Source organism: Lolium perenne, chromosome 4 (genome assembly GCF_019359855.2).
Source record: "Lolium perenne isolate Kyuss_39 chromosome 4, Kyuss_2.0, whole genome shotgun sequence".
Taxonomy (NCBI): Eukaryota; Viridiplantae; Streptophyta; class Magnoliopsida; order Poales; family Poaceae; genus Lolium; species Lolium perenne.
In genome coordinates, this window is record NC_067247.2 from 33,595,374 (window position 1) to 33,666,816 (window position 71,443).

Consider the following 71,443-nt stretch of genomic DNA (forward strand, 5'->3'; position numbering starts at 1 on the left):
ACACAAAAGTTTATTGCTAAATTTAATATATGAATCCTCTTATCTAACTTGTTTAAAGTTCACGTGAATAAGATGTTTTGGTTTCCTTGTAGTTATTATAATTAAATTAAATGTGATTTGATTTGGGAGAGAGGAAACCTGGGGCAGAACTCGAAAGATGGTCGGCCAAAAGGTAGCAATTGGATTACCCGCCAGTTAGGTATTTCGCAATGCATTGCCTTTTAGGGTGTTTCTTACGGATCATATCTTAATTTAATAATTTACCCAAATGCCTACATAGAATTGATCTAGAAATTGATTTTAACTAAGACACGATGCCACCCTCTTTTATCTATGGGAGTCTCTAACGCCGAGTCGACTGAGACTTATCTTAGGTCTCAGTCAACTGAATTTATGTTTGTTCGTCCGATAATCATGCGGCCTGTGTGATGGAGCTGGGCCGGCCTGTCTTTTATCGCTGTTGGCCTTTTTCACTTCACGTCATTTCCAATGATTCACTGAACTTTAGCGCAGTAGAAAGGTTTGAGCGGCAAAAAATATTACTTCGTTCCCTTGAAGGACACTAGCTAGCTCTCATCAGCAGGTTAACAACAATAAAAACTCTGATTCAGTCATGAATTAATTTAAATGTTGGTCAGATCTCATAGAACACTGTAGTGCAAGTATGTGAACATTTTTATAACGCTATGAACAATTAATTTGTGCTATGATGAATATTATTTCTCAGTCGCAACCATGGTGTATAAAAACTCTCAGCTCACTTACAAATGCAAAATTTCAGTTGCAACTCCATTTGTAACTAGAAATCTCAGTTGCAATCAACCTTGCAACTCGGAAAATCTCAATTTAAATCACACTGGAACTTGAAAAAAATTCTCAGCTCCATCTTCAATTGATAAAAAAACTCAGTTGCAACTGCAGTTGCAAGTGGAAAATATTAGTTGCAACCGCACTTGCAACTAGAGAATCTCAATTGCAACCGCACTTGTAATTGGGAAAAATCTCATTTGCAACCTGACTTAGAAGTGCAAAAAATATTAGTTTAAACGAACTTGCACCTGGAGAATCTCAATTACAACCGCACTTGCAACTAGGAAAAATCTCATTTGCAACCCAACATGAAACTTGAAAAATCAGTTTCAACCGCATATGCAGCTGGAGAATCTCAACTGCAACTGCACTTGCAACTAGGAAAATCTCATTTGCAGCCCGACAAGGAACTTGAAAAATCTCAATTTCAACCACACTTGCAACTGGGGAATTTTATATGCAACCACACTTGCAACTAGAAAAAATCTCATTTACAACTAGACATGAAACTTGGAAAATCTCAGTATCAACCACAACTGCAACTGAAAAGAATCCGGTTACAACCTCAATTGCAACTAGCAAATAATCCTAGTTGCAACGCAACTTGCAACTAATCACAGTTACAACACGACATGCAACTGAAAAGAAAAACTTAGTTACAACCCGACATAACAGAGAGGTGACATGCAAGTTCGCACTAAAAACATGAAGAAAAAATCAAGAAAGATTAGAAAAAAGGACCTACCAAACCCAACAAAGGCCTATACAGGCCGATCAACAACAAAAAAATCATTCAGGCCACACGCTCAAAAATACAATGACAAGGAATACGATGACAACGGACACACACAAGAAAGCCCATACCTACGCGTTGCTAGCAACAAGAATTATGACAAGGGAAACATTATCGCTCTAGGACTTAGCGACACAAAGGAAACGTGAGCACTCCCGGATCGAACGGATAGGAAATCGACTGTGCCCTAAGCTAAATCTTAGCTAGCTCAGACTTAGAGCATCTCCAGCCGCGTCCCCCAAAGCGTCCCCCAAACCGCACCGGATTGAGCGTTTGAGGGACGTGTTTTGTTCGTGCCGCCTTTGGGGGACGTCGCTCCCCAGCCGCGTCCCCCAAACGCCGCCCCCAAACATTTAAATTACTTTTTTTAACACATAAACCATTTATCAAATGTAGCATATGAATAAAAATGTTTGCGAGGATTGTTTTCAAATTAAATTACAACAAACAATAAAACAAGTAATCAAATATAATAAATAGGGCTAGATGCTACATCAAGGTGCCACAGTATTTCCTTTGATCCTCCACAAATGCTCAACGAGATCAGCTTGAAGTTGCTCATGCACATTGCTGTCACGGATCTCTGCGTGCATGGCGAGAAAATCAGCAAAATCTGCAGGCAACTCAGGATCAACCTCCGCAAGAGGGCCTTGACACTCATAGGGACCAACATGTGACCTAACATGATTCTTGCGGTCATCCTCGATGATCATGTTGTGCATGATCACACAAGCCTGCATCACTTCCCACATTTGGTCGTGAGACCAGCTTAGAGCAGGGTACCGGACAATGGCAAATTGTGCTTGAAGCACACCAAATGCCCGCTCGACATCCTTCCTGCAAGCCTCCTGTCGTGTAGCAAAGTGGGAATTCTTCAGACCAGATGGATTCGAGATTGTTTTGACAAAAGTGGCCCATTTTGGATATATACCATCGGCTAGATAATAGCCTTTGGTATATTGGTGGCCATTGATCTCATAGTTGCATGGTGGAGCATGCCCTTCCACTGGTCTGCTGAACACCGGAGACCGCTGCAACACGTTGATGTCATTCTGTGATCCCGCCATGCCAAAGAAAGAATGCCAAATCCACGGGTCATAATCTGCCACAGCTTCAAGCACCACACTGCAATATCCATGACGGCCTTTGTATATACCTTGCCAAGCAAACGGGCAGTTCTTCCATGCCCAGTGCATGCAATCGATGCTTCCAAGCATTCCAGGAAATCCTCTGGCAGCATTTTGTGCCATGATCCTTGCAGTCTCTTCCGCAGTTGGCCCTCTCAAGTAGTATTTGCCAAACTTTCCCACCACAGCTCGGCAAAACTTGTACATGCACTCAATGGCAGTAGACTGTTATCACCAGAATTTGACCATGTCAGAGGTGGGCCGCGATCAAGATGGGCTTAAAGATTATATACGGAAGAAATACATGGATCGGCCTTATATGCAAAGTTGGGCTAGATTGCCCATATATCTGTAATATAGTAGATCGTATCTTAGATAGAGTTTTACCCGTGCACGATTAGGTGCACGCCTAAGTTAGAAAGTCCCCTGGACTATAAATATGTATCTAGGGTTTATGGAAATAAACAACAACCAACGTTCAACCAACAAATCAATCTCGGCGCATCGCCAACTCCTTCGTCTTGAGGGTTTCTACCGGTAAGCATCATGCTGCCTAGATCGCATCTTGCGATCTAGGCAGCATAAGCTTTATGTTGTTCATGCGTTGCTCATGCTGAAGCCTTTTTGATGGCGAGCAACGTAGTTATCTTAGATATGTTAGGGTTAGCATTGTTCTTCGTATCATATGCTATCGTAGTGCAACCCTTGCATATTTAGCCGCCCTCACACCTATCTTAGGTGTGGGGGCGGCACCCCGCTTGATCATTATTTAGTAGATCCGATCCGTTACGGTTGCTCCTTGTTCTTCAAGGATTAGTTTAATATCTGCAATAGTTAGGCCTTACAAAGGGTTGGAGGATCCAGCGGCACGTAGGGTGTCGTTTGCTAGTCCTAGACAGGATGTTCCGGGGATCAACCTCGTGTTGGTTTTTAGGCCCTATCTAGGATCGGCTTACGATCACCGTGCGTGGCCGCGAGGCCCAATCGTGAGTAGGATGATCCGATTATGCGGTGAAAACCCTAAATCGTCGTAGATCGCTTTAGCTTTATCTTGATCAAGCAGGACCACCATATATTCGTGCACCTCGTACGAATCATGGGTGGATCGGCTCCTTGAGCCGATTCACAGATACTGAGAGCCGATCGAGGCTCGTATTTAATGTTTATGTGTATGCCATGCGAAACTAAGCGAGGCATCTCCATCACCTTCCTCGACCAGGTATAGGTCAGTGGCACGCCCTTGCATCAGCATCGGACGTGTGTACCAGAGGCTTTGCGGGCCGTCGCTCGGAGGGACCAGGGCCAGCCGCAGCCCTAGGTTGTTCCCGGCTCTACTGTGTTGCCCGCCGGTGGGTTTTGACCGAGTAGAGCCGGGAACAACCTAGGGCTGCGGCTGGCCCTGGTCCCTCCGAGCGAGGCCCGCAAAGCCTCTGGTACACACGTCCGATGCTGATGCAAGGGCGTGCCACCTGACCTATACCTGGTCAGGAAGTTGATGGAGATGCCTCGCTTAGTTTCCTGCATGGCATACACGTAAACATTAAATACGAGCCTCGATCGGCTCTCAGGTTATCCTGTGAATCGGCTCAAGGAGCCGATCCACCCATGATTCGTACGAGGTGCACGAATATATGGTGGTCCTGCTTGATCAAGATAAAGCTAAAGCGATCTACGACGATTTAGGGTTTTCACCGCATAATCGGATCATCCTACTCACGATTGGGCCTCGCGGCCACGCACGGTGATCGTAAGCCGATCCTAGATAGGGCCTAAAAACCAACACGAGGTTGATCCCCGGAACATCCTGTCTAGGACTAGCAAACGACACCCTACGTGCCGCTGGATCCTCCAACCCTTTGTAAGGCCTAACTATTGCAGATATTAAACTAATCCTTGAAGAACAAGGAGCAACCGTAATGGATCGGATCTACTAAATAATGATCAAGCGGGGCGCCGCCCCCACACCTAAGATAGGTGTGAGGGCGGCTAGATATGCAAGGGTTGCACTACGATAGCATATGATACGAAGAACAATGCTAACCCTAACATATCTAAGATAACTACGTTGCTCGCCATCAAAAAGGCTTCAGCACGAGCAACGCATGAACAACATAAAGCTTATGCTGACTCACTCATGCGAAGGTAGTCGTCCTGTGTATCGGCAGGTGCTCCGTATGCAAGCATCCTCATGGCGGCGGTGCACTTCTGAATCGACGAGAACCCGAGGACGCCTACAGCGTCGAGCTTGAGCTTGAAGTAGGGGTCGAACTCTCGAACGCCGTGGAGAATATTCATGAACAGCCCCTTGCTCATCCTGTACCGGCGCCGAAAATTGTCGGCATGTGTTGCCTCGTCGGCGAAGTAGTCGTTGTGCAGCATGGCATGCCCCTCCATCCTCTGCCGGGGCTTGGACTTCCTTCTTCCCGGCCTTGATCCTCCGCGGTGCGGCCTCTTCCTCTTCTCCGCCTCAGCGTCAAGCATGTCCTGGAGGGATGCGATGATCAGCAAATGCTCCCGCAGGTCGTCGTCGAAGGCTTGCTCATCCTCCAGCAGCAGGGCAACCATCTCATCGTCGCTGTCCATGGCTAAAGCAAAATCAATGGTTAAAATTGCGCCGAGGCAGACGACGCAACAAACAGCGGCCAATCGCGCCTACCTGGCAAGTCGTCGAGCACCTTCTGTGCGCGGAGGTGGGGCAGATTTGACGGCGCGTTCTAGGACGCGCTGGCGACGCGGCGGCGGTGCCACGACCGGCGGGAGCCCCAGCCGCGACAACGGTGCCGACTGACGCCCAAACGGCCGGGAAATCCAGCGGCGGCGGTGGGGTGGGAAGGAAGGAGCGACGAGAAAAGAGGCGCGGGAAGGAAGGAGCGACGAGAAAAGAGGCGCGAACCAACGGTTTATGCAAATAGTCGCCGACATGTGGGAGCCCGCCTCGCTTTTCGTTGTGACCGGCGTCCCCGGTGCGTCCCCTGTGGGACGGGGACGGGCTCGGGACGCCGGACACCGTATCGGGGCGCGCCGGACAAAAATGGGCTTTGGGGGACGCGACTGGAACGCATTTTCTGTCCGGCGCGCCCCAAATCCCTTTGGGGGATGCTCTTAGCAATTCCGTTTATCTATAGTAGTACTACATAAATATTTTATCTATGATATGGTGCAAAAACCGAAATCGTTAAAAAAGGCAGGCCTTCGCGAAGAGAAGACAACTCGCTCCGTGGCGCGCTCTGGTGTCAGGAAATCCTTGGGAAGTAGTCTCCATGCTCGCCACGTGTCGCAAGGGGAAGCAAGGTGGGAAGGAGGGAGGAGAGAGAAGAGCCGAGTTGTGTCAGTTTTTCCCTTTTTTTCATAGATTCGTTTTTCAAAATGAAATATCTTGAGAACCGTAAGTCCAAATGACGAACCGTTTCCATTTTTGAGATCCTCTCGTCGAGGTCTTCAAAACTAGATCTCATGTTGATAGGTTTCGAGATACTTTTTTTTTCGTACTTCCTATACTACTATGGTTGTACTCGTGTTGTGTACTTAACTGTACTCGTGCATGAACTGATAAGTACTTCTGCTTTGGATGTATTTGGTGCATTTTCCCTTTACTCGTGTGAGCAACTGTATCTGTACTCGTTCGTGTGTGCGACTGTACCTGTCTTATGTGGACGACTGTACCTGTACTCGCTCGTGTAGGCGACTGTACTTACTCGTGTGCGCAATTGTACTTGTCTCGTGTGCGCGACTGTACCTATACTCGCTCGTGTGCGTGACTGTACCTGTCTCGTGTGCGTGACTGTACTTGCACTCATTCGTGTGCGTGACTGTACCTGCTGGTATGATCAACTGTACCTGCTAGTATGTGCAACTGTACTTGTGTATACCTGCTCGCGTGCCCGATCAATTGAGCTAGCTAGCTATTTTTGAACCGATCGATTCTCGTGAGGCTAGCTACCTATGGACATTGTACACGCTTGAGGATGAGTATGTACGCGCGCCAGGAACGAGTACGCGGGCAGCACATACGCGCTCTGGCACGAGTACATGAGGCTGCATGTGCCGCGTGCGGTGCGCGGGGACGAGTACGGACGGAACGAGTACGAGCGCGGGGCGTTCCGCGAGGTGTGTGCGCGGATTGGGTTGCCACGCGTCGTCTATTAGTTCAACTTTATTTCGCGAAGATCGGTCTTTTTCTAGTGGTACCATGCAAAAACCTTAGATTGTGAAAGGCTTTTTTTTAGAAAAAGATTGTGAAAGGCCTTAGTCTTCCATTTAAACTCTTTATCGGAAATGGGCTCAACTTGTGGGCTGAGCTACGGCTCTTTGACAATATTTCTTTGGCGTGGTAGGATCGCGGCCCACGGGCCAGCCTCTTGACTTCCAATCGGCTCCGGATTGGAGATCTCTTTCTTTTCTGCACTGGATTGGGGATCGGGGGATCTTCCGCCCTATCTCGCAGCACAACAGAGTCTAGAGCGAGAGAAGCAGAGGCAATCGAAGCCGAGATCCCAGCTGACGTTCCCGCCATCGCCGGCCTCTCGTCCTCTACTGGATTGTCAATCGCAGCCTCGCAGGGATGGCGACCCTTCGATCCGCCTTCCGGCGCCTGGCACCGGCCGCTGGTTTCCGCATCAGGGGTAGCCGTGGTAGTTCTGGACCTAGCGTCACCGCCATGGTATGTAGTACCTAAAATCCGCTACGTTTATTTAACTTGTTCTTTTAAGCGAGCTAGGGCAATTTCCGTCTTGCTGGGTAAGGTTATAATTCGGTTCATCTGTTCTGATTGGCAGCGGAATATTTTCACCCACGCCGGGGGTTTCAGGACGTTTTGCAGAGAACGCTTCAGTCTGTACGTAGTGTAGTACATTGTCATTCTTTTTCTATCAAATGTTGTGGCCTCAGGTATCGGGGATTTGAATTGCTGATGGGCTCCTGCAGGAAGAGACCGGAGACTTGGTTTGCAGTCATTGCCATCGTCTTCGGAGCTACTTACAGAGTAAAAGTGCAGACCTACCCTGAAGAGTGGAATGAAGCGAGTAGTAGCACAATATTACGAGATTCAGACACTTCCTGTGTACAACAGGAAGAGCAAGGCAAAGCTCTGAACAATCCAATTACCTGAAGCGGAAATCCACTTCGGCTCACGGGTGCATATGAACCCGTTGTGTGAAAACACATTTGTGATTCAGAAGCATCAGCGCCCTAAGAAAGAAGAAATAACCTTGTTTTAAGGACTTGTATATACAGTGCAAAGCGTGCTGCTTGTATAGGCTATATGGAAATAAAGCTTTGGTTTAGAGTTCAGTTTTAGAGCATCTCTAACAGATGCCCTAAATGTCATTGCCATCGCCTTTTTCCATATATAACTCAGAAGCATCCAGTTACCTGAATCATCAATATCATCTTTTTAAATATGACTCAGGGGCATCCAGTTACCTGAACCATCAATATCATTTTTTTTTAATATAACTCAGAAGCAATGTCTTAAGGAACAAGCCTAGCCTAATGTGCCTCAGGTACTTGTACGGTATAAAGCATGCTGCTCTTATGGTATGTGGCAATGAAGTCTGCAGCTTCTACCTTTATTCATCTTATTATGTGTCATGAAACTGAAAGAGTGAAAACGTCGCTCGACCAACTAGCGTGTTGCGCCATCGCGCGAAGATTGTGCTCCATCTGAGCCGCCATGACCCATGACCGTGCATGCTCGGAGGATATCATCGGCGGCCGAGCATGCTTGGGACCAGAGCACGGCGGCGGGGTTCAGCGGAGAAAGGTGCCTAGCCAGAGCCGACAAGGTGGCGTCATGCCAGCCCAAGCTGAGGGAGCAGTTGGGGCAGAGCGAAGCGAGAAGGAGGAGGACCCAATGGCCTTTTCTTTTTTTGCTTTTGAGGTGTTCTGTGCAAATTTGCATGGCGAAACGCGGGGGGGGGGGGGGGGGGGGAGATTTGTTTTGTTTTACCAAATTATTGGTAGTGGCGTGGAGGTTTGTACCGTACTAGTATTTACGATTAGTTAGTGCCGTGCGGGCAAAGGGTAAGCTACTAGTAACGAATACGAGTGGTGTACACGGGTCCGCCACCAATATGGGATTTGGATACGCCACCATTAGCCTATTTTGTAATAGTGTCATGTGGTTTCGGGTACCGCCTCCATGTCGTGGCTTCGTCTTCCCAATGGCAAGGAAGTCAGGGCAACGACCTCGGATAGGCGGTTGTTGTGCCCTCCAACATTGCATGGTTGCCGCGGCGTGAGGTGGTGCGTCCTCTGCGGCACGTGGATGGGCTCTGTCGTTGGCGACAAAGGCACGCAGCTTTTCACATTATTGTAAATGGCGCCGGCTCCCGTGGGTGTCATTCTCCTTGAATGAGTCGCCTAGGAGCTCAGATCCTCTACTGACGGTAGTGTCTTAAGTTTCTTTGGGTGAAAACTTGAGCTCCTTTGGAGCGGGTGGCGGTGGTGAACACGTCGTTACCTTCTTGGATGCACCGCCTTGGAGTTCTTAACCCTCGTGGTGCGATAGGTTTGTGGCTTCCGTGTGGGGGTGCCTTTGTGGCTAAGGAGGTAGATGTTTGGACGGCGGTCCCAAGCAGCGGATGTGTGCCGGGGAGATGGTATCAGAAGCTATGCAACCATGATTCTACGAGGCATGGATGTGGTTCTGCATTATGCTGAACTTGTGCCACAAGGGTGGCTAGTTTCGTCACCATGGGGTATGTTTCTTTTTCTCTGTTTCTCATCCTTACCGCCTTGTGCGACCAGGTATATATTCTAACTTCTAATATATAGAGTCAGTATTTGTTGGACCTTTCAGGAAAAATTGTTGGCTCCGTTTAGGCTTGTTTTAGGGAGTGGGCTCAATTTATGTCCTTTTTTTTGGGTTTTGGACAGTGGTGTCAGTTTTATGTTGAGTTCATCATGGATTGGATCCTTAGATATGTGAAATCTCTATAAAAAAAAGTCAACCTTGGCGAAGGGAAGTAAGCGTGGTGTGTATCCAACACCTAGTGCAAGAAAACAACTGAAAGTGGCCTTCACTGTCTCAATTTTTCCCTTTTTTCTAAGATTCGAATTTTTTAAACAAAATATCTTTAAAAACCGTTTGTGCTATTGGAAACCGTTTTTTTACTTTTGAGATCCCCATTGAGATACTTCAAACTAGATTCCATATGGATACCTTTCGTGACCCGTACTTCCAAAACTAACACACCCTGGGTTTCATCACAGTTGTGCTTCGGTGTGTTTCAAGTTTCACTACCGGTGTACTTCATTGTAGTTCGGATTTTAGCTACCGGTGTACTTCATTGTAGTTCGGATTTTAGCATAACTGTACTTCGATGTACTTGAGATTTCGCTATAGTTGTTCCTTTGGATACGTGTATTTTGGTGTATAACTATATATGTTGGGCTGTGTGCATCTATTGATGCAGAGGCCGGGGCTATGCTCCCATATCGAAAAAAACTATATATGCTGAACTATTAAGTATAAATGTGCCATACACGCGGACGCAAAAGTACCTCAGGACCGAAAGTACACTCGCGGCTCCGCACCAACCGGCTTTGCTGAAGGTCGGTGTTTTGGTAGTCTTAGCCTAGATTAGATACGAAGGATGCGTTTGGTAGCCTGCATGAGATTCTTGCACCACTGCGCCAGCGAGATGGGCCTCCCTGCTCGTTGCGACCGGGCCATGGGCCAAAAAATGTAGGTTGTTTGGTAACCTGGGCGGCCTTTTCTGCGCCGAAGAAGGAATCCAGACCCCATCGTTTGGTTGCCAGTTTTCAGCCCAAGTTGCACACAGGAAAACATGAATCAGCTGTTTGGTTGCTCAAATCATAGTTACATATCCTTACCACAATTCAAATAGAGTGAGATTACCATGTCATAACATGTTACATACGATCAAACACCATTCAGAAGAACAAGATCCTCATGATCACCACGATGAGGAAGGCGATGATGTAATATTTGACCTGACTGGGACGTACCATCGGTGGTGCTCCTTGTAGAGCATGTACTTCCTCCGGGGGTAGTTGTGCTAATGGCACTGCCTCATCGATGGCCTGATCTTCCAGGAACTCCTCTTCCAGGAAGGTGAGGTACTCTTGCTGTGCCTCCTCCAATGTTTCATACCCTCGGTAGCTGTTGTTGGAGTAGTCATTGACCTGGTCTTGACAGACCCTCCATGAGCTGTAGATTCCTCGAACCCATCCGCGGAACACCACATACCACTAGCACGGCATAAGAAGAACATGTAATCGATCACAATCATGAACCAATTCACAACAGAGCTATGGAAGCACACAAGTGTTAACATCAAATGATAAACTAACATGGGCATGCATGATCATTTTAAAAGTGGATCACAAGTTTATCCTACACTACCATGGTGTCATCCTACCACCACCCTACCACCACAACAAAAGTGCGTGTCATCCTAACACCACAAGTGCACCATCACCTGAGGGGTTAGTATGTACCACCTCATCATAGTTATAAAAGGGCCATCAAATATTTTTCAACCCTAGCTACTGCCAAAATGTACATTATCATCATCATCATCATCATTATCAAGTTCATCACCTCCATACATGCATCCTCTAAACCACACCCTCAAGGATGATGCATTTGATATCCTCCCACCACCGAGTCCCGCTTAGATCGCGGAGCCTGCTAATGGTGAGCCACCTCTGCCTCCACTTCCTCAGGTGGTTGTACACCTGAGTGGAGCACGCGGAGACGCCATAGTGTTCGGCCCTTCGCCACAACAGTGAGATGGACTTCATTGAATCATTTGTCAGTTCTCACTCCGGTCTTGAGCAAGTTGCACATATTCTCCATGACGAAGCTGGACATGAATGGACGTCATTTCATTGTGCCAGTTCCTTTCTGGCCTGCCTTCAAGGCCCTATCTGCTTCCCTTTGATGGGGTTCGTAGCATAGAAAACAAAAAATTTCCTACCGCAAGACAAATAAATCCAAGATCTAATCTATGGAACACCCAAGATCTAATCTACAAGATCTAAGCAACGAGATGGAGATGAGACTAACCCTCGAAGATTCCAAAGCCTACGAGATTAATCTCGTTGTTGGTGTAGACGATCGTCCCCGGTGCTGCAATCCGGTAGCACTTCCGTACTCGGTCGCGCGTACGGTGTCGATGAAGCTCCTTCCTCTCCCGTTCCAGCGTGCAGCGGAGGTGTGGTAGATCTCCTCCAAATTCCAGCAGCACGACGGCGTGGTGGTGGTAGTGGAGGAAGAAAGCCGCAGTGGCTTCGCCTAAGCCGGAGCAGCGTATGGTGGAGGGAGAGGCGGCCAGAGGAGGAGGCAATCGATGGGGGGTGTGGCCGGCCACCCCCTCCCCTCTTTATATAGGGGGCCAGCCGGCCAAGGTGGCCCCCTTCCCATCTAGGGTTGGGGGGGGGGGCGGCGGCCAAGAGGGGGGAGAGGGCTTTCCCCTCCCCCAAGTTGATCCCCCCCTAGGAAACCCTAGGGGGTTGGCCGGCCTGGGCCTTGGGGGCCATGTGCCCCTGGCCCATTAGGCCAGGGAGCATCCCCTCGGCCCATGCTAGGCCTCCTAGGTCGTGGGCCCCATGGAGGACCCCTCCGGAACCTTCTAGAACCTTCCAGTCAACCACCGGAAAAATCCCGAACATTTCCGAAACCCAGAAATCAACTTCCCTTATATGAATCTTATTCTCCGGACTATTCCGGACCTCCTCGTGACATCCTGGATCACATCCGAGACTCCGAACAAACTTCGTCTCCATACCATATTCAAATCTACTTATGCGACATCGAACCTTAAGCGCGTCACCCTACGGTTCGCGAACTATGCAGACATGGTCGAGACTCCTCTCCGAGCAATAACCAATAGTGGGATCTGGAGATCCATAATGGCTCCCACATATTCAACAATGACTTAGTGATCGATTGAACCATTTACATACGATGTCAATTCCCTTTGTCACACGATACTTTACTTATCCGAGGTTTGATCATCGGTATCTCCATACCTTGTTCAACCTCGTTACTGACAAGTACTCTTTACTCGTACCGCGATATGTCATCTCTTATGATCAAATCATATGCTTGCAAGCTAATCAGACGACACTCCACCGAGAGGGCCCAGAGTATATCTATCCGTCATCAGGATGGACAAATCCCACTATTGATCCATATGCCTCAACTCACACTTTTCAAATACTTAATCCCATCTTTATAACCACCCATTTACGCAATGGCGTTTGATGTAATCAAAGTACCCTTTCGGTGTAAGTGATTTACATGATCTCATGGTCGAAGGACTAAGACAACTATGTATCGAAAGCTTATAGCAAATTGAACTTAATGACTTGATCTTATGCTACGCTCATTTGGGTGTGTGTCCATTATATCATTCAACTAATGACATAACCTTGTTATTAATAACATCCAATGTTCATGATCACGAAACCATGATCATCCATTAATCAACAAGCTAGTTATACAAGAGGCTTACTAGGGACTCCTTGTTGTTTACATAACACACATGTATCAATGTTTCGGTTAATACAATTATAGCATGGTATGCAAACATTTATCATAAACACAAAGATATTATAATAACCACTTTATTATTGCCTCTTGGGCATATCTCCAACAGTCTCCCACTTGCACTAGAGTCAATAATCTAGATTACATTGTAAGGTACCTAACACCCATAGCATTCTGGTGTTGGTCATGCTTTGCCCTAGGGAGAGCTTTAGTCAACGGATTTGCAACATTCAGATCTGTGTGTACTTTACAAATCTCTACTTCACCATCTTCGATGTACTCGCGAATCGAATGAAAACGCAGCTTGATATGCTTCAGCTTCGTGTGTGACCTTGGTTCCTTTGCATTGGCGATGGCACCCGTGTTGTCACAATAAATGACTAACGGGTCCAATGCACTAGGAACCACACCAAGCTCAACAATGAACCTCTTCATCCATACCGCTTCCGATGAAGCCTCTGAAGCCGCTATATATTCAGATTATGTTGAAGATTTCGCCACCGTGCATCGCTTTGAATCTGCTCCAGCTTCTTGCCGCACCATTCAATATAAACACGTACCCAGACTGAGACTTAGAGTCATCAGGATCGGTGTTCCAACTTGCATCGGTGTAACTAGTTACAACGAGCTCTTGGTCACCGCCATAACAAAGAAACATATCCTTAGTCCTTTTCAAGTACTTCAGGATATTCTTGACCGCCGTCCGATGTTCCATTCCTGGATCACTTTGATATCTGCTGGTCAAACTAACGGCATGTGCGATATCCGGTCTAGTACACAAGATGGCATACATGAGAGAGCCTACCGCCGAAGCATAGGGGATCTTGCTCATCCTCTCTCTTTCTTCTGTTGTAGCTGGACCTTGAGTCTTACTCAAGACCTTACCTGGCAACATAGGCAAGAACCCTTTCTTGCTTTCATCCATTCTAAACTTCTTTAGAATCTTGTCCAAGTATGTACTCTGTGAAAGGCCTATTAGGCGTCTTGATCTATCTCTATAAATCTTGATGCCTAAAATGTATGCTGCTTCACCAAGGTCTTTCATTGAAAAACATTTATTCAAATAACCTTTAACACTGCTTAATAGTTCTATATCATTCCCAATCAATAATATGTCATCTACATATAATATCAGGAACGCTACAGAGCTCCCACTCACTTTCTTGTAAATACAGGTCTCACCATGAGTCCGTATAAAACCGAAGTCTTTGATCACTCTATCAAAGCGTAGGTTCCAACTCCGGGATGCTTGCTTCAGTCCATAAATGGAACGCTGAAGTTTGCATACCTTGTCAGCATTTTTAGGATCGACAAAACCTTTGGGTTGTACCATATACAACTCTTCCTCAATATCACCATTAAGGAACGCCGTTTTGACATCCATCTGCCAGATTTCATAATCGAAAAATGCAGCTATTGCTAACAAAATCCTCACAGACTTTAGCTTCGCTACAGGTGAGAAAGTCTCATCGTAGTCAACTCCTTGAATTTGTCGGAAACCCTTTGCGACAAGTCGAGCTTTATAGACAGTAATATTACCATCAGCATCTGTTTTTCTCTTAAAGATCCATTTATTCTCGACAGCCTTGCGGCTATCAGGTAAGTCTACCAAAGTCCATACTTTGTTATCATACATGGATCCCATTTCGGATTTCATGGCTTCTTGCCATTTGTTGGAATCTGGGCTCATCATTGCTTCTTCATACGTCGTGGTCCTCATCATTGTTGTCCACAATCATGACATTCAGACAGGATCATACCAATCAGGAGTGGTACGTTCCCTCGTCGATCTGCGAGGTTCGGTAGCTTCCTCGTTCGAAGTTTCATGATCATCATCATTCGCTTCCTCTCCCTATCGGTGCGAGGTGCAGGAATTTCTTCCGGCAGCTGCGCTACTACGATCTATGAGAGAAGGTTCATTAACCTCGTCGAGTTCTACTTTCCTTCCAGTCACTTCTTTAGTGAGAAACTCCTTCTCAAGAAAGGATCCGTTCTTGGCAACAAAGATTTTGCCTTCGGATCTGTGATAGAAAGTGTACCCAATTGTTTCTTTAGGGTATCCTATGAAGATGCATTTCTCCGCTTTGGGTTCTAGCTTGTCGGTCAGAACTTCTTTACATAAGCTTCGCAACCCCAAACCTTAAGGAACGACAGCTTAGGTTTCTTTCCAAACCATAGTTCATACGGTGTCATTTCAACGGATTTAGATGGTGCCCTATTTAAAGTGAATGCGGCTGTCTCTAATGCATAACCCCAAAACGATAACGGCAAATCGGTAAGAGACATCATAGACCGAACCATATCTAACAGAGTTCGATTACGACGTTCGGACACACCATTACGCTGTGGTGTTCCCGGCGGTGTCAACTGTGAAAGTATTCCGCATTTCTTTAAATGCATGCCAAACTCATAACTCAGATATTCGCCTCCGCGATCGTAACGTAGAAACTTAATCTTCTTGTTACGTTGATTTTCTACTTCACTTTGGAATTCCTTGAACTTCTCAAAAGTCTCGGACTTATGTTTCATAAAGTAAATATATCCATATCTACTCAGATCATCCGTGAAGGTTAGAACATAACGATAACCACCGCGCGATGCTACACTCATTGGTCCGCACACATCGGTATGTATGATTTCCAATAAGTCTGTAGCTCGCTCCATTGTACCAGAAAATGGAGTCTTAGTCATTTTTCCCATTAGACATGCTTCGCATCTGTCAAGTGACTCAAAGTCAAGTGACTCAAGAAGTCCATCGGAATGGAGTTTCTTCATGCGCTTCACTCCAATATGACCAAGACGACAAGCGATTACATATAAGTAGAATTATCATTCAATTTCATTCGCTTAGCATTAATGTTATGAACATGTGTATCACTACTATCGAGATTTAATAAGAATAAACCATTCATCTCAGGTGCATGGCCATAAAAGACATTACTCATATAAATCGAACAACCATTATTCTCAGACTTAAACAAATAACCGTCTTGCATTAAACAAGATCCAGATATAATGTTCATGCTCAACGCAGGTACCAAATAACAATTATTAAGGTTTAAAACTAATCCCGATGGTAGATGTAGAGGGAGCGTGCCGACAGCGATCACATCGACTTTGGATCCATTTCCAACGCGCATCGTCACCTCGTCTCTTGCCAGGCTTCGTCTATTCCGCAGTTCCTGTTTCGAGTTACAAATGTGAGCAACCGAACCAGTATCAAATACCCAGGCACTACTACGAGAACCAGTAAGATAGACATCAATAACATGTATATCAAATATACCTTTCTTTTTGACGTGGCCGCTCTTCAGATCGGCCAAGTATTTGGGGCAATTGCGCTTCCAGTGCCCCTTCCCCTGGCAGTAATAGCACACAGTCTCAGGTTTAGGACCAGCCTTAGGCTTCTCAGGATGCGGTGCAACTTTCTTGCCGCCCTTCTTGAAGTTACCCTTGTTAGGCTTGCCTTGCTTTTTGAAACTGGTGGTCTTGTTGACCATCAACACTTGGTTCTCCTTCTTAATCTCTACTTCATCAGATTTCAGCATGGAAAAGATTTCAGGTAAATCTTTATTCATGTTCTGCATGTTGTAGTTCATCACGAAGTTCTTGTAACTTGGTGGCAGTGATTGAAGGACACGATGAATACCCAGCTGGTTAGGGATCATCATCCCCAAGTCATTGAGCTTCTTCGCATGCCCGGACATGACGAGCATGTGCTCACTAACGGAGCTGCCTTCTTCCATCATGCAGGTAAAGAACTGCTTCGAGGCCTCATAGCTCTCCACGGCCGCATGAGTCTCAAAGATAAGTTTGAGCTCACGCATCATCTCACAGGGGTCGTGGTGCTCAAAACGCTTTTGGAGCTCTGCCTCTAAGCTGCACAAGATGGCACACTGAACTTCGGAGTACCGAGTTGCCCGAGTCTCATAAACATTCTTTATGTCCTCGGACACTGCAGGAGGTGGTGGGGGACCTAGCGGTGCATCGAGCACAAATTGCAGGCTTCCACCAGTGAGGAAAATCCTCACATGACGGAACCAGTCAGTGAAGTTGCTACCATTGCCCTTAAGCTTTTCTTTCTCTAGGAACTGGTTAAAATTGATGGAGGGGGGCGCCATGATCTACAACATATTTGCAAAGAGTTTAGACTAAGTTTATGATAAATTGAGTTCAATTTTAATTCTGAAATTAACTAGGTGAACTCCCACTTAAAACAACATCCCTCGCATTGTTTTAGTGATTACACGAACCAAATCCACTACACCAAGTCCGATCTTCACGAGAAAAGATGTAGCTTCAAAGGCGAACACTCAAAGTGTTCATCATATCATTCATATGACTCATGCTCTACCTTTCGGTATCCCGTGTTCCGAGACCATGTCTGTACATGCTAGGCTCGTCAAGGCAACCTTGGTATCCGCGTGTGCAAATCTGGCTTGCACCCGTTGTATGCAAATGTAGAGTCTATCACACCCGATCATCACGAGATGCTTCGAAACGACAAGTCTTAGCAACGGTGCATACTAAGGATGAACACTTTATTATCTTGATATTTAGTGAGAGGGATCATCTTATAATGCTACCGCCGCGATCTAAGCAAAATAAGATGCATAAAAGGATTAACATCACATGCAATTCATAATGTGTGATATGATATGGCCTTTCGTCTTTGTGCTTTTGATCTCCATCTCCAAAGCACGGACATGATCTCCATCATCACCAGCATGGCGTCAAGGTCAGTGGCGCCGCTTCATGGTTGTCCATCACTTATAGCTACTATAACAACTACTTGAAATAAAGCTATTACATGATGAATAGACACGCAGGTCTTTAACAATATTAAAGACAACCATTAGGCTCCTGCCGGTTGCCATAATACAATAATGAACATCTCATACATCAAATATAATCATCATCACATCATGGCCATATCACATCACCAAACACTGCAAAAACAAGTTAGACGCCTCTAATTTGGTTTGCATATTTTACGTGGTTTAGGGTTTTCGAGTAAGATCCAATCTACCTACGAACATGAACCACAATGGTGATACTAGTGTTGACAATAGAAGTGTAAATTACAATCTTCACTATGGTGGGAGAGACAGACACCCGCAAAGCCACTTATGCAATACAAGTTGCATGTCAAGCGTGGAGCAAGTCTCATGAGACGCGGTCATGTAAGGTTAGCCCGGGCCGCTTCATCCCACCATCCCGCAAGAAGCAAAGTACACAAACTAAAGCAACAACAGCATCACCGCCCACAAAAACATTGTGTTCTACTCGTGCAACAGATCTATGCATAGACATGGCTCTGATACCACTGATGGGGTTCGTAGCATAGAAAACAAAAAAATTCCTACCGCAAGACGAATAAATCCAAGATCTAATCTATGGAACACCCAAGATCTAATCTACAAGATCTAAGCAACGAGATGGAGATGAGACTAACCCTCGAAGATTCCAAAGCCTACGAGATTAATCTCGTTGTTGGTGTAGACGATCGTCCCCGGTGCTGCAATCCGGCAGCACTTCCGTACTCGGTCGCGCGTACGGTGTCGATGAAGCTCCTTCCTCTCCCGTTCCAGCGTGCAGCGGAGGTGTGGTAGATCTCCTCCAAATTCCAGCAGCACGACGGCGTGGTGGTGGTAGTGGAGGAAGAAAAGCTGCAGGGCTTCGCCTAAGCCGGAGCAGCGTATGGTGGAGGGAGAGGCGGCCAGAGGAGGAGGCAATCGATGGGGGGTGTGGCCGGCCACCCCCTCCCTCTTTATATAGGGGGCCAGCCGGCCAAGGTGGCCCCCCTTCCCATCTAGGGTTGGGGGGCGGCGGCCAAGAGGGGGGAGAGGGCTTTCCCTCCCCTGTTGATCCCCCCTAGGAAACCCTAGGGGGTTGGCCGGCCTGGGCCTTGGGGGCCATGTGCCCCTGGCCCATTAGGCCAGGGAGCATCCCCTCGGCCCATGCTAGGCCTCCTAGGTCATGGGCCCCATGGAGGACCCCTCCGGAACCTTCTAGAACCTTCCAGTCAACCACCGGAAAAATCCCGAACATTTCCGAAACCCAGAAATCAACTTCCCTTATATGAATCTTATTCTCCGGACTATTCCGGACCTCCTCGTGACATCCTGGATCACATCCGAGACTCCGAACAAACTTCGTCTCCATACCATATTCAAATCTACTTATGCGACATCGAACCTTAAGCGCGTCACCCTACGGTTCGCGAACTATGCAGACATGGTCGAGACTCCTCTCCGAGCAATAACCAATAGTGGGATCTGGAGATCCATAATGGCTCCCACATATTCAACGATGACTTAGTGATCGATTGAACCATTTACATACGATGTCAATTCCCTTTGTCACACGATACTTTACTTATCCGAGGTTTGATCATCGGTATCTCCATACCTTGTTCAACCTCGTTACTGACAAGTACTCTTTAATCGTACCGCGGTATGTCATCTCTTATGATCAAATCATATGCTTGCAAGCTAATCAGACGACACTCTACCGAGAGGGCCCAGAGTATATCTATCCGTCATCAGGATGGACAAATCCCACTATTGATCCATATGCCTCAACTCACACTTTCCAAATACTTAATCCCATCTTTATAACCACCCATTTACGCAATGGCGTTTGATGTAATCAAAGTACCCTTTCGGTGTAAGTGATTTACATGATCTCATGGTCGAAGGACTAAGACAACTATGTATCGAAAGCTTATAGCAAATTGAACTTAATGACTTGATCTTATGCTACGCTCATTTGGGTGTGTGTCCATTATATCATTCAACTAATGACATAACCTTGTTATTAATAACATCCAATGTTCATGATCATGAAACCATGATCATCCATTAATCAACAAGCTAGTTATACAAGAGGCTTACTAGGGACTCCTTGTTGTTTACATAACACACATGTATCAATGTTTCGGTTAATACAATTATAGCATGGTATGCAAACATTTATCATAAACACAAAGATATTATAATAACCACTTTATTATTGCCTCTTGGGCATATCTCCAACACCCTTCGGTTCTTGTTCTTATTTGTGGTGGCCAAACTAGTCACGACCCCTGCCACTACCCGAGCCACCAGGTCAGCCACAGGCCCATTGATGGACGGCAGAGGGGTGACCGCCACCTTGGAGTCATAGGCGGGCTGCGAATCGGGAACTTGCGAAGGGATCTAAGAGTCCCCAACTTAGACAAGCGTCTGGCTAAAGTCATCACAGAAGGAGTCCTACACACATCGTAGTACATATAACGTGAATCTACTTGCAAGCAAAGACATGCCTAAAGTGGACAACACAAACCATACCAAAAATCATCCTAAATCAGACAAGCAGTTCATTGCAACCGTGAATAGCACAAACCCTAGCAAGATCATGGTAGGTGAGCACATTTGGTACAAAGAAGCAACTGGAAATGTCAAACTCTAGCAAGATCATGATAGCTCAGCACAATCCGGACTAACCCCTACTACAAGATCAAACCCTAGACAAGATCTGACAATTCCTAACCTAGATCTAAACATTACCGAGGTATCGGGATAAGAGATTCCTTACAGTCACCGCCGGAGGTGAAGATGTGCTGCACCTAAAAGTAGATGAAGCAGCTCAGATGTAGTCGCCGCCGCCGCTGCCACCGTCATCGACCGGAGATGCATGCACCTCTTACCTGCTTGCCGACGAGAGGAGGAGCTCGAAATTTAGAGGGAGAGTGGAGGAGGGGGCAGAAATAGGCCATGGGGCGCGGCGGGCTCCCGCCATCTCCATCCGCGTCTCCGCGCGAGCGCCGAAGATTCTCTTTTGCATCAGCCGCGTTGAAGATTTGTCTGCACCGCTAGGAACCGCCGAACCGAACGTTCCTGCAGGGACTGGCCTGAGGGTGCTTTGAGAACCGATTCGTGCAACAACACCACTCAGAAAAGCGGGCCAATTTTGCGAGCCAAAGCCCGCACAGCCAACCAAACGCGCCCGAAGGGGACACGTTTGCCGATCCATAGCCTACTTTCTCTACTTTCAATCGGTTTCCGGTTGTGGGACGGAGATCCTCAGTCTAACCGGAACCCTGCCCTGCAGCGCAACACAGTCGAGAAGGAGAAGAGAGAAGCAAGAAGCGCAGACGATCGAAGCCGAGATTTGGCATTGCAACCACCGGCCACCGCCGGAATGGACTCACCGCCCTCAGTTAGAAAGAACCCTCTCAGTCCCGGAGATGGCGACACTCCGATCCGCCCTCAGCCGCCTGGCACCGGGAGCTCGCTTCCTCAGCAAGGGCGGCCGCGGCAGCTCTGGATGTAACGTCACCGCCAGGGTAGGTACCTTGAATTATCCACGTTTGATCAATTTCTTGGGCAAGCCGCTGTTCCAAAGTGATTTTCGTCTTAATAGGGGTTATGACTCTGTTAACCTCTTCTGATTTGCAGCGAACGATGATTTCTGGCAGTGGATTCAAGTCGCCGGTGTTTTGGGACGACCACTTCAATTTGTAAGTACATTATCATAACAAATTAAGTTCGTGCCTGGATTCGTCAGGTAACTGAGATTTCAATTCTGACTGATGTACTATCGATCTCGTATACAGGAAAAGCCCGGTGACTTGGTTTGGGATCTTCAGCATCGCCGTAGCAGGTACTTACAGGATCAAAGTGATGGTCGATCCAGAAAAGCGGACCCGAGCAAAGGAAGAGGAAGAGAAGGCAAAACGTCTGAGAATCCAGTTACCTGAAGTACATTGAACACGTGCTTACATTAAGCTAGTACTCGTATAAATCGTGCTGCTCGTTTGGGATATTGTAATGAAGCGTTGGTTTCAGTTTTATGCTACTTTGTGCAGTAGGTTGGAACGTGCATTTCATATGTATGGTTTCTGTAAGGATAAGTAATTTAGCTGGACATAAATTACCCCGGCACACATTTTTTCCTACTAGACTAGAACTTGTCGAATCTTGCTCCTGGAGAGAAAAATGGGATACAGTGAGCTCTTCGGGGTAGTATCATGTTAACACGTTAGAGCATCCCTAGTGGTTCCTCTAAAGGGCCATCCAAACACATTTAGATGGTTGTGAGCCCAAAAAACGCTCCCAGTGGCCTCTCTATCCCATCCTCTAAATTTAGACGAGCAGCCATATCCTCGCTCCGTCCTCCAGATATAGACGACCAAGCCACGACCATCGAAGCCAAATCGCTCCCCCGCGCTCTCCTTCCCGCGCGCACCTGGAGACCAGAAAAAGAGGCGGGAGAGTCTCCCGCGAGGACGCCGTCGCCGTCGCTCCACTCGCCGGCCAGCCAGGTACGGTTTTTTCTCCATGGAAGTAGTGAGCGGCGGCGCTGGGTGGCGGCGCTGGGCGTCGCTGGGTGGCGGCGCTGGGCGTCGCTGGGTGGCGGCGCTGGCCGCGTCATTGGCGGTGCTTCGGGTGGCGGCGGCGGCGGCGGCGAAATCGAGGTAGGGCGGCGGCCGAAATCGAGGGCGGGCGGCGGCGCTGGGCGGGGCAGGGCGGGCGCGGCGGTGCTGGGCGGGGGCAGGGCGGGCGCGGCGGTGCCGGCGGCGCTCGGCGGTGCTGGGCGGGGGCAGGGCGGGCGCGGCGGTGCTGGACGTGGGCGGCGGCGCTAGGCAGGGCAGGGCGGGCGCAGCGGTGCTGGGCGTGGCTGGCGGACGCGGACGGGGCATGGCGCTGGTCCAATTTCACCCAATTTCACCCAGACGCGGTCCAATTTCACCCGACGCGGAAGGGGCATGGCGCTGGTCTCTGCTGCTAGTTTGCTTCTTTCTTTATGTACTGTTCTGTTAGTTTGTGTAGTTTGAGCCATTTTCTGTACCATTTTTTTTAGATAAACACAGATGATTGAATTGTCTATACTAAAATATAATTGAATTGCTGTTGTTTGTAGACTAAATTGTTGAATGAATTTTGACATGTTTTGCTAGATAAATGGATAACTCACAGACGGATGACATTGGGTTTTTAGACATGTTGAATGGGGGATCAGGTGAAGTGAATTGGAGTGGCACACAATATTCTAGCCCAATCAGTGAACAAGAGAAGATGTCAACTCCGGATGTTTCTGTTGTTTCTGCATCTGCATTTGCAAAATCAAAACAAAAGAAGGCAAAAGCACCGTCGACGAAAGGGAAAAATTGGTCTAGCGATGAAGACAAGGTGTTGATAGCGGCATGGGGAAACACTAGTTTGGATGCGGTGACCGGGACAGATCAAAACTCTAGTTGTTATTGGAATAGGATTTTAGATTACTACAACTTGCATAAGGACCCGTCATGGCCCGAGCGTAATTATAATGCAGTCAATTGCCGCTTCACTGTTATTTCAGCGGCCACAAGCAAGTTTTGTGGATGTCTTCAACAGATATTAAACCTAAATGAAAGCGGAAGGACTCTCAACCAGAAGGTAACGCTACATTTCTGTTTGCAACAAGTTCTAATTCGCTTTTAATTTTATCTATGTGTTGTATGCAAGTGTTAACACTACAGTTGTTGTTTTTGTAGCAAACAGATGCTGAACTCATGTACATGTCTTTGGATCCTGAAAAGAAGCCATTCAAACTAATGCATTGCTATGTAGAGTTTGAGAAGTACTCAAAGTGGGCGACACGTACAGTTCCTCAGAAAAAACAAAAGAAAACCTCCGATGCAAGTCCAGGTTCAACCTCCAATGATGAAGATTTTGTGGTATGCACAAATGCTTTAGAAAACGAGAAAAGACCTCGTGGTACCAAGTATGCGAAAGAACAAAGAGATAAAGCCTCCGATGGTAGTGCTGTCAAGTTGTCATTGGAAACCGTATGGGCACAAAAGTTAGAGAAAGATGATATCAAAGAGGCGGCAAAGAGTGCTCGCTATGCACTAGCATTTGAGTTGCAAAAAAAGCAGATTGAATTGAAAGAGAGGGAGGATGCAAGGCAAGAGAGGGAGGATGCAAGGCAAGAGAGGGAGGATGCACGAAAACAGTTTGAATTGGAAGAGAAAATCATGCTCACGGACACTAGTGGTATGAGTGTTGCACAACAGCAATTCTACAAAGACAAGCAGGATGAGATCATCGCTCGCCGACACCACTAGTTTATGTATGATAGCTTCCTACTACATTAGCTGTGCCAACTACTAGTTTATGTATGATAGCTTCCTACTACATTATTATTACCAAGTACTAGTTTATGTATGATAGCTTCCTACTACATTATTATTACATCACTCGTGTCCAAACTTTTGCCAAAGGTGCTCAACTATATCATCTTGAAGCTGAAAATGATCATGTTGGTTTCTAATCTGTTGATGCATCTGAATGAAAGCACTCAGCTCTTCTGCGTGAGTGCGAGATACTGTGACTCTTTCTCCCATTGCCTCATAACTGTAATTTTGGCGACCAGTGTGCCGCTCCTCTTCAACTATCATATTGTGCATTATGACACAAGCTTTCATGACATCGCCGATTTCTTTACGCTTCCATCCTTTCGCAGGTCCTCGAACAATGGCAAAACGGGCTTGGAGAACTCCAAAGGCTCGTTCCACATCCTTTCTAGCCGCCTCTTGCCTTTTAGCAAATAATTTCTTCTTTCTGGTTGATGGAGCTGGTATGGTTTTCACAAGTGTTGCCCACTTTGGATATATACCATCTGCAAGGTAATACCCCATTGTGTATTGATGACCATTGATGGTATAATTCACTTCTGGAGCTTTACCCTCTGCTAGCTTTGCAAACACATGAGAACGGTCAAGAACATTTATATCATTGTTTGACCCTGGTAAACCGAAGAATGCATGCCAAATCCAAAGATCCTTTGAAGCAACTGCCTCCAAGATCATTGTGGGCTCTTTCACATGGCCTTTAAACATGCCATGCCATTTTTTTGGGCAATTTTTCCAGCCCCAGTGCATGCAATCTATACTCCCTAACATACCAGGAAATCCTCTTTCCTCCCCTACTGCAAGTAATCTTGCAATATCATCTTCATTTGGAGACCTCAGGTATTCGTCCCCAAAGATTTCACAAATTTTGATCACAAACTTCTTGCAAGCCTCTAGATTAGTAGCTTCTGCCGACCGGATGTACTCATCGGCACCATCAGCTGCTATTCCATAACTTAGCATCCGCATTGCTGCAGTCATCTTTTGCAATGGATGCAACCCAAGAAGTCCACAAGCACTCCTTTTTTGCGTAAAATAACCATCATAATCATGTTCAAGTATACTATCGGATATGCGCTTAAACAAAGTACTGGACATCCTAAACCTGTGCATAAAGAAGTAAATGAGATAGGGAGGTGAAAATAGAAAAAAACAGAGAGTAATGGAGTAATTGCGAACCTTCGCCGAAAAAAGTGTTCAGGATAGCGAGGATTTTCTCTGAAGTAGTCATTCCAGAGGAGAACAAATCCGGCATCTCTTGCTCGGTCAATTGTCTGACGCCCATGCTTGGAACCGCCATGGCGTCGAGCGTTCCTCTTCTCTTCCTCCTCACGCTCTCCAAATGCTGCAAGAATGAGTTCGTCGTCATCAGATGAAGACGACGACGAATTCATGATCATATCCAACGAGGAAAATTCTCCATTCATCATTTTTCTGTGTTGGACAGAGGAATTCAAAAGAGAGATGCGAGAAGGAAAAGCGAGGAGTGTTGGATGAGAGGTGGGAGGGGTGGTATATATTGACCTGGAAATATAGCCGTTTGAAATATAGCCGTTGGAAATATAGCCGTTTGAAATCTGGCCGTTTGAAATATAGCCGTTTAAAATATAGCCGTTTGAAATATTACTAAACTATATGAGAGAGAATTTAGATGTCCTAGATATAGAGGAACCACTGAAAAACTGAGATCATCTAAAAAGGAATCTTTATAGATGACCATCTATATGGAGATATAGAGGACCTCATTTAGAGGAACCACTAGAGATGCTCTTAGAAGGGGGTGGGAGTTGAAACTGAAGATGATGAACTCGAATGGGTTGCTCGGTACGAAGGTGCAGGCATGTACATCTTCTGATTTCTTCCTCGCCTGAACCATCTTCAGTTCAGTTCCTTGCCTGAGCATCTTCTTCAGTTTCGTCTGACTTATTCTGCAGGGATCGTTGACGCCATCATTCACCACCAGTGGTGTCAGTGTGTTACATAAGCACGTTGATCTTTAGGATCCCATATCTTCATTACCATGCCAGAAATGCTAGGAAAAAAAAGTTCTGGTGTTTCTCCAGGAAAGGGAATATAACTCAGAGAGTTCTTCGGGGTTGTGCTGTGTAAACACCTGAGACATGGATTACAATTTCCTTTCGGTTTCCCTTTGGGGCTATGATTGCTTGTATTGTATCACACCTAATTTATTTGTGAATTTGCTCTTTCACGTTCAACCTCGCTTGCGCACCAAGCAGGGCTACAATTTCCTTTCGGTCTCCCCATCGCTTCCATCTTCTAGAGCATGGCGACCCACCCCAGAGTTTCTCCCAGGCGAGCAACTCCCCTCCGAGCGGTGGGCATCCAGGGCCAAAAGGAGGAGCGGGTCCCTAGCCACTGCCCGGCTACATCTTCTCCCCGGAAACCCATTCTCTGTTTGGTGACTCACTTTCTGCTACTATCATTAATACCGCTAATTTTCCAATTAAGCACAAACCACTTTTGGAGATTCATTAGCACATAAGATGCTACAGAGCGTGCTCCCAATATCAGTGATACATTGTATCGACCAAAAAGAATCCCATGTCCAGATAAAATAACAGCTTACATAAATACTCAAGAGCATTGCAATATAAGATCATAGATAGAGAATAGAAAAGGCTAGACTTACCAAGAATGGCCCAACAATTATTACTAGCACGGAGGGATCATAAGATTTTGGTCCAATCTTCACACTTCCTCTGGTTTTTTCTTCTTGGTGATGTGGTTTGTACCATCTTCATTAGAATCTTTCATGGGCTTGCACCCTTTGCCAATCTTGCCTTTGGAGCCGGATCAATTGACCTTTGGGGGCAAATAAGCTCCCTCAACAATCCCAAAAGAAGATCAAAAATTCTTGACAACTCTTGGCATCATGTTGGGAGCAGGACAAACAATAGGGTGAGTCATTGCCATGCGAATTTCGCAAGGACATAGCATAGTAATGGTACTTGGTGACAAGGGATTAACTTGTCAATGCCTATGGATTGTAGGCTAGGGTTTAGTTAGAAGTAGAGGGTAAGTAGATCTCGAAGGTTTCAGCCGAAAAGTACTCGACGATTGTGAAAACTAGGGTTTGCAGACAATGATTCGGTCCTCTCTTTTGTCCCTCGACTCCCCCTTATATATGAGGTGAAGCCGAGGGACTCGTGCTATACAAGTTTACAGAGTCCGGGACGGTTTCTAACTCGTCCCGCCAGATTACAAACAACACTTCCTATTACAACTCTATTTCTTCCTTAAACGCATCTTGGGCTCCCGAATCTTCTTATTCTTCAGGTAGTGGGCCTTCAATAAACCCCGGGTACTATATTCGGCAGGCCCATTTGGGATGCCTATGTCAGTAGCCCCCGAGATTTTGCTTGAATTGTAAAGTCAGGGAAAATCTCCACTGTTTATTTTTACCCGAAAGCCTTAACTTTCTATATTTCTTCTCATAAAATTCTATATTGTACAGGGATATTGGTAATTGGGGCTAGTTCATCTGACGGATCAGGTACTAGTTAACTGCTCTAGTGGCAATCCGCAAAAACCTACTTCAAAATCACGTCCCTGGACATGATCTCGGGATACTGGTGTAAACTTCGACAGGTGCCGCTTAAGGTCTTACCATTCTGTCGAGTCCCAGTCAAATTTATCGGGTACCTAACGCGTCCGTTAGGATTTTTCTTCGTATCTGCTGATACGGATAAAAGTAGCAGAGCGCAGTCTTTGGCGATGCCACGCCCAGCAGAATGGATTCTGGGGTCTTACCTTCGCAAATTTGCGGCATTCAGAAATTGATCGCAACTTTGGCGTCCTGAGAATATATTGTCGAGTGCTTTTCCGGCTGTTGGAATGGCACATTTTATTGAGTCAAATATGACTTATATTGTTCTCCCGATGGGAGTATATGTAGAGTTAATTATAACTCAAAATATACTCTCTTGCTCTTCTATTTTTCTTTTGTTAATTTCATCGGGCACGCGAACAGCGTTCCCGATGGGAGTAGCCCCCGAGGCTACAGCCAAGAACTTGTGCTTGGTTGTAGGCTCAACATTTTATTCCACCTTGTCGCTATTTTGTCATTATTTCGCAATATGAACTCTTTCCTCTTCTTCTTCTTTTCTCTCTTTATTTTTATATTTCTCGGGTGCGCGAACAGCGCTCCCGATGGGAGTAGCCCCCGAGGCTACAGCCAAGAACTTGTGCTTGGTTGTAGGCTCAACATTTTCTATATTGTCATACTCGAAATTTTACTTTTTGTCGGAGTAGCCCCCGAGCATTTGGGCAAAAACTTGTATTTGATCAAAGGCTCCCGAAGTATTGAATATTTCATCCTGTCGCCAATCTCTGAATACTTCCTTGTCGACATTCTTCACTTAATCAAATTTACTTCATCCTTGACAAGTAGTCGTGAATTTTCTGTCCTGTGGGTCCATTGCTTTCACCACGTTGACACGTCGTGCAAGTAGTGGACACACGTCCTCCGCTTTTCCTGGCGCACGTACGGTAACGCCTATTTCAGTAAAAATACTCTTTTGCCCTTGTGTCTAGAAGATCCATCCTCACCACACGATTTCTTCATCCAACGGCACACTGCTTCACCCGAATCTTATATAAACCCTTCTTCAACCTTCGTTCATCCCCTCGCTTGCGCCGCTCACCTGTTCCTTTTCGCAAAACTTCCCCTGCGCCCAACTCTCTCCAATCTTCCGTACGCACATACATTGCTCTGCCCACTGCCGTTGATGCCACCGCGCACGCGTCTGACTCGCCACAGCACGCCGGAATCCAAGATGGCCGCCGAGGATTTTGAGTGGGAGAGATCCAAAATCTCCAATCAAGACATCAACACGCTGAAGAGGCTCGGCCTCATGACGAAGGAGGACGCCATCCGCTTTCCTAGCGAAGAAAGCTACCCCAAGCCTCCAATGGAGTATCGGGTTAGTTTTGTTGATCATCTCATCCGTGGCCTCTCTACCCCAATTCATGATTTTCTCCGCGGTCTTCTCTTTGTTTATGGGATTCAGCTGCACCAACTGACTCCCAATTCCATCCTCCACATTTCTATTTTTATCACCCTTTGCGAATGCTTCCTCGGAGTCCCTCCTAATTGGGCTCGTGGAAGCGTATTTTCTGCCTCCGCCGCAATGGCTCTCACAACGTCACCTATAACATAGGTGGCGTTGTTATCTGTGTCCGCACTGATGTCGATTACTTCGACGTCAAGTTTCCCGACTCTGTCCAAGGATGGCGCAAGAGATGGCTCTACATCCACGAAGAAAGCGCCAATTCTGTGGAGCACAACATAGTTCCTTTCGACGGAAGTGCCAGGATTCAGCGTCGCCGTTCCTGGGATGCCGAAGCTTCTGAAGAAGAGAAAAAAGCGACAGAGGCGCTCATGGCTCGTATCCGTCATCTTCAAAACACTCGAGGCAAAGAGCTATCTGGTGTTCAAATTACTGCCTACTTCCTTAGGATTAGAGTGCAGCCTCTTCAGGCTCGCAAAAATCCCCTTTGGACGTATTCTGGTGAAAATGACGCCAACAGAATCTCCAGTGATCTTTCTGTAAAGGACTTGGAAAAATTGGTTCGAAGAATTTCTCGATTAGGCAAGAAGGATCCTATTCCCTCCTCCTGTCGAGTGGAACCATACAGTGCTTCCAATCCTCTTCCCGAGGTATTTTGTCTTCTCGAAGTTTTATCTTGTTTTGAACTGTTCCTCGTATCTTATTTGCAGTGGTATCTCACTTATTCTCTTTTGTCACTATTTCTTTGTAGAATCATCCTACTATGGCTTCCCTTCCTCCTCTTCCTGAGGATGGAGAGGTCGAAGAAAGAGCCGTTGTCGATGATGTCAACCAGAGACCCCCTCTTTTGTGAATGAACCCGCAGATTCTCGAAAATCTGCGGGATCTACTGAGAAGGATGCTGCCTCTGAAGATACAACATCAGCACAATCTCCTCCTCCTGCTGTTTCTCCGAAGAGCAAAAGGAAAAGGAGCAATGCCGAAGATTCCGGGACCTCGAAACCCGAAGAAACTGCTCCTTCACCTCGAAAAGCAGCTTATGATCCATATATCGAGAGTATCATCAGCTCGTAGGTTCCTTGCTCTTTTCCTTTTCTATTTGAAGAATTTTATTTTGCCTTGCTTTTTATGCTGCCACTATTTTGTCACAGTGATGATGAAGAAACACCAACTTTAGATGTGGCTGCTCGAACGAGCACGTCACATACTTTAGTTATTTCAGAAAAACCAGTTGAAGGGGAGGAATCGTCGCCTCCTCAACAAAATGTTGATACATCTACTCCTCCTTCGAGCCCCCGTGCCCCTTCACCAAAAAGGGCACGGGTTGAAAAGATTGTTGATCCTGCCCCTCAGTTGGGCAGTTCGTCGACTCTGCTCTTAGATGATGTAAGTTTGTCGGCATCTATATTTTCCTTATTTTGTTTTTTCACACCTTTTCTCTTTTTCATGCCGACGTTTCTTTTGATGTACTTACCTTTGAACAGCCAATGATCAAAGAGCTTCTTCGGATCGGGTCCCAATTTGTTGGGTACCGTGAATATGCCGCCAGAGCCGAAGGTAACGACTTTTATACTTGCTATTTTTCTTTGACTTTCTATTCCTGTTGCTTGTCGCTATTTTTTGATCTTTCTTTTCTTTCTTTTTCATATCTCGACAGAAAAACTTTCAGAGGCCAACGAACGTGTCGACGCACTTGCTCAAAAACTCGAGCAAAGTGAGGCGGCTCGCAAGAAAGCTGAACTTGCTGCTAGCAAAGCCAAGGCCGAGGTTGATGAAGCCAAGGTGAAAGCTGCTAGTGTCGAGGAGCTGCAGAGAAGGCTCAAAGATGCCGAATCTGCCTTAGATGAGCAGAAAACTGCACAAACTGTGCGTGAACAAGAGATCATCAAGCGTCTGAAGTCGCAAAGTCGACGTACGCTGAGTAATATCATCAACCCCTTCTATTGTACTTCCTGTTTCTTGGTTTTTGACTAATGGTTTGTCTCGTGTGGCAGCCCAAACAAACCAAGATTTTGATCTGGAGAATCCCGTCAATGACCCTCTCCTTGATGCACTTTCTCTTACGGAGTTCCATGGGCGCGAAATTCGTGAAGGCGTGGCCAATGCCAGTGCAAGTTTGTCGGCGTTGTTCCCCTACTTCTTCCCGAAGAAAGAGGAACCTTCGGCTTTCCTTGCCCTTGCCAAGCTTTTCAATTCGTCGGAAGACCTGGGATTGAAGATGCGTCAGGAGAATATGAAGGTTGCTGTCGAGAGTACTGTTGCCCTGGTTGCTGACAGCCAACGTACGCTTGATTGGATGAAGGTTGGCGACACCAGCCAGATAGAGCATTCGAGATGGAGGTCGCTGATCAAGGCAGCCAAGCCCAACACTAAGAAGATCTTGGCGTATCTGGGGATCAAGCCAGCTTCGACTCCTAGCTCCTCGAGGCCGGAGGTCTAGTTGCATGCCTCCTTGTTTCTTTTTCTGTTTCTTTTGCTTTTGTTGCCAAAGTAGTTGTTTTGGCGACACTCATTTCTTTAGCTCTACTGTAGTGCCCTTGTAATGATTCCAAGAAATTAATGAAAAACTCTATCTGTCATTTGATGTTGTCTTGTCTAAATTTCAGTTGATATTTGATAACTATACTCCAACTTCCGCTCCTTCCAATGTATCGCCTTCTTCTCGTGCGAGGAGAGCTTTTGCTGATACTGCACCTGTCGACGATACCTTGTCGCAAGAACTGGATGAACTTCGGCAGCAACTTCAGTATGCGAAGAAGCAAACACTTGTGATGATGGAGCAATCTCGTAAGTCATCTGAAGCCGAAAAAATTGCTCTTCAACAAGCTCACGAAGCCGTGGCTGCTAAGGAAATTGCTGCTTCCGAGGCTGAAAAGGCAACTACTCGAGAAAATTTCATGCTCGAATTAATGAATGAAGCCGCTTGCAGATATGTCGGGTATGCCTGTTTCGTCCGCTGATATTTTTTATCTTCATGCTACTGTTTCTTAGAGGTTTCCACTTCTTTGTTTTGATAGGTGCCTTTGTTGATGCTGCTGCCGAGGAAGAGAGGGTAAATGCTAGGACAACCCTCCTTGTTAATCTTTCCCTGGACCATGGTTCGTTGTTTTGGGCTACCCCAGAGAGGACCCGCCAAATTGTCAGATTTCAAGATCGCGCCTCTCAAACTCGCGATTTCCTTGACTTCTGTACCAAAACCTTGTCCATGGTTTACAACTCCATGTTTCCTCGGAACGTCCAACCAAAAACTCTTCCTGAATTGATGGAAAGGTTCAAGGATGCTCGCAGTATCCATGATTTTGTCAAAGCTCAACTAGTAGCTGGCGCCAGATTTGCTCTTATCATGCTCCAAATCTGCCACTCGAAGCTTGACCTTACCCAGGTTGTCGAGAAGGTTCACCAAAAAGTAAAACGTCGGAGAGTTGGTGTTGACAGGATTAACACGAAGGTTACGCCTATAGCCGAAGAGATGATTGAAGACCTACTTCGGATGGATGCCGACTTTTTTGCCGATGGCCATTATGCCGATTTTCTTGGTGCTGCTCCTGAGGAAAACAGGGTTACTCTTGATGACATATTGAATCAAGACTAGTTAGTTTCTTCTTGTAGATATTTTTTCTTTGTAATCCATGACTATATTGTAAAGCAATCATTATATTTCTCTGTTTGTTTAGCCCCCGAGTGTTTCGGTGACTCTTTACTATATTTGTATACTTGCGAGGTTTTGAACCAAGGCATTTATATATTTAAGGCGAATATGAGCCCCCAAGCTTTTTATTGAGTACTATTTTGTATTTTTGTTGACTCACGAGGTATTTGAATACCAAGGCAAGTTTTTCCTTTTGTCGATGAACTATATTGAAATTCGTCGGAGCGAAGACTTTGGTCATGTCGATAAAGAAGAAAAGTTATATTGTCACTATCTTTATTATATTGCAGCACCGCGAGCCCGCCTCATTAAAAACCTTCTCCGGCCCCACTCGGTGCCCCGAAAAAGGAAAAGAGTGCGTCTGAAAACTCGCGGGCGTTTCAGTACATTGAAGCTTTACAAAGACTATATTTTGACTCTAGGCGTAAAAACGCCTAAGTTGCGCCACGTTCCAGGGGTTTGGCTCCTCCACCCCTGTCTTCTTGTCCTTTATTCTGTATGCTCCTCCTCCAATTACTTCCGTGACAATGTAAGGGCCAAGCCATGGTGACTCGAGTTTTTCATGACTTTTTTGCGTGAGCCGAAGAACTAGGTCTCCCACCTGAAAAGATCTTGGCCGCAAACGTCGACTGTGGTAATTCTTCAAGTCCTGTTGATATTTGGTTACCCGAGATAATACTTCATCTCGGGCTTCATCAAGTGCGTCGACGTCGTCTTCTAGCACTCTTCTCGACGTTTCTTCATCATATTCAGCGACACGTGGAGAGTTGTGCTCTATCTCGATTGGTAGTAATCGCTTCGCTCCATGAACCAGGAAAAACGGAGTTTCTGCGTTGTTGTGTTTGGTGTTGTTCGGATGCTCCACAACACGCTTGGTAGTTCTTCCGGCCAGGTATGTCGAGCTTTTTCCAAAGGGTCCTAACAAGCGCTTCTTGATACCATTGCAGATGATGCCATTGGCTTTCTCGACTTGCCCATTGGTTTGAGGATGTGCAACTGACGCAAAGTTCAGCTTAATACCCACCTCTTCGCAATAATCTTTGAATTCATGGGATGTGAAGTTGCTGCCGTTGTCTGTGACGATGCTGTGGGGCACTCCAAATCTGAAGACGAGGCCTTTTACGAATTTTACTGCGGATGCTCCATCTGGTGAATTTATCGGCTTCGCTTCTATCCACTTTGTAAACTTATCGACAGCTACTAGCATGTACTCCTTTCCTCCTGGCCAGGATTTGTGTAACTTACCCACCATATCAAGTCCCCATTGAGCAAAGGGCCAAGACAATGGTATTGGTGCTAGCTCTGCTGCTGGAGAGTGAGGTTTTGCGGCGAACCTTTGACATGCGTCGCAAGTTCTTACTATGTCCTTGGCGTCCTCGATTGCTGTCAACCAGTAGAATCCTGCCCGAAAAACCTTGGCTGCGATAGCTCGACTACTTGCGTGGTGGCCACATATTCCTTCGTGTACATCCTTCAGGATTATTCTTCCTTCTTCGGGTGTAACGCACCTTTGCAAAACGCCTGAAATACTTCGCTTATACAATTCTCCCTTGACCACCGTAAAAGCTTTGGAGCGTCGAATTACTCTCCTTGCTTCAACTGGATCATCGTGTATTTCTTTCCTCATGATGTATGATATGTACGGCTGCATCCACGGTATCTGTATCACCATGACCAAGTCCTGATCCTCTTCTTCGTCCTCTTGCTTTTCCTTGGCAGCCCCCGAGGGTTTCTTCTCCTTCTTTTTTGACTTTGTTGGCTTAGTGGATCTCTCTGTTATCTCTTCCCAGAATACACCGGCGGGATTGGAAGGCACCGTGACCCGATGTTTGCAAGAACGTCGGCTTTTCGTTGCTCAACCTGCTAATATGATTTACTTCGCATCCAGCGAATCACTTCTCAAGCTCGTTGTACACCTCCTTGTATGCCATCATGCTATCATTGATTGCATCACATTGGTTCATAACTTGCTGAGCCACCAACTGTGAGTCGCCAAAGATTTTTAATCGAGTTGCTCCGCAGGCTTTTGCCATCTTCATCCCGTGTATGAGAGCCTCATATTCTGCTTCATTGTTAGATGCGTTAAGGAACGTCATCCGGAGGATGTACTTCAATTTGTCGCCTTCGGGTGATATGAGTACTACTCTGCGCCAGCTCCTTCTAGTCTCTTGGACCCATCAAAGTTCATGGTCCAAGTTCTCGATAAATCTGGAGGTCCCGTATTTTGCAACTCCATCCATTCTCGCGATGAAGTCCGCAGTATTTGCGACTTTATTGCTTTTCTTTTTTCATACGTGATGTCCCGAGGGGAAAGTTCTATACCCAAAAGGGAGACACGACCCGTAGCTTCGGGGTTATTCAAGATATTTGACAAGGGAGCTTCATTGACCACTATGATCGGGTGTGCCGAAAAATAGTGGCGCAATTTCGTCTTTGTCGTGAACACTCCATATGCTAGTTTTTGGTACCGAGGGTACCTTTGTTTTGAAGGTGACAAGACTTCGCTCACGAAGTATACTGGCCGCTGCACTCCATGGATTTTCCCTTCTTCTCTTTCGACAACTAATACCGTGCTAACCACTTGGGGCGTGGCTGCAATATATAGCAGGAGAGGTTCCTTTTCCTTTGGAGCCACCAGGATTGGTGGTGTCGAGATTTTTCGCTTCAAATCCTCGAAAGCTCTGTCGGCCTCTTCGTTCCACTGGAATTTATCTCCTTGTTTTATCAGCGCATAAAATGGTAACGCTTTTTCTCCTAACCTGGCGACGAACCTGCTCAAAGCTGCGACTCGCCCAGTTAGCTGCTGTATTTCTTTCAACTTTGTTGGCTTTCTCATTGTTACTATGGCTTGTATTTTGTCGGGATTTGCTTCAATCCCTCTTGCCGAAACTAGAAACCCCAGAAGTTCTCCCGCTCGGGACGCCAAAAGAACACTTCGTCGGGTTCAGTTTGAGGCAGAATTTGTCGAGGTTGTCAAAAGTTTCTTTGAGATCCTCGATCAACGTTGTCCCCTTTTTTGATGTTATGACGACATCATCGATGTATACTTGCACGTTCTTCCCGATCTGTGTTGCTAAACACTTCTGCATCATCCTCTGATATGTTGCTCCCGCATTTTTTAGACCAAAGGGCATTGTTTTGTAGCAAAACACGCCGTAAGGTGTAATAAACGCTGTCTTGGCTTCATCATCTTCTTTTAATCTGATCTGGTTATAACCAGAGTATGCATCCAAGAAGGAAAGACGTTCGCAACCTGCCGTGGAGTCGATAATTTGATCGATCCTTGGGAGGGGAAAGTGATCCTTAGGACAATGTTTATTGAGACACGTAAAGTCGACGCACATGCGAAGGACTGTCGTGTTTTTCTTCGGCACCATCACCAAGTTAGCTACCCATGTGGCTTCAGAGATATTTCTCTCGATAAAACCAGCTTCTTCGAGTCGATTTATTTCTGAAAGCATGGCTTTGCGGTTTGGTTCCGAAAACGCCGCAAAGGTTGTCTCGATTGGTTTTGCTGTTGGATCCAAATTTAGGTGGTGCTCGCAAGTTCCCCGGGTACTCCTGGCATGTCAGCTGGACACCATGCAAAGATTTTCCAGCTTCTCACGGAGGAACTTGACGAGCGCGCTTTCCTATGCGATATCCATATCGTTTGCGATAGATGTCGTCTTTTTTGGATCCGTCGGGTGAATCTGCACCTCCTTAGAATTTTTCTCTGTGTTGAAAGTTGATTCTTTATTTGGCCTTCCAGCGTCTGGCAGTACGTCGTAATCAGTCATGCTTTTTGACGCCAAGTACTCGGCTTGCATCCCAAAAGTTTCTGCCAACCTGTGAAAATCCTTGTCGCACTTATCGGCTAAGGCAAAGCTTCCCTTGACTGTGATTGGTCCTCTTGGTCCGGGCAACCTCCACAACAGGTATGTATAGTGTGGTACTGCCATAAATCTAGCATATGCTGGTCGTCCCAACAGAGCGTGGTATTGTGATGGAAAATCCACGACTTCAAATTCGAGCTTCTCGATTCTATAATTTTCTCGGGTCCCAAATTGAACATCGAGATTGATTTTTCCCAATGGATAACTTGGTTTCTCTGGTGTGATGCCGTGGAATCTTGTGTCTGTTGGTTTCAAGTTTGCTAAGGATATGTTCATCTTCCTCAATGTATCTGCATACATGAGGTTCAAGCTGCTGCCGCCGTCTATGAACACTCGAGAGACATCAAATCCTGCGATAATCGCCGGCGTAATAAGTGCTGACTGCCCTGGTCGAGGAACTTGCTGCGGATGATCTCGCTATTGTGAAGCCGATATCTTGTCCCGACCAATTAAGGTACTCAATCGTTGGTGGAGGCATTTTCTCTGCCATAAACACCTGTCGTGAGATTACTTTTTGAGCTCTATTGGACGGCCTTCCCTTCTGAATCATCAACACTGCTCCGTTGGAGTTAGGATCAACATAGGGTGGTGGTGCAGGTGCTGCCGCTATTCTTAGCTGGTGTCGATTGTCCTCTGTAATCGCGGGAGGTGGCGGTAGATGAATCTCGCTCCTAGGCTCCCGAGGGTTTCTCTGTGCTGCTCGAGCGTGAGCATTTTCTCGCGTATCCGAACATTGCCTGAAAATATCCACAGTCTTTCTGCAGGGGCCCTGACTGTCATGTCCCGGTGCTGTCGAGGAAGAAGTGCATCTGGCACGGTCCGTTCAGCATTTCCTCGGGGGACACGAAAGGTCTTGGAAACCTCGGCCCACTATTTTGCCTGTTGCGTGAATCATCCCTATTATCACCTCGCTGTTCACTGCTTCTCTGGTAATCATCTCTATTGCCTCCTGTATTTGTCCGAAAACCTGCCGAAATTTGTCCTGGGGCGTCGTAGTTCTGGTACGTCCGAGGAAATCTTCGCCTCGGTTGATAGTTTCGACCACGGTCCTCCTCTGGCGACCTGTGTCGTTTGTTGTGGACAGCGTCTTCTCCATCTGCCCATTTATTTGCTATCTCCATCAACGCGGATACTGTCCTTGGATTGGTCCTTCCCAAATCCTCGACAAAGTCTCCACGCCTGACTCCTGCGACAAACGCATCTATTGCTCTCTCGTCAGATATGTTTTCTGCCGAGTTTTTGATGATATTCCATCTCTGGATGTACTTTCTCATTGGCTCATCTGGCTTTTGTCGACACGCTCTCAACTCCTCTAACGATGCGGGTTTTTTGCACGTGGATCTGAAGTTCTTGACGAACACGTCCTCGAAACTTTCCTCACTGTCGATGGATCCCGGAGCGAGTTTCTTTATCCATGATCGTGCGGCACCACTCGGGTGCACCTGGATGCTTTGCATGGCTGTTGCCCTAGTTCCTCCCCGTCAGCTTCACCGTCTCCAGATAGTCGACTAGCCAATCCTCTGGATCTTGAAGGCCGTCGAATTTCTTGAAATTATCGGGTAACTTGAATCCTGAGGGGACTCGCGTTTTTCGGACTCTCCTCGTGAAGCATGGTAAGCCGCACATATCTTCGTCGTTGAGTTCTGGGGATTGCCGATGATCCCTTCTGTTTTGCCGCGCTCTGTCGACTCTTGCTTGTGCTGCTGTGTCTCTTGCTCCACTTGGCCCTTCAGGTGCTGCCGCTGTTCTTGCTGCTGCGGGTCGCGGACTATTTTGCCTTGCCACTCCTTCGGGAGGCGTTGATATAAACGCCGTCCCCATAGCTCCAACTCCTGCTACCGCCATATTGTACGTTGTTTCCCTTGGGTCACCCGGAGGTGGTTTAGATGCAAGGATAAAAGCATGTGTCGCCATATACCCAGCCTCTGGTGTCTTAGGGATGATGTTTCCTCTTGTATCTATCGACATAAAGGACATGTCGAGGTTTTGAACCAAGTGTTCTCTTTCTGCCTCGGGTATGTGTTGCAGCCTTGATCTTGCTCTGTTCCGCGCCTCCCGATGGCTATCACCCGTAGTTCTAGATTGTCGACTTAGATCTGCTCTTCTCCTGCTGGATGCAGAAGCTGCCTCCTTTCTCCTGTTCAACTCAGCTGTCTGTTTTTCCAATTCCCTGGCAGCTCGTGCGAGCCTATATTGATATGCTTGCAATTCTTCTGGTGTGGCTGTGGTAGCCATTGGTTCGGTGCCGTTCATAGCTCTCGCAGCTCTGTCCCACGCTGCTTGTGAAAGTTGAACTCTATCTCGCGGCTCTGGCCCGACGTATTTGTTGCCCAAGCCTTGTCGCAGATTGGAGGGATCGACGTATGGATTTCCCAAACTGTCGAAAGCCTCAGATGTCTCCTCTTGACCTTCAATGGCGTAAATCTGATGATACCTTGTACTCAGATCTATGTTGGGTTTGGTGACATCATCGTTGAGATTGATGAAGACCTTGCCCACTGTGAGAGATTTGTCGATGAAGTCATGATTGTCGACATCGCTTGAGCCATCGCTTATATACGAGTCCGCAGATGACTCAAACGATATGTCGTTGAAGATCTTGGCGAGTTTCTCTCTTGCTCTGATACTGACGTAGCGTGTCGCCGAGGTTTCTTCTTCTCCTGACTCGTTTGACGATGCATAGCTTGAAAAATCGGAATCGGCCACTGATGATCCCGACGAAATCGGAATTTCGACACGATACGATCCTTCCTTCTCGACGCGAAAGTGGAACCTTCCGAACGTCATCTCCATGGGCTCCGCCAGATACGCATATGCATCCAAACGGGAGGGTGGGTGAGGTACAAAATCGACAAGACCAGTAGCGATCTGTTTACCTCGATCCATTGTGTTGCTTGCGGTTGACGATGTCGAAGATCTTGAGCGTGCCATCGAGATCAGCTCCTTACGCCTCTAATTCCCACAGACGGCGCCAATTGACAAGGGATTAACTTGTCAATGCCTATGGATTGTAGGCTAGGGTTTAGTTAGAAGTAGAGGGTAAGTAGATCTCGAAGGTTTCAGCCGAAAAGTACTCGACGATTGTGAAAACTAGGGTTTGCAGACAATGATTCGGTCCTCTCTTTTGTCCCTCGACTCCCCCTTATATATGAGGTGAAGCCGAGGGACTCGTGCTATACAAGTTTACAGAGTCCGGGACGGTTTCTAACTCGTCCCGCCAGATTACAAACAACACTTCCTATTACAACTCTATTTCTTCCTTAAACGCATCTTGGGCTCCCGAATCTTCTTATTCTTCAGGTAGTGGGCCTTCAATAAACCCCGGGTACTATATTCGGCAGGCCCATTTGGGATGCCTATGTCACTTGGCTCGGTTTGAGTCCTGACGTTGTTCTTCAGGAACTTGAATTAGAGGTGTCCGTAATCCCTGCTGCTTAATAAAGATCCTTTTTACCCGCAACAGAAGACATGACCTTAAATACACTATTAAGCATTTTGACCCTAGCACTCCTCCTCACTTTAGACTTCACAAAAGGGGGTTTCTATTTCTAGTACTAGATGATTTCCCCGCGCGTTACTGCGGGAATGTATGCAATACAAAAGAGTGTACTAATCATCATTGGAAAATAAATTCAAGCAGCATATGAGTTATGTAAATATTCATTTGAAAAAGGCTAAGTTTGGTTTTGAAAAAGCTGAAGCTGATATATGTCCAATGTTATGTTATGCACACATCCTATCCAAGATCTAAAGGATATAACTTTTCTAGCTTTGTACTATTTTTTTCCGACAGTAGCTTTGTACTAAATGTGTACTAAATTTGGTAGCAGACTACTAAGAATAAGCATGAGCTTGTCGGTTCCATATTAATGGAAATCAGATGTATTATAAAAATAAGTAAAATATATGTTTTACTTCAGATGGATTTGATATAAGACTGCTATTTTATTTTATGTAAAAACATGAGACACCTTGCTAACGACCTGTGGAAAAAATCATGCTACATCACATAGTACATGTACATATGCCATATAGTGGTTCATTGCTAAGGAGGGAAGAAGCAGAGGATATTTTAACAACTCAATAATATTTTGAGAGAATAATATCTAGAAAAGAAATGCTAGACTGAATTTGCAAAATCGCCTTGCGTGTAGAAACATCCGGTTAACGACAGGACATTACATAAATAAGAAATAGAACAATGGAGTTCAAAATTATAAAGAACACACAATAAGAAATCAATAATCCAATATATTATATTATGGCCATGAAAAATCATAAAATAAAAATACGGATCATAGCTAGCAAAGACCAAAGAAGGACGAACCACTCCCTTTCAGGTAAATGGGTTCATTTTCTTGCATTTTTTCGTTTTTGTTTTTTGCATGTTAGCGTGTTAGTTAGACATCCGTGTGCAGCACAACTTTTCCCGTTCCTCCAATTCTGCATGAAGGTTACACACCTATACTAATAGAATCCTAGAAAGAAGAGAATAATCACACCTGTCATGCTAACTTCAACCCTGATGGGGCCTACGACATTTGATTATAACTGACATTTGGCAAATACAATGGGTAACGCATTACATGAAGCCCACAAATGACCAGGTTTGTCTGCCCTGTCTCACAAATTGGTTAGAAAGTACCAAATTACTATTATATTACCATCAAAAGATAAGCATGTACCAGAAACCAAAGCTTAAAGCTGCTACTTCTGTGTCTTTATTTTCTCTTATATTTGCTTCTGAAGAATGAACTTTCTTTATTCCTGCAAGCCATACTTGAGTTACAATCACTCACACAAACTATTAATTTGATCTAGTTGACATAATATAATTATATAGAGGAAAGAAAGTACCTGAGACAAAACAGAGTAAAGATTATTCATCCATTTCATACAAACTCTGTTAGAAAATACAGCAAACTTCAATCTCCAGTACGTGTTGGCCTTTGTAGAATATGATAATCACTTAAAGAATTCATGAAAAGCAAATACGGGTTGGCCTTTGTAGTTCAGCAGGTAGAAGTAAATCCATGTCATATTGATAACCAACCTGAGCGTGATGTGGTTGCAACATGTATATCAAAAGGTATACCCGGATATCAACATGTCCTCGTTGGGAGAACATGTCCTCCTTAATGCCACTGGGATCAGTCTGAAAGGACGTTGATTCCCTGGTAGAGGAGAAAGCAGCAATCACCTTGCTGATGAAGCTCGCCTCTTTCCAGGGTATCAGATGATGTAGGCATGGCTCAACGCGCACATGCTGGCCACATCGAACTCGCATATGATGCTGGCCTGGGTCAGGCGATCAGCGCTCATGCCCAAGTAAACCGTTTATTATACGACGGCTTTAGTCTAGTCGCAGAGGTCCCCAAGAAATCTCCATCACTCGATCAAGTACGTAGTCTAATTTTTGATACGAAGGAGGCAACGAACGAATGAAGATATGGGGATTGTTGTGGGAAAGAAGCTGAATGCTTCTTCCACCAAGGAGGCAGCGAACGAATGAAGATATGGGGATTGTTGTGGGAAAGAAGCTGAATGCTTCTTCCACCTATGCAGCTGAATGCTTCTTCCACCTATGCAGCATCGATTAACTTCTGTATATTTATACAGATACTCTAGTGGAGGAGATAAAGGGATGGCTAACTATTATTTGTGCAGCAGTTTCTTGGCGAGATTATGGAGGAAGGAAGAGAGGAGGCCGTAATTATGGGCAGCGTGTGGGCTGTTACAGTATTATGGAGTAATTCCATCCATTGGACGGACATTAAGGAGGCCAGTTACTTGCATTTGTTTAACGGATCCGTGGATACAGAATGCCGTGGTGGACGTATAGGAAAGCAATAAAGTCTCGTCGCTAATCATACTTGGTTGTTTATTTTTCCTGAAATCGTGGCGAGGAGAGTTAGGCACGGAGGATCAAGAGCCGAAACCGTGAAAGCCAATCAGAAAAATTGAGGTGACGTGGAGAGCTGCATGGCTTGAAAAATACATGTAGTGGGGTGCTTCTATTTAGATATAGAAGATACATGCAATCAATGGTAAACAAAACCTAGAGCGATAGAGACCATAATGTTTTCTTCCTGTATCTGAAGTAAAAAAACCTAAATTGTGGGGCTATTTTATTTCTTTTGCTTGTTTATATTGTTGCATGCATGGGCGGAGCCACCACCGGGTCGAGGAGGGTCACTCGACCCCGCTCAAAAATTGGGGAAAATTAATTGACCCTAAGGCATCTCCAACGGGGTGACGCATTTCGGACATCTAAAAGTGGTCGCGAGTGTCCATTTGCGTCGCTCCGCGGACATATTTTGTTCGCGCGGCCGTTTGCGTCTGGGTGTGCCTCATCGGGGTGACCCATTTTTTTAACATTTGCAACATATATAGAAATCATAGAAACCTAGTACATTCAAACTATACAAAGTAGTTCTAGAAGCCTAAACTACTTGCTGCCTGACGGGCCGGCCCCATCGTTGCATCGCTCCCGCGTCTGCTTCTCCGCCGCCTCCCATGCGGCCGCTAGGGCTCGGTGCGTTGCCGCGTCCTCTAACAGGCACTGTCGCAACCTCGCGTTGGCGCCGTCGTCCTTGAGCGTCTCGAAGGACTCGACTATAGCCGACTATAGCCCTCTGCTCCGCAGCCTTCTCCTCCGGGGTAGGCGCATCAGGGTCATCGGACGACCATTATATATCGGAGTCGGAGTCCTCTGCGGCTGCGGCGGCCGCCACCCTGAGCTGTTCCATCTCGGCGTCGACCGCCGCATGGGCCGCCCGCTCCTCCTCTGCTTCCTTCTCCGCTTCAGCCAGGGCCTCGGCGTCCCTGACCAGGTCGAGGAGGTCGGTGCTGTCGTCGCCATTTCGGCGGCCCGCCGTCTTTCCCCGCCGGCCCACCACCGCCTTTCCTCGCTGGCCCGCCGCCGCCTTCGTCTCCAGTCGCCTCCCCCTGCTCAACGCCTCAACTCGTCCCCATCTCCGACTCCAATCGCCCGGCCTCTGCTCGGCCGGTCGGCCTTGCCCGTCTGCCCCCAGCTCGGCTCGTCCCTGGCTGCCTTCGATGGACGCCGACGAGGAGGCAACTTAATGGTATGATACTATCTTATCAAAATGTAGCTCTATTTTGGTGTTCTTGTTTTTTATAGTCATTTTGTTGTTGTACTTGATGAAATATGCAAATTGAATCTGCTTGGACCTCTTATATTGAATACATTTGCTCTTTTCTCTGGAAAAAAAATTTAGAGCTTGGTTTCGACCCCCCTCAGTTCAATTCCTGGCTCCGCCACGTTGCATGCATATCTTGTACTATCTAACATGTGGGCCTGTTTGTGAGCACTCGACACATTATTAATGGCAATCACTCTCAAGTCAACTTGTTTTCCCTGTTCCTATAATCATAGGATGTTTTGTATGAAGATGTTGATTGTTCTTCGATTCTTACAACATATTTGTGATGCTATGGCAGGAAGACAATCATTTTGTGTAACACTCATTTTTTGTAATAGATACACAATGTTCTCAGAGATAACAAAGTAATAAATAAAGACAGAGTAAGAGGAAAATAATATTTTCGCTCCTAGTGCGATCTAACAACTCTACCCAACATGCGTCGACTACACTACAAACATCATCATAGCTGGCTGTACAATAGGGTAACAAAGGTGCCAGCAAAATCAAATATGAAGATTAGTTCCAGCACAATTGTTTTCTAAATTCAAAAAATAGATACACATATATCTATATGAATCGGGTTGACCTTGAGAAAGTTAAGAAGTATGGTGAAAGGCACTTATATTTTTGGAGTCCGACATTTTAGATAGATAGTGCATCAAACCAAGAAAATAATCTTGATTGCATGATTTTTCATCCTTACATATTTCAAGTAATGATATTCTACTAAGGACAAGTCATGATAGCGATAGTGTTGATCTTGTCGGTGTTCTTGTGATCTGAGGATAAATGCCTCAAATACACCTTATTTATATGTTTTTCTTCTTTTTTATTTGTACCGTAGGAAGTGCACCCCAAAAATCGCAACCAGATATTTGTATCGTGTACTTTAGATATCTCTGCTAAGATATTTAAGGATATTAAATATAAGCGAATGCACACACATACCAATAATTTTTCGAAGTTGCACAAATTAATTCATAATTGCATGCCATTTTTTATTTTCATTTTTCAAATATCTAGTGGGTTTGGGCTTCAATGTTTTTTTAAGGGACTCCATGCCAAAAAGAAAAATACCGACACATTCTCTTTCTTATCTTGAATTCTACTACTACAAGTGCATTTGCGCAGAAAAATATTAGAATATTCAATAAAAACGGTGTATCTTTAACTATGGGGCATAGTTATATATCTCTCTAATTTCGTTTAATTGTACTAGAAAAATATTATGGTTGAGATTAAATAGTCAGCTAAAAATGGTGACCCGAATAGGAAACCCGCCCGTGACCAAATCAAGGAGCGCGAACTTTACTCGGTAGTTGAGGCTATGCAGCTCCTAGCTATGGCGGAGCGGTTTGGTCCAAACCGATAGTCTAGGTGCACCCCCTCCTGGATTGTTACTTCTGTAGAGTGCCACGAGCTCGTATTTTGTGAGTTCGATCACCGGAAATAGTCACGGAACCATGAATTTCTCGCCTCCCTCGTCGATGATGACTAGGCCCATCAGTAGAGACGGCTCGACTTATGCTCATAGCGGCTCACGCTCGATGGAAACATGGAGATAGTCAAGATCTCGTTGCAGAGGCCCTTGGTGCCGAATCACTAGTCGTACTATTGCTCGAAAAATCTCATAATGTGCCATCGTCCCCCTGAGGTGATGACTCTCATGCGTCTTTGGTCATGGACGACGGGAGGAGGGGGGTCTACGAGATGACGATGCCAATTCAATTTGCAAAAAAATGCATTTTACAAAACTGGTGGCAACCCTTCTTAGACTAACCTTCGATCTTCCAAATTTCTTACTATTGATTGTCCAATCAACTTGTACTAACACATGGTACATAGACTTGACCCCAAAAAAACACCATTATTTTTCAAACATTGGAAGACGACATGTTCAGGTGCTAAAACCACCTCGTGGAGATGGTATACTAATTTATTTCAAGCAATCGATTAATTACCAATTAAGCCATGTCTAAAGAAATCTTTTCGAGGTGAATCCACAACACCTCCTTAATTCTGACAAATTTAATCCTAACTATATCATAAAGTCAGGGATATTGAGCATTTCCCAACTATATATCATAAAGAACCATCTCCAATGGTGAAGGTCTCGAACCGACATAAGGACAGCTTCACATTCATTAGACCGGCACAGAAATAGAGGCCCCCTGGGCTCTAGTGGACTTGATAAATAGACTTGGAGCGATGACTTGATTAGATTTGGAATGAATATAATTATTACGTAGCACCTTTTGTTGCACCACATCCCAAGTAAAAGTTTAAACAATGATTTACCAATTAAGTAAATCAGTGTTTTTAGCTTCCAAATCATGGATTCCTAAACCACCTTGATCCCCTAGGTGGCATAAGATGCTTCATTCTGTTGAACAATGTTTCATCTTTCGTTGGTCACTTTGGCCATAGACTGGTAATACTCCAATCTTTACAAGTAACTATAGGTTAAGAACCATAACTTGTGGTGTATTACCATATTAGTAATCAAATAGTTGATTAATACCAAAGGTCCACCCGTGCACAAAATTTTCCTATCTACCAAGTCTTTTTCTTCAGGCATTTCTTCCACTCATTTACATTCCATCGTATTGAGTCTACACTTAACTAATATGAACAGTTACAGTGTTTTGAGGGTAAATTGTCACATACGTTTCACTTATATGCTTTTGAAAATATTGCATCTTAATATTTAGAGGCACGGTTATCTCTCTAACATTTAAAATGTACTAGAAAATTATAACGGTTGAGATCAAACCTAACACTTCTATACCGATGAGGTCAACAATGATTTGTGTAGAAGAAAACCTCCAACCTCCACCCGGTCCTGGTCACAGCCACACAATAAGAGGTTGCTTCAGAGTGTAGAAATGAAATGATGAAGAGACTGTACAAGATGGACGGTGCCAATATATGACCGCTCGGGCATGGATTTTGAATAATCTTCTCCCCGAAACCATAGCTGAATAAATTCGGTACTCTAGGTTTATTTCCTATGCAGTTTTCTATGATTCGGGGAAATACTTTTTGGATGATCTTTTCATGTATAAGAAGGGATCTGGTGACATAACTAGACGTTGTGTACCTGAAGTTGAACAAAAACCTGTTCTGAGGATAGTTAAGTGCTTGGAGAGCACCCTTTTTCGAAAAGAATGTTGAAACCCTTGGCCTATGCATCGAGGGCTTCCTGTTGGGCAATGACCTGCAAGTAAGGTATTACAATCTAGATTTTATTGGCATACTTTTCCTAAAGATGCAAACACAATTATTCAATCATGTGATCGATGTTAAGAGTGGGAAATATTGGTAAAAGGTCAATAGTGCATATGAATTGTTCTTTAGCCAGGAACCTTTTGATGTATATGATTTCCATCGATTTATGAGCCGATTCACGTCTTTGAATGGATGTACCCACATTTTGGTTGAATGGACTATATTACTAGATGTTTTGGTACAATTTGAAGTTCACAAATTAAAGTCTAGAGTTATGTTGTGTAGGTGCATGATACCTCGTTCACAAATTTCTCTTCATGAATCAAGGAGTTAAACTTTCAATGCCACAATTTGGCAAGGGTGGTCACCGGTTTCGATATTGAACACCAGCATTTATGTTTTGTTTCTCAACGGTTTTTGCTTAAGACCCTATGGGTATCAATAAATCTCTCGGTGATTCCCACAAAAAGGAAAATGGGAGATAGAACGAACAATCAATTTTTTTCTTCATTCAGACCCTAGGATTTAGCGATATCAGAATATGCGAGGAGTGAGCGGTTGGATGAGAGGGAATAACTAGAGGAGAGGTGAGATACTAATGGATGGTTGAACCGAGAATCAATATCTCTAGAAACCAACATAAAATTAGGTAGACACAAAATACACACGCTCGAGAAATAAGGATGTACATATGACCAAAAAAACGAATAAGTCGTTGCCAAGATGCGACGGCATATATCACACATGAAGATACAAGGAGAAAGACACTAGGGGAAAACCGGAATTTGTAGTATAGCCACGTTATGCCCCATGTTCACTTCCACTTGCGCCCGAACATCTTCTTGTGCTTGCCATACTTGCCGTGCTTGAACTTTCCATGCTTGAACTTGCCGTGGTGGTGGCCGTGGCCATACATCCCATGGGCGCCGGCGTGGGACACTTTGTGAGCACCATATGCTGCAGCTGCGGCAGCAGCCCCACCAGCAAGCATCCCGCCTGCACCATGGCCGCCTCCATACATAGCACCATGACCTGGATAAAATGGTTTGGAGTAAAAATTAGTGAAGTTACCTTGAACCATGAGTCCATGACCATGTTTTTTAGTCATCATTTCACACAAGCAATTGTAAGTTGTGTACTGGATAACTCTAAATACCCAGCCATTCTATTCACGGTGAGGAAGTTACTAAGGTTGGACATACGCTTATAAAATAAAAGGTAAATGAACAACCAATTATGGCAATGTAGTACAAATAAAGTTACCGTAAGGAGGAACTGGCATTGGTTGTCCATAACCGGGATAACCAGCTGGAGGGTAGGCTGTAGGGTGTTGCGGATACCCTGCAGGGTACCCACTCGGAGGATACGCAACGTGTGATGGTTGATAACCACCAGGTTGAGGATACACGCCGGGAGGCGGATATTGTCCAGGTGGAGGAGCATATCCTTGTGCCGGGGGATATGCACCTACCGGGACAGGGTAGCCAGGGTACCCCGGCGGAGCAGGGTAGCCACCAGGGTACCCTCCATGAAACCCTCTATCGGCATCCGTACTTTTGTCCTTTCCACCTTCCATGTCTTCCCCACCAAAATGGAACAAGTGTAGACATGCAATACTTTTTCAGTAAGGAAGATGTCATAACATTAACATGATGTACATTTGCGAGCAAGAGTACACGAGGTTACCTGGATATCGGTGAGCAATGTGGTGCAAAGCTGAAGAAAATGGCGCTAGCAATGACTAAATGGGAGGCCAATTCTATACGGCTAGCAGCTTCGTCTCATGCCATGAACGCGTATATATATCGTGGTTATTCAAGGCAAGTTACCTATCTTTAGGCTGGGTTCTATTTACTGAGTTGGTGCACGACAGGGACCGCAAAAAATTTGTCTCGGACAGCCAAGCAGCGAGCTCTATTTGCTGCCACCGAATTGATCGGTCGCCTGTGATGCAGAAGAAGTATTCCCGTTCACATCCCGAGCGAAAGCCTCTGTTACGATGGACCAAAAAGGAACCAATATATAAAAGACTGAAGCGTCAGACTAACACAGTCCGTCGTAGTCTAGGTGGTTAGGATACTCGGCTCTCACCCGAGAGACCCGGGTTCAAGTCCCGGCGACGGAATTTTTTTCGTTCGTTTGATCAATCTGCAAGAAAACGACTCTGTCACTTTGATGAAGAGAGACCATCTTCGATCTCCTCGTCAGTTTTTTTTTTTTTTACTGACGATTCCGTGGTGTCTCGACACAACCTGTACAATTTTTTTGGTCATCACATACCACATGACAGGTCTTTGGAGTACTTTTTTTAGGACGTGATTGGATTGCCTTCATTATGCGTTCGCTGCGGATCATTCTCTCTAGATTTGCATCTTGCAAGCTGTTGAGCTGGGTGTCAATTTTGCAATGTTCTTCTCATATCGTGCCAAATTTACGTGTCTTGTGATCACTCTAGAAATTTGGTTGAAGGAACTGCTCACAGTGTACATTCATTGACTAAGAGCTTAATTGGGCTAGCCTCTATCTAGCCTTCGAGATAAACTCAGCATACAAGAGCTTTGGGTTTTATATGATCTTCATTGATATTTGTCTACTAGTAGCAGTATTTGATCATTTTATTCAACTAACTCTGATTTGCAGCAGAACATGTGCACCTGTGGCACAATTTTTTTCGATAAAAGGGAATATATTAATATCAAGAAGATACCAATTACACCCAGCCTCTGCAACAACGCACCACCCTAATGGCACTACGGATGCACACAGCCAAAAAAACGGAAAAGAAAACTAAGAATCAAAAGTCCCGCTACAGTATCTCGGGCCTAACAACAGCAGTACATCCACCACCAAGACAAGACCTGAATTACAGACTCTCCAAAAAACGACGCCTCCAAGAAGGGAACAGTACTCAAACACCATCGTCGTCCGATCAAAGCTCTTAGGTTTTCACCCTGAAGATAGTCCCCGCTCTCAAAACAATGCCTCCACCAAGGCCATTGCCAGGCACAACCAGTTAAGGCCAGACCTTGGGTTTTCACCCTGAAAGGTAGGACTCTGCGCTTCACCTGTGTTGTCGCCCCCAATTTCATACCGCTGTTGTGAAGCCCGGAACACCAAGCCAATCTCTCAATAGCGCGGAGACTTGAACCTCCCTTAGCTAGTCCTCCTCTCCGGCCTTCATGAAATTCTCTTCTTCCGACTTTCATCATGGATCCATAGTCACTTGATGTCAACATAGAAAAAGAGCTTCGCGCCACTCCCTCCAGAACCAATCGGTCGGAATAAAAGCATGGGTACGCACAAATGGGTCCGAGAGGGTTGATGGCTTCAAGATAGCAATGTCATATTTTTGCAAAAACAGGTACGCCATCATCCTTAATTTGTTTTGGTAATTTGAGACGTTGTTGTGTTAACATGTGAGCTGGGGACAACATGTCAAAAAGATTGTCTATGGAGTCTTAGGTAATTAAGAGTCCAGGCTAGTTTTCTTGGTTTCTCTACCTCTTCGGTGGTTTTGCCAGTGAGAAGTTAGATTTTCTTGTGGGGTTCTTTATGGGAAGAAAAAACAGTTGTGGCAAAATGTCATTGCAAAACAGATAAACAACTATGAGAGTTTTGGAGAGAATAAAGAGTTTTCAATAATATGTGGTTCTTTTGGGATCAGGCCCAAAAAATCGTATTTATAATGTTGGAGTATCTGTTGGGCTATCTTCTTGGTCTCTGTTGTGGTCCATCTGGCCCAGCCCAGTCGTGACCTATATAAGTTGCTTCTATCTCTGTAACCCTAAGCTGAGAGAGTTCCTCCCTGCAGCCTCCTTCTACCTCAGGTTAGGCCCTCACCTCTGTCTACATGGTATCAGAGCAAGGGGCAGTGAGGGCTACGACGGGAAGGATTGCCGATCTGGAAGCCTAGTCTGCTGTGGCAGCTAGGAGGAAGAGGAAGAGGAAGAAAGTAGGCTGCTGCGGCGGCTAGGAGGAAGAGGAAGGGAGCAGGCTGCTGTGGCGGCAAGGAGGGGAAGGCAGTGACGAGTAAGAAGACGAAGAGGGCATCCTGCGGGTAAGCCCTTTGGTGTTTCTGAGAGGTTAGTTTGGTGTCAAGCATGGGGGACAACAGGGATTTGGCCAAGGCTCTGGAGAAGCTGGCAGAACTTATCACTACCAAAGGAGATGGAGGAGGAGGATCTGCTGGAGGGGGAGCAATCGTTCCCCATACCAACATCGGTCAGAAACTTGAGCTGCCGGCGAATGAGATCAAGTTGGAAGGAGTGGACAACTATCTCCGGTGGTCAAGGAGGGCGCTGTTGATTTTGAACTCGAAAGGGCTGGATGAACGTGTGAGTGGTGAAGCTGCAGAACCAGCGGACAAGGCCAGTCCAGAATGGAAACAGTGGAATGCCACAAATTCTCTGATTGTGGCATGGTTGCTTAACTCTTTGGTTCCTAACATTGCTGCTTCTGTAGAGGCACTCACAAAAGCTTCAGAGGTATGGGACACCTTATCAAATCTGTATTCTGGAAAGGGGAACATTATGTTGATTGCTGAGATTGAGGATAAAGTGCATGACTTGCAACAAGGAAACAAAACTGTGATGGCATATTGATACGTCCAAAACGTATCTACTTTCCCGAACACTTTTGCTATTGTTTTGCCTCTAATTTGTGTATTTTGGATACAACTAACACGGATTAACGCTGTTTTCAGCAGAACTGTTCTGGTGTCTCGTTTTTGTGCAGAAATCCAACTTTCGGGAAAATCCACGGAATTTATGCAGAAGGCTCTATTTTCCAAGAATAATGACGGAGCCAGAAGGACAAGTCAGGTGGAGGCCCGAGGGCCCCACACCATAAGGCGGCGCGGCCTAGGGGGGGCCCGCACGGCCCTATGGTCTGGCCCCCTCGGCCGGCCTCCGACGCCCTCCTTCGGACTATATATTGCCTTCGACCTAAAAACGCACAGGGAGAAGTCGAAGTCGCCAGAAAGCCTCCAGAACGCCGCCACATCGCGAAACTCCGTCGCGGGAGCCAGAAGTCTCCGTTCTGGCACTCCGTCGGGACGGGGAATTGGAGGAGATCATCGCCATCATCACCACCGACGCCTCTCCATCAACCAGCCATGTTTCCCCCATCCATGAGTGAGTAATTCCCCCGCTGTAGGCCGAAGGGGATGGTAGGGATTGGATGAGATTGGTCATGTAATAGCATAAGATTGTTAGGGCATAGTGCCTAGTGTCCGTAATTGGTACTTTGATGATATTGTTGCAACTTGTTATGCTTAATGCTTGTCACTAGGGCCCGAGTGCCATGATCTCAGATCTGAACATGTTATTGTTTCATCATGATATTCATTGTTTATTGATCTTACCTGCAAGTTGTATACACATGTCGTTGTCCGGAACCGATGGCCCCGAAGTGACAGAAATCGGGACAACCGGGGGGGATGGTAGTGATGTGAGGATCACATGTGTTCACGGAGTGTTAATGCTTTGCTCCGGTACTCTATTAAAAGGAGTACCTTAATATCCAGTAGATTCCCTTGAGGCCCGGCTGCCACCGGCTGGTAGGACAAAAGATGTTGTGCAAGTTTCTCATTGCGAGCACGTACGACTATAATTGGAACACATGCCTATTGATTGCTTTGTACTTGGACACCGTTTTATTATTATCTGCAAATGCCCTGCTATGATTGTTTCATGAGTTTCTCTCATTCATGCAACGCCCGTCATCCGTCCCCGTGCCTACAGTATTTTAATCCTGCTGTTTACTATAATCACTACTGCTGTCTTTGTTACTTTGTTGCTATTATTTCACTATCACTATCTGCTATAAACTCAGCATTACTGATAAACTCTTGCGAGCCAGTCTGTTTCCAGGTGCAGCTGAATTGACAACTCCGCTGTTAAGGCTTCCAAGTGTTCTTTGTCTCCCCTTGTGTCGAATCAATAAATTGGGATTTACTTCCCGCGAAGACTGCTGCGATCCCCTATACTTGTGGGTCATCAAGACTATTTTCTGGCGCCGTTGCCGGGGAGCATAGCTTTATTTGGAAGTTCACTTGGATTGATATTGTTCGCTGCAAATTCTCCATCATGGGTAAAGCTCGCGATTCTAAAGTCGCCATATTACCATCCACTACAAGAAAAGGTACAACTCTGAGTACCTCTGCTACACTTGATTCACCATCTGTGATAAGTCAACTTGTTTCACCGCCACAAGCTTCGCTTGGTGGTACTGTTGGATAACGTTGCATAGAAAACAAAAATTTTCCTACGGCGAACACGCAATCCAAGCCAAGATGCAATCTAGAAGACGGTAGCAACGAGGGGGTATCGAGTCTCACCCTTGAAGAGATTCCAAAGCCTACAAGATGAGGCTCTTGTTGCTGCGGTAGACGATCACTTGCCGCTTGCAAAAGCGCGTAGAAGATCTTGATCACGATCGGTTCCGGCGCCACGAACGGGCAGCACCTCCGTACTCGGTCACACGTTCGGTTGTTGATGAAGACGACGTCCACCTCCCCGTTCCAGCGGGCAGCGGAAGTAGTAGCTCCTCTTGAATCCGACAGCACGACGGCGTGGTGTCGGTGGCGGTGAAGAAGTCCGGCGGAGCTTCGCTAAGCTACGCGGGCTATATGGAGGAGAGAGGGGGGCGTCTAGGGTTTGGGAGGGGGTGGCCGGCCACTCAAGGGGGGCGGCCAGCTTGTGGTCTTGGGGTGGCCGCCCCCCTCCCCTTGGCCCCTCATTATATAGGTGGATCCCCAAGTGTTGGTGTCCAAGTCTTCGAATAAGACCCAAACCAAAAACCTTCCATGAGAGGGGAAACCTAGCCCAACTAGGACTCCCACCCAAAGGTGGGATTTCCACCTCCCATGTGGGGGGTGGCCGGCCCCCTATGGGGGAGTCCACTTGGGACTCTTCCCCACCTAGGGCTGGCCGGCCATGGAGGTGGAGTCCCATGTGGACTCCACCTTCCTTGGTGGTTTCTTCCGGACTTTTCTAGAACCTTCTAGAACCTTCCATAGAACCTTCCGCGACATTTTATTTCACATAAAATGACATCCTATATATGAATCTTATTCTCCGGACCATTCCGGAACTCCTCGTGATGTCCGGGATCTCATCCGGGACTCCGAACAAATATTCGAACTCCATTCCATATTCAAGTACTACCATTTCAACATCCAACTTTAAGTGTGTCACCCTACGGTTCGAGAACTATGCGGACATGGTTGAGTACTCACTCCGACCAATAACCAATAGCGGGATCTGGAGATCCATAATGGCTCCCACATATTCAACGATGACTTTAGTGATCGAATGAACCATTCACATACATTACCAATTCCCTTTGTCTCGCGATATTTTACTTGTCCGAGGTTTGATCTTAGGTATCACTCTATACCTTGTTCAACCTCGTCTCCTGACAAGTACTCTTTACTCGTACCGTGGTATGTGGTCTCTTATGAACTCATTCATATGCTTGCAAGACATCAGACGACATTCCACCGAGAGGGCCCAGAGTATATCTATCCGTCATCGGGATGGACAAATCCCACTGTTGATCCATATGCCTCAACTCATACTTTCCGGATACTTAATCCCACCTTTATAGCCACCCATTTACACAGTGGTGTTTGGTGTAATCAAAGTACCTTTCCGGTATAAGTGATTTACATGATCTCATGGTCATAAGGACTAGGTAACTATGTATCGAAAGCTTATAGCAAATAACTTAATGACGAGATCTTATGCTACGCTTAATTGGGTGTGTCCATTACATCATTCACACAATGACATAACCTTGTTATTAATAACATCCAATGTTCATGATTATGAAACTAATCATCCATTAATCAACAAGCTAGTTTAAGAGGCATACTAGGGACTTCTTGTTTGTCTACATATCACACATGTACTAATGTTTCGGTTAATACAATTCTAGCATGATATATAAACATTTATCATAAACATAAAGATATAAATAATAACCACTTTATTATTGCCTCTAGGGCATATCTCCTTTAGGTACGTCTGCTGAATCTGAAAACTCTCATAATATTGATAATGTTTCTGCTGTGCTTGATGATAGTGGTTCGTTGGGATCATTTCTAGATGCTACAATTGCTAGGTCTAGACAAATTGAAAATGCTGAAACTCCTAATGAAAATGCCACTACACCTGTTAGTTCACCTGAACTTGATTATTCTAGTGATGATCCTGATGAAGATTATGTAGAGCTTAATGATGATCTTATTAATAGATGCAATGCTACTGCTGATGCAAGAAACATTAAAAAGTTTCTCGCACAATATACTGTTAGACATAAGCTATCTCCTGATCCTGAATTTGCCACATCTCCTATATGCATTAAGGATAAAGATTATGATTTTTCTCTTGATCTATCTCATATAGCTATTGTAGAGAAAGCACCCTTTTGTGGTACTGAAAAAGAAAGTGCTGTAGAACACATGAATGAACTTTCTTCTATGAGTAGCTTGTTTTCTGATGATATCAAGATGCGTACTTACTTTGTCATTAAAAAATTTCCTTTCTCATTAAAGGATGATGCTAAAACTTGGTATAATAATTTGCCTCCTGGTTCTATTAAAAGTCCATCTGATTTGCGTGATGTTTTCTTTCGAAAATACTTTCCTGCTAGTGCTCAACATGCTGCTTTACAGAGAATTTACAGATTTGATCAGGGAGATGAAGAGAAATTGCCTGCGGCATGGGCAAGATTTTGTTCTCTTATCAGAGCTCGACCTGGACATGATTTAGAAAAGAATGATCTACTTGATATATTTTATAGTGGACTAACCATTGAATCTAGAGCATATTTGGATAGTTGTGCTGGTTGTGTTTTCAGAAAAGAACTCCGCATTTAAGTCAAGATTTATTGGCTAGAATAAGCCGGAATCATGATTATTGGAATACACCTGAACCAACTCCAACGCTAATATTGAAGAAGAGGGATTTAATTGAATTGAATGATGATGATATGCGGGAAGCTAAGAAGTCTCTCAAGGAGAAAGGTATTAAATCCGAAGATGTGAAGAATCTACCTCCCATAGAGGATATATGTGAGATAATTCCCCCTTCACCCATGATTGAGGTAAACTCCCTTAAACGCTTTACTAGGGAAGATATTCCGTATTCAAAACCTCCTGCGCAATGCTTAGATGAGTTTGATAATTATATTGTTAAGCAAGAAAATTTTAATATGAGAGTAGAGAATCATCTAATGCAAAATTCTCAAGCTATTAGCAATTTGCATGATATTGTGGAGAGAACCTCCAATGATGTTAAGATGCTTGTTAAACATTTTCAAATGATTCAAACTCAAACTGATCAACTCACTAAAGTGCAAAATGACTTGCTAAATAATAATTCTAAAGAGAAACATGCTTATGAAGTAACAACTAGAGGTGGTGTCTCTACCCAGGATCCTCTATATCCTGAAGGGCACCCCAAAAGAATTGAACAAGATTCTCAACGCATTGAACCTAGTGCTCATTCTAAGAAGAAAAAGAAGAAGAAACATAAAAATGTTGTAGAATCCTCTGAACCTGTTAATGATCCTAATAGTATTTCTATTTCCGATGCTGAAACTGAAAGTGGAAATGAACATGATAATGATAATGATAATAATAAGAATGATGCTTCTGATAAAGAAGAAGTTGAAGATGAACCTGAAAAGCATGATAAAAATAAAAAGTATACTAAAGAAGATTTTATTGCTAAGAAACATGGTAATGAAAGGGAACCTTGGGTACAAAAGCAAATGCCTTTTCCTGCTAAGAAACTAAAATCAAAGGAAGAAGAACACTATAATAAATTTTGCGATTGGATGAAACCTTTATTCTTGCAAATCCCTTTGACTGATGCTAGTAAATTGCCTCCTTATTCAAAGTATATGAAAGATATTGTTACTAACAAGAGGAAAATCCCCAATGAGGAAATTTCCACTATGCTTGCTAATTACTCTTTCAATGGCAAAGTGCCGAAGAAGTTGGGCAACCCAGGTATACCTACTATTCCTTGTTCTATTAAGAATAATTATGTTAAAACTGCTCTATGTGACTTGGGAGCCGGTGTTAGTGTTATGCCTTTTTCTCTTTATAAGAGGCTTTATCTAGATAAGTTGATACCTACTGATATATCTTTGCAAATGGCTGATAAATCTACTGCTATTCCTGTTGGTATATGTGAGGATGTTCCTGTTCAAGTTACTAATAACTGCTTGATATTAACTGATTTTGTTGTGTTGGAAATGCCTGAAGATGATCTCTTGGGAGACCTTTTCTTAACACCGCAGGGGCTGTTATTGATTGCAATAAAGGAAAGGTTACTTTCAATGTTGATGATAAGGAGCACACCGTCTATTTCCCCAAGAGGATTGACAAAGTATGTGGAGTCAATACTATTTCTAATGTGAGAACTATCAAATTTGGAACTATCGATTGTCCTATATATGAGCCTAAAGAAGGTTATCAAAATCTTATGATTGGATCCATATCAATACAATTCAAGGTAACATGATTGATTTGAGGTTTATTTCTTCATATGTTATGTAAAATTTACTCGGTGGCAAGACTTGATCAACCTTGTCAACGAATACCTTTTATATGCATAGAGGAGGTAAACAACATCTCTTTCTCCCTCCACTCGTTTTATTTGCTGTAGCACTTTTGAATTGCAAAGCTCCTTAGTTAATTAGAGTTTTCAAAAAAATTCCTGGCCAGTAATAATAAACTTAATACCCAGAAATGTGCATTTTTCAAAGTTTTCAAAAATTCACAAAAATTATACCGTTGTTCCTATTTTTCGAAGAGGCACCTAGGAGCACCAGAGGATGACCTGTGGGGCACCCCAGGGTGCCACACCACCAGCCGGCGCGGCCAAGGAGGGGGGCGCGCCACCCTGTGGTGTGGGCCCCTCCTTGCCCCACTACTTCATCTCTTTCTCCCAGAATCTTCTCTCTCCCGAAAAAACTTGAACCAGCTTTCTCTCACTCGCGTTTTTGCTCAAGAGCTCAGGATTTTTCGATCTCTTTGCTCAGCCCAGATTTCTGTCTGAAATTTGGCACATTTGCTCTCCGGTATGTGACTCCTCCGCCTATCCAAGTAGAATTTTGTTTGGTTGAGTATATCTTGAATATTTTGCTGCAGTAGGTAACATGTTTAGTGAGCTTGCATGCTTGTTCTAAGTTGTATAAACTAGTTTTGATGCATGATTAGTACTCTAGCAAGTTCCTATAGTAGTTCCCCTTGATTATATGTCACCAAATCAAGTTTTATATCACTTGTTGAAAAATTTCAGAAAAGAAAGATGAAGAAGTTCAACTTTGGAGAATTGTTGAAGAGAGGAACAACCAGCACCGGGAGGCCTTCTAGGACCGCCACCCGGCTTAGGCGATCGTACAATAAGGATATCATCGCGCCTAGCTTCGCGCCCGAAGAGGACAATGGAGCTCCTAATGCTTCATCCTTCCCTTGTTATGATTTTCTGACAAATGCAGGGATATTGGATGATTTCTTCACCCTTGTCAACAGGGCAGGCTTAGCCACTTATGTGGGAGATGAAAGGGAGCAATACTACATGCTCACCAAAATTTTCGTCGAAAGCTTCAAGTTCCACAACAAGCAATATGAGCCGACAGTTGCATTCAAGATCTATGGTAATCCTGTTACTATGGAATTGGAAGATTTTTGTCGTGCATTGGATATTGCCCCTGTAGGTACAGCAAGGAGGATTGATGACAACCCCCGGGACCTGTTGGAGCTCTATCGAGGGATCACCGATGATGATTGTCGCACCATTCAGCGTGGCAAGATAAGGAACATTCAACTCCCCGCCATTAAATATTTTGCATATTACATTGCTACTAGCATTCTTGGTAGGGAGAACACTAGCAATATTTCTAGTTACCATCTTGCTTTCTTGAATATTGCACTTACTGGACGGACATCTTATCATCTTGGTTCTCTTATTGCTCGTCGCCTATCTAACAGGGGGCCTATTTTTGGAGGAACTATTGCACTACGCGTTTTAACACATTTAAGACTTCCTCTTGATCCTAATGATGTGCCATTAACCCCTAGGAGGCTTGATATTGCTGCTATGAAAAGCCATCATTTTGTTACCACTGACTCCACTTTAGATAACATGGTCTATAGAATGTTGTTTGCTGACGGGGATGAGAAGGAAATCCCTCTTCCCCAGCCGGGTTTGTTCAGTATTGACAGGGAACCATGGTCGCGCACTAAGGAGGAGGTAGATGAACATATGAAGATACAAGACTTCCACCAGCAACATGACTCCGAGGACGCCGAGCCCTCCTACGACTACACCGTCACGTATCCGGGTGCTTCTTCTAGCTCATACCCGGAATATGATCCATCTTCGTCGTACTACGGAGATGCTACCTCATGGCCTCGATGGGATTGAACTCCACTTAGGCCAAAAGCCTAAGCTTGGGGGGAGGTATACCGGCATCACTCATTCTTTGCATATTATGATTGCTGGATACTTGTATATACTTGTTTAGTTTGTTTGAGTGGTTTTCTAATGAGAGGGAGATGATATTTGGGGAAGTGCTGCCTGAAAACAGATTCTGGACTATTACCGAAAAAATTCTCAAAAATAGCCAGAACAGTATTTTGCGAAGCCAATTTTTGTGCATGTTCCCCAGGTTGTTATCTAACTTTCATTAGTTGAACACTTTTCGATTTGAGCAGTGGAAGAATTTATTAAAAATCGTGTACTGTACTGCTGTCAAGTTTGACAAATTTCTGCTGCTTTGTGTTTAGGTGAGTCTTCTAGTTTGTCAATTCTTGTTTTTGCTTTGTTTCTTTCCCAAAACACAAAAAGACCAAAAATATTCCTGTTGTTTCTCTTCATAATTTGTTTGCTTTGGTTTCTTGCATTTATTTCGCTTTATTTGCTATTGCTAGTTTGCTATAAGAAAACCCAAAAAGATTTTGCTTTCTTTGCTTGTTTCCTTTTGTTCTTGTTCTCAAACTCGAAAACACCAAAAATATTTGCTGTTCTTCTTTGGTTTGTAAAGTTCATTATGAGTTCAATGGTCTTTGGTGGCTGGAGCGTGGTTTTCATTTCATATTATCCAAGCTACACAAGTGAAAGGCAATAATGACGATCTACGACAATTAGATTGTGGTGAGAGGCTGGTATGAACTCTATTTGTTTTCATTTTTGTACATATACTCATCCATGTGAGCATGCTTAGTTGGTTCATGTGAGGTATATGTTATTTGAGAAAGTCTAGTAGTTTATGATCTCTCATGTTTAGCTCCAATCTATTAATATGAGTAGCATGTCATGGATGTTTGCTTGCATTGTTTTATTCATAAGTAGGTATGGCATTGTGGTATCCTCCTCTGAATAATTCATTTATATCGACTTGGCACATGCTCACGCATGCATAAGACTGAACCAAAGTCAATTAAGCCTCGATGATTTATATTGCTTCAGAGTTCTTGTATCACTTTTATGCCTCCGTTAATTTATTTTGCCGCAAGCATGATTATGACAGTTACTGCTCTCTTGATTTGTCGCTTCCTAGTCTATTGCTAGCCTTCACTTGTACTGAGCGGGAACGCTGCTCGTGCTTCCAAACTCCTGAAAACCAAGTTGTTCCAAAGTGTCCACCATAAATACCTATGCATGGCATTTCAAACCATTCCAAGTAAATTCTCATGCGCTACCTTTAAAACCTTCAAAATGCTTCTCAATTTGTGTTAATGTTTCATAGCTCATGAGGAAGTATGTGGTGTTTAGCTTTCAACCTTGTCATTTACTTTTGACGGACTCTCATATGGACTAGTGGCACATCCGCTTATCCAATAATTTTGCAAAAAGAGCTGGCAATGGGATTCTCAGTCCCAGATTAATTAACTTAAATAGACACTCCTCCATGGTTTGTGATTGTTGGACGGCACCCGAAGGATTCGGTTAGCCATGGCTTGTGTAAGCAAAGGTTGGGGGGAGTGTCATCATAATAAAACTAAAATAAAAAGGCACTCCTTCATGGTATGTGATTGTTGGCAGGCACCCGAGGATTCGGTTAGCCATGGTTTGTGTAAGAAAGGTTGGAAGGAGTGCCACATAAATATGCAAATAATTCATGGGAGCCGCTCTTGGGAGTCCGGTTGGCGAGGTAGTTAGTGTACCCATTACCATTCGTTGACAACAATAAACACCTCTCAAAATAATTTTACTCCTGATTTCAAAAATGAAAAGCTCTAGCGCATGTTAATCCCTGCTTCCCTCTGCGAAGGGTCAATCTTTTACTTTTATGTTGTGTCTCCATTATTTCTTTGAGCACTATCTTGAGAGCACAACTGTCATTCTTAGTATAATATGCTTGTCTCAAAATATGATTGATTGTGGTATAACTTTGATGCTTTTATCTTTGACAATCACTACTTCTAGTCTTTCTATGAACTTCAGAGGTGCCTGGGCATTTATGTTTTGCCGATCAAATATGGGCAAGCGAGATACCACTTTATCATATTCTCTTATGAACATTGCAATCCTGCTTATATACATGATTCATGATGCTTATTATTAATTGTTGGTACCTCTCCATGATTGACATAGTTGTTAGATGATCTTATTTGCATGTATCTCATTATGAACTGCTTAAGTATTAGCCATAGCATGAGAATATATACATCATATGAGCAAATGTGTTCGTGAAAGTTCTTTTATCGCTCAGTTGTTAACTGAATTGCTTGAGGACAAGCAATAAGCTAAGCTTGGGGGAGTTGATACGTCCAAAACGTATCTACTTTCCCGAACACTTTTGCTATTGTTTTGCCTCTAATTTGTGTATTTTGGATACAACTAACACGGATTAACGCTGTTTTCAGCAGAATTGTTCTGGTGTCTCATTTTTGTGTAGAAATCCAACTTTCGGGAAAATCCTCGGAATTTATGCAGAAGGCCCTATTTTCCAAGAATAATGACGGAGCCAGAAGGACAAGTCAGGTGGAGGCCCGAGGGCCCCACACCATAAGGCGGCGCGGCCTAGGGGAGGGCCGCGTGGCCCTATGGTCTGGCCCCCTCGGCCGGCCTCCGACGCCCTCCTTCGGACTATATATTGCCTTCGACCTAAAAACGCACAGGGAGAAGTCGAAGTCGCCAGAAAGCCTCCAGAACGCCGCCACATCGCGAAACTCCGTCGCGGGAGCTAGAAGTCTCCGTTCTGGCACTCCGCCGGGACGGGGAATTGGAGGAGATCATCGCCATCATCACCACCGACGCCTCTCCATCAACCAGCCATGTTTCCCCCATCCATGAGTGAGTAATTCCCCCGCTGTAGGCTGAAGGGGATGGTAGGGATTGGATGAGATTGGTCATGTAATAGCATAAGATTGTTAGGGCATAGTGCCTAGTGTCCGTAATTGGTACTTTGATGATATTGTTGCAACTTGTTATGCTTAATGCTTGTCACTAGGGCCCGAGTGCCATGATCTCAGATCTGAACATGTTATTGTTTCATCATGATATTCATTGTTTATTGATCTTACCTGCAAGTTGTATACACATGTCGCTGTCCGGAACCGATGGCCCCGAAGTGACAGAAATCGGGACAACCGGAGGGGATGGTAGTGATGTGAGGATCACATGTGTTCACGGAGTGTTAATGCTTTGCTCCGGTACTCTATTAAAAGGAGTACCTTAATATCCAGTAGATTCCCTTGAGGCCCGGCTGCCACCGGCTGGTAGGACAAAAGATGTTGTGCAAGTTTCTCATTGCGAGCACGTACGACTATAATTGAAACACATGTCTATTGATTGCTTTGTACTTGGACACCGTTTTATTATTATCTGCAAATGCCCTGCTATGATTGTTACATGAGTTTCTCTCATCCATGCAACGCCCGTCATCCGTCCCCGTGCCTACAGTATTTTAATCCTGCTGTTTACTATAATCACTACTGCTGTCTTTGTTACTTTGCTGCTGTTATTTCACTACTGCTACTGCTATAAAACTGTTACTACTGATAAACTCTTGCGAGCCAGTCTGTTTCCAGGTGCAGCTGAATTGACAACTCCGCTGTTAAGGCTTCCAAGTGTTCTTTGTCTCCCCTTGTGTCGAATCAATAAATTGGGATTTACTTCCCGCGAAGACTGCTGCGATCCCCTATACTTGTGGGTCATCACATATGTGGCTGAGTTGCAGCATCTTTGGGGAGATTTAGATCATGTTGATCCTCTGGAACTTGCCCATGGGGAATGTGTGAGTGCTGCTGCAAGCTGGATTGAACGTCGGCGAGTCATGAAGTTCTTGAAAGGTCTCAATCAAGACTTTGAGGGGAGAAGGGCTGCTTTACTGCATCAAACCACTACCCCTTCTCTCAAAGAAGCCATTGCAGCTATGTCCAGAGAGGAAGTGCGTCTGAATATGACAAAGGGAAGCGATTCTGTCTCGCATCCGACCTTCTACACTACCGAGAGACAAGAGATGATAGATGATGACCCACAAGTATAGGGGGTGTATCGTAGTATTTTCGATAAGTAAGAATGTCGATCCCAACGAGGAGCAGAAGGTGTTGACAAGCAGTTTCGATGAAGGATTCCCTGTAAATGCTCACAGACAAGTATTCAGGGGGTTTTGATGTAACAGTTGAATAAAGTACGAGTAAGTAAAGTGCGAGAGTAACAATTGCAGCGAGTGGCCCAATCCTTTTTAGCGCAAAGGACAAGCCGGGTTGTTTACTTATAATGACCAAACGTTCTCGAGGACACACGGGATTTTAGTCTAGTGCTTTCGCTACATATGGCTAAATAATCTTCATTGTTATGATGAGTGTTATGTGGGTGAACCTATGCTAATGTACCGCCCTTCCTAGGACTAATACATACTTGTGATTATACCCCTTGCAAGCATCCGCAACTACAAGAAAGTAATTAAGAATAAATCTAACCACAGCCTTAAACTCTGAGATCCCGTTTATCCCTCCTGCATTGATATACCAACGGGGGTTTAGGTTTCTGTCACTCCGGCAACCCCGCAATTGGCAAACGAGTACAAGATGCATTCCCCTAGGCCCATAAAGGTGAAGTGTCATGTAGTCGACGTTCACATGACACCACTAGAAGAATAACACCACAACTTAAATATCATACCATTGAATATTACTCAACCATAGTTCACTACTAACAGTTAGACTTCACCCATGTCCTCAAGAACTAAACGAACTACTCACAAGACATCATATGGAACATGATCAGAGGTGATATGATGATGAATAACAATCTGAACATAGACTTGGTTCAATGGTTTCACTCAATAGCATCAACAACAAGTAGAAATCGATACCGGGAGAGTTTCCCCTATCAAACAATGAAGATCAAACCCAAATTGCTACGGCGGTGACGGTGTCCAGCGGTGGAGACGGCGGTGATGATGGTGGAGATGATGATGATGGTGATGGAGATGATGTCCAACTCGATGACGGTGACGATGGCGTCGATTTCCCCCTCCCGGAGGGAATTTCCCCGGCGGATTCCTGCCCGCCGGAGAGCTCTTTTCTCTCTGGTGTTCTCCGCCCCGCAGAGGCGGCTGTAACTCTTCGTGAGGTACCCTCTGTGGCTTAGGTCTTCGGGACGAAGGGTTTCGCGAAGAAAAGGAGGCGAAAGGGGCTGTGGGGCCCCCACACCACAAGGTGGCGCGGCCAGGCCATGGGCCGCGCCGGCCTGTGGTCTCGCCCCACCTTGGGCCTTCTCAGCTCCCCCTTCTGGCTTCCTTCGTCATCTGGAAAAATAGGATTTTTGGTATAATTTCCTTCCACAGTTGATCTTCCAAAATATTGCGTTCTGACGGTGCTTTTTCCAGCAGAATCCTGGCTCCGGTGCTTGATCCTCCAATAATGATGAAACATGCAAAATAGATGAAATAACATAAGTATTGTATCCAAATATGAAATATATCAATGAATAACAGCAAATTATGATATAAAATAGTGATGCAAATTGGACGTATCAACTCCCCCCAAGCTTAGACTTCGCTTGTCCCCAAGCGAAACTGAACTCAGTAAACAGGACCACATGTTTATGGAGTGAAGAGTCGATAAATAAAATACGGACAAGAAGCATCATATTCATTCACACAAGACATTATAGTAAACAACTTCCTCATATAACTCAACTTGAAACAAGTATAAGGTAATCACAAATAAAGGTGCATAAGAAATCATAGTTGGTGATGGCAAACTTCGTTCTTGGTCAGAGAACAATTAACAGATTATATTTATCTCATTGAGCAGCGCTCTCATGTTAAAGTTTATAAGGCACAACTTGCATACTCAATCATAATGGTCTCCTCATAATCATTGATAACTTGCAAAGCTATATTCATTCAGATAAAACTTGAACTAAACAAGGAAAAGTAAAAGACATGATGAAGCAAATCACAATATAATGGTTTGATCACAACTACTCAAATGCTTGCTTGAGATGGAGGGAAACAGGTTTACTGACTCAACATAAAGTAAAAGACAGGCCCTTCGCAGAGGGAAGCAGGGATTAAATCATGTGCTAGAGCTTTTTCATTTTTGAAATCATATAAAGAGAATAAAAGTAACATTTTGAGAGGTGTTTGTTGTTGTCAACGACTGGTAGCGGGTACTCTAACCCCCTTGCTAGACAACCTTCAAAGAACGGCTCCCATTTTATTTTTATTTTGTGTGGCACTCCTTCCAACCTTTCTTTCACAAACCATGGCTAACCGAATCCTCGGGTGCCTGCCAACAATCTCATACCATGAAGGAGTGCCTTTTTATTTTAGTTTTATTATGATGACACTCCCCCCAACCTTTGCTTACACAAGCCATGGCTAACCAAATCCTTCGGGTGCCGTCCATCAATCACATACCATGGAGGAGTGTCTATTTAGTTTAATTAATTTGGGACTGGGAATCCCATTGCCAGCTCTTTTTGCAAAATTATTGGATAAGCGGATGAAGCCACTAGTCCATTGGTGAAAGTTGCCCAACAAGATTGAAAGATAAAACACCACATACTTCCTCATGAGCTATAAAACATTGACACAAATAAGAGATAATAAGTTTTGAATTGTTTAAAGGTAGCACACGAATGTAGTAGGTAGGTATGGTGGACACAAATGACATAGGTTTGGACTAAGGTTTGGATGCACGAGAAGTATTCCCTCTCAGTACAGGTTTTTGGCTAGCAAGGTTAATTAGCAAGCATAAGAGTTGAGGGAAACAAACAAATATACATGTGATAGAAACAATCATGCATCTTCCTTGTAAGCACAAACAATTTTAACTTCAGAATAATAAGCTATGAGCTAACAAGAAAGAAAGACAATGAAACAACTACATGTATTTCTCTTTTCTACTTAAACCTCAAAGTGTTGTTGCTATTGACCAATGCTAAGTTTGCCAAAACCAAATAGATTTATTCAATGCTCCCAAAGTGATACCAATACTAATGACAAGATAAATCATATAATAGAGATTGCAAACTAAAATAAGATGTGCAATATGTAAATGATAAGACTTCTCATTAATATTCCATAACGATAACTCACACCAAGGGATACATAGATAACCAACTAAAGGAGAGATACTTCCAAACTGCAACCCATCTTATATGATAACTTCCCTACTCATGATATGACACTACTTGACAATAAAAAATAAAAGGTAGTGATAATGTGATACCGCGGCACTCCCCCAAGCTTGGGACAAACCAAGGGGATGCCAATACCGATGATGAGTTACTCCTGCGGAGATGGTGGTGATGAACTTCCGTCATCAAACTTCCAAGGAAGAGGCTCTCCATCAAGAAACGACATCTTGGTCTCGGGAATCCTGAAACTAGCAGCACGGCTTATGTATTTAAACCTGTTTTCATACTCACAGTTCTGATTCTGAACGTCATAGAGTTGTGCTTGGAGCTTGTTGGTGGTGTCGTGAAGTGAGAGGATGTCGCCCCAAAGCTTTGCGCTTTCCTTCTCATGTTCAGCAATGAGTTCAGACACAATCCTGTGGAAGATATCCACCTCACGCTCAGCCATCTTCTTGTATTTGAAAACCTCTTGTTCTAGCTTCTCCATCCTGTCTTCCAAGCTTCCTTCTCCTTTAGGACCCTGGACATCCTTGATCTGCAGTTCTCCTTCAACGAGCAGCAACTCCTTGGGGTGCATCCTCAGCTCCTCCATGTACAAGTTGCCAACATCCTTGCAGGAGCTGTCCTTCGGAGTTTCCGACGAAGACATGATGGCTCTAGATCCGAAGCAAATCCTGGCGGAAACAGCTCGAAACAAAACACGTCGAGAAAACGATATACGGGCCTCCAGGGGTCCGGGGGATTATATAGCAAAAAATTTCACGACAAAAGGAAAGTACCAGATCGAACCAGAGTCGGAAAGGGGCGACGAGGAGGCCAGACCATAGGGCGGCGCGGGCCCAGGTCAGGCCGCGCCGGCCTATGGTGGCACGCCCTCGTGCGTCTTTTCCACTCTGTTTCGATCTCGTAATTTTTCATATTTTCCAAAAACAGCAAAAATATTGTTCGGAAAGTAAATTGCGTACTTTTCATTACCAGAACTGTTACCTATTCAAAGTCGAGTTCAAGGATCGTCAATTTGCCCTTTGATGAAAGCCTCCGGTGTTTCCACTTGAATAATATCAACATCAACATTATAAGAATCACCCGAGATATAATGCTTGAGTCTTTGTCCATTCACCACTTGCGTAGCATTGCCTTGGAGAGAGCTAATTTTGATTGCTCCTGAACGATACACCTCCTCGACAACATATGGTCCTTCCCATTTCGAGAGTAATTTCCCTGCAAAGAATCTGAGACGAGACCGATACAATAGGACTTTATCCCCAATATTAAATTCTCTTTTGATAATCCTTCTATCATGCCATTTTTTAACTTTCTCTTTAAAGAGCTTAGCATTTTCATAGGCTTCACTTCTCCATTCATCTAGAGAACTCAATTGCAACAACCTCTTATTACCGGCAAGTTTAGGATCTTTATTTAATTCTCTAACTGCCCAATAAGCTTTGTGCTCTAGTTCTAAAGGTAAATGACAAGCTTTTCCGTAAACCATTTTATAAGATGACATTCCCATGGGATTTTTATAAGCAGTTCTATAAGCCCATAGTGCATCCTTCAATTTACTAGCCCAATTCTTTCTAGTTTTATTAACAGTCTTTTGCAAGATAGATTTAATCTCTCTATTTGATAATTCTACTTGCCCACTAGTTTGAGGATGATAAGCGGAAGCAATTCTATGATTAATACCATACCTAGCAAGAGTTTTTCTAAAACCTCCATGAATAAAATGAGAACCTCCATCGGTCATAATATATCTAGGAACTCCAAGTCTAGGAAAAATAATATCTAAAAGCATTCTTAAAGAGGTCTCACCATCAGCACTTTTTGTAGGTATGGCTTCCACCCATTTAGTAACATAATCAACAGCAACAAGTATATGAGTGTTACCTTCTAAGGACGGAAAAGGTCCCATGAAGTCAAATCCCCAACAATCAAATGGTTCAATAACAAGAGTATAATTCATAGGCATTTCATTACGTCTGGAGATATTACCAACCCTTTGGCATTCATCACAAGATAAAATAAACTTTCTTGCATCCTTGAAGAGAGTTGGCCAATAAAAACCTGATTGTAGAACCTTTTGCGCGGTTCTTTCTCCGGCGTGATGTCCTCCATAAGCAGTACCATGACATTTACTCAATATCTCTTGTTGTTCATATTCGGGAACACATCTTCGCATAATACCATCCACTCCTTCTTTATATAAGTGTGGGTCATCCCAGAAATAATGCCTCAAGTCATAAAAGAATTTCCTCCTTTGCTGAGCTGAAAAGGTTGGAGGCAAGTACTTGGAAACAATAAAGTTAGCATAATCAGCATACCAAGGACTGTCTCTCGAGCTCACCTTTATCACAGCCAATTGTTCATTTGGAAAACTATCATTAATGTGAACAGGATCATAAGCAATATTTTCCAATCTAGACAAATTATCAAGAACCGGATTATCAAGCACCTTTCCTATCTACAATATGTAAATCGAATTCTTGCAAAAGAAGTACCCATCTAATAAGCCTCGGCTTAGCATCTTTCTTTGTCATAAGATATCTAATTGCAGCATGATCGTGATGAATCGTAACTTTTGAATCAACAATATAAGATCTAAATTTATCACAAGCAAAGACTACAGCTAATAATTCTTTTTCAGTTGTAGCATAATTTCTTTGAGCAGCATCAAGAGTTTTACTAGCATAATGAATAACATTCAGTTTTTTATCTACTCGCTGTCCAAGAACAGCGTCTACAGCAAAATCACTAGCATCACACATAATTTCAAAAGGCAAATTCCAATCAGGAGGTTCAACTACAGGAGCAGTTGTTAAGGCTTTCTTTAGAGTTTCAAAAGCTTCCTTACAATCATCATCAAAGACAAAAGGTACATCTTTTTGAAGAAGATTAGTAAGAGGCTTTGAAATCTTGGAGAAATCTTTAATAAATCTCCTATAAAACCCAGCATGACCAAGAACACTACGAATACCTTTAACATCCCTTGGATAGGGCATCTTCTCAATTGCTTCAACTTTAGCTCTATCAACTTCAATACCTCTCTCAGAAATTTTATGTCCCAATACAATTCCTTCATTAACCATAAAGTGGCATTTCTCCCAATTAAGAACAAGGTTAGTTTCTTCACATCTCTGCAAAACTTTATCAAGGTTTCGCAAACAACTATCAAAAGAATTCCCATAGACGGAAAAATCATCCATGAATACCTTTACAATACTCTCGCAAAAACCATGAAAAATAGCAGACATGCATCTTTGAAAAGTAGCAGGAGCATTACATAAACCAAAAGGCATACGTCTATAAGCATAAGTTCCATAGGGACAAGTAAAAGTGGTTTTCTCTTGATCTTTAGTTTTAACAGCAATTTGTGAAAACCCAGAATAACCATCAAGAAAGCAAAAATGAGTATTTTTAGACAATCTTTCTAGCATTTGATCAATAAATGGTAAAGGGTAATGATCTTTCTTAGTAACTTTATTAACTTTTCGAAAATCAATGCACATTCTATACCCTACAACTACTCTTTGAGGGATGAGCTCATCATTATCATTAGGCACAACAGTCATTCCTCCTTTCTTGGGAACGCAATGCACAGGACTAACCCATCTACTATCAGCAATAGGATATATAATACCAGCTTCAAGAAGTCTTAATACCTCATTCCTTACCACTTCCTTCATCTTCGGAATTAGACGACGCTGATGTTCAACAACAGGCTTTGCATCATCTTCCATATTAATAGCATGTTGGCAAATAGAAGGAGAAATCCCCTTCAAATCATCAAGAGTGTAGCCAATAGCTCCTCGGTGTTTCTTCAATATTTCCAATAACCTTTCTTCCTCAATCTCTGAAAGCTTAGAACTAATAATAACAGGATATATTTTCTTATCATCAATATGAGCATATTTAAGATTATCAGGCAAAGGCTTTAAATCAAAGACAGGATCTTCCTTTGGTGGCGGTGTTGTACCCAGATCTTCCACCGGTAAATCATGCTTAAGAATAGGTTGGCGAAGAAAAATTTCCTCAAGCTCATCTCTTTCTTTCCTAAAAACTTCACTCTCGCTATCCTCCAAATGTTGCTGCAAAGGATTATTAGGAACAAGAACAATAGATGCACACTGTTCCATTTTAAAATCATCACTAGGCAAATCAGCTTTATAAGGAGTTTTGGTAAATTTAGAGAAGTTAAACTCATAAGATTCACCAGCAAATTTAGTCAAAATTTTCTCTTTCTTGCAATCTATAATAGCTCCACAAGTATTTAGAAAAGGTCTACCAAAAATGATAGGACAATAATCACTAGCAGCAGAACCAAGTACCAAAAAGTCAGCAGGATATTTAATCTTACCGCATAAAACTTCCACATCTCGAACAATACCAATTGGAGAAATAGTTTCTCTATTAGCCAGCTGAATAACCACATCAATATCTTCAAGTTCACAAGAACCAATTTCGTGCAA

General features: G+C 44.5%; 5 protein-coding genes and 1 non-coding gene across 6 annotated transcripts; 4 read left to right on the forward strand and 2 right to left on the reverse strand.

Moving 5' to 3' along the window:
- The first annotated feature begins 7,116 nt into the window (after positions 1-7,116).
- On the forward strand, positions 7,117-8,019 carry LOC127348305 (uncharacterized). Its single transcript, XM_051374373.2, has 3 exons — positions 7,117-7,390; positions 7,506-7,564; positions 7,654-8,019. Exons 1-3 carry the CDS (start codon positions 7,292-7,294, stop codon positions 7,835-7,837), a joined length of 342 nt encoding a protein of 113 aa, XP_051230333.1. The 5' UTR covers positions 7,117-7,291; the 3' UTR covers positions 7,838-8,019.
- A 13,300-nt stretch (positions 8,020-21,319) lies between these two features.
- On the forward strand, positions 21,320-22,248 carry LOC127348306 (uncharacterized). The gene is made up of 3 exons (XM_051374374.1): positions 21,320-21,578; positions 21,691-21,752; positions 21,849-22,248. Exons 1-3 carry the CDS (start codon positions 21,480-21,482, stop codon positions 22,000-22,002), a joined length of 315 nt encoding a protein of 104 aa, XP_051230334.1. The 5' UTR covers positions 21,320-21,479; the 3' UTR covers positions 22,003-22,248.
- Positions 22,249-22,469: 221 nt separating this feature from the next.
- On the forward strand, positions 22,470-25,241 carry LOC127292148 (uncharacterized). The gene is made up of 3 exons (XM_051321498.2): positions 22,470-22,556; positions 23,193-23,670; positions 23,769-25,241. The coding sequence occupies exons 2-3, from the start codon at positions 23,197-23,199 to the stop codon at positions 24,339-24,341; spliced, it is 1,047 nt and encodes a 348-aa protein (XP_051177458.1). The 5' UTR covers positions 22,470-22,556; positions 23,193-23,196; the 3' UTR covers positions 24,342-25,241.
- Positions 24,458-25,801, reverse strand: LOC139838897 (uncharacterized). Its single transcript, XM_071828913.1, has 2 exons — positions 25,587-25,801; positions 24,458-25,512 (listed from the first exon to the last, which is right to left on the reverse strand). The coding sequence occupies exons 1-2, from the start codon at positions 25,799-25,801 to the stop codon at positions 24,471-24,473; spliced, it is 1,257 nt and encodes a 418-aa protein (XP_071685014.1). The 3' UTR covers positions 24,458-24,470.
- A 22,163-nt stretch (positions 25,802-47,964) lies between these two features.
- On the reverse strand, positions 47,965-49,133 carry LOC127292149 (uncharacterized). The gene is made up of 3 exons (XM_051321500.2): positions 49,045-49,133; positions 48,622-48,936; positions 47,965-48,390 (listed from the first exon to the last, which is right to left on the reverse strand). The coding sequence occupies exons 2-3, from the start codon at positions 48,932-48,934 to the stop codon at positions 48,173-48,175; spliced, it is 531 nt and encodes a 176-aa protein (XP_051177460.1). The 5' UTR covers positions 48,935-48,936; positions 49,045-49,133; the 3' UTR covers positions 47,965-48,172.
- A 277-nt stretch (positions 49,134-49,410) lies between these two features.
- TRNAE-CUC (transfer RNA glutamic acid (anticodon CUC)) lies at positions 49,411-49,483 on the forward strand. Its single transcript has one exon. It is a non-coding gene; the product is annotated as a tRNA-Glu (tRNA).
- Positions 49,484-71,443: the final 21,960 nt, after the last annotated feature.

Bases quoted from the DNA above. Each gene is read 5' to 3' on its own strand.
- LOC127348305 (XM_051374373.2), top strand. From the start codon at position 7,292: ATGGCGACCCTTCGATCCGCCTTCCGGCGCCTGGCACCGGCCGCTGGT. The intron at 7,391-7,505 runs GTATGTAGTACC...TCTGATTGGCAG, and splicing joins GACCTAGCGTCACCGCCATG to CGGAATATTTTCACCCACGC. The intron at 7,565-7,653 runs GTACGTAGTGTA...GGGCTCCTGCAG, and splicing joins TGCAGAGAACGCTTCAGTCT to GAAGAGACCGGAGACTTGGT.
- LOC127348306 (XM_051374374.1), top strand. From the start codon at position 21,480: ATGGCGACACTCCGATCCGCCCTCAGCCGCCTGGCACCGGGAGCTCGC. The intron at 21,579-21,690 runs GTAGGTACCTTG...TCTGATTTGCAG, and splicing joins GATGTAACGTCACCGCCAGG to CGAACGATGATTTCTGGCAG. The intron at 21,753-21,848 runs GTAAGTACATTA...TCTCGTATACAG, and splicing joins TGGGACGACCACTTCAATTT to GAAAAGCCCGGTGACTTGGT.
- LOC127292148 (XM_051321498.2), top strand. From the start codon at position 23,197: ATGGATAACTCACAGACGGATGACATTGGGTTTTTAGACATGTTGAAT. The intron at 23,671-23,768 runs GTAACGCTACAT...TTGTTTTTGTAG, and splicing joins GAAGGACTCTCAACCAGAAG to CAAACAGATGCTGAACTCAT.
- LOC139838897 (XM_071828913.1), bottom strand. From the start codon at position 25,801: ATGAATTCGTCGTCGTCTTCATCTGATGACGACGAACTCATTCTTGCA. The intron at 25,513-25,586 runs GTTCGCAATTAC...CTTTATGCACAG, and splicing joins GAACACTTTTTTCGGCGAAG to GTTTAGGATGTCCAGTACTT.
- LOC127292149 (XM_051321500.2), bottom strand. From the start codon at position 48,934: ATGGAAGGTGGAAAGGACAAAAGTACGGATGCCGATAGAGGGTTTCAT. The intron at 48,391-48,621 runs GTAACTTTATTT...CATTTTATCCAG, and splicing joins AATGCCAGTTCCTCCTTACG to GTCATGGTGCTATGTATGGA.